Raw genomic sequence first — 72,089 nt, forward strand, 5'->3', positions numbered from 1 at the left:
AAACATGGCCAACAACGATGAGGCCGGGGGTTCGGGCGGCAAGAAATTCTGGGAGCTGTCCCAGGAGATGGAGGAACAACCTCACTTGTATGAGGACGCCGCCTTCCCCACCGATCCTGAGACCACTGATGGTACCGCCGAGGATGACCCCACTGATGCCACCACTGATGGTGCTGCCGAGGATGCCACCACTGATGATGGCGGCGCACGCACAGATGGCAGCCAACCGAAGAGGCAACGGAAGGACCGGCGCCCGACCGTGCTCCGCACCCTCAAGGAGGAAGTTACTGAAGTGGACTCCAATGGGAATCCAACGGCGCCCGAACGAATAGTCAAGGGGTACTCGCTTCAGCTCGGGTGCATTCTCCGGAGCACCGTCTCGATCAACACCGAGAACCTCAGGCATCCTGACCGAGGGAATTTTCCCAACCTCCTCTTCACGAAGCTGCACGAACGATACAAGTTCCCCGCTGAATTTGAAAACACAAGCCTCAAAGGGAATAAAGTGAACAATGCTGCCCTCATGAAGATGAGCACGGCCCTGTCTACTTGGAAAAGCAATGTGAAGAGAATGATCGAGAAAGGTGAGAGTTATGAGAAGATCAAGGAGAAAAATCCTTCGATCACCGAAGATGACTACAACGACTTCAAGATCAATTGCTCGAGCACCGCAAGCTCCGAATCAAGTAAGTGGGGGAAAGAAATGCGGGAGCTGAACTTAGGGGAACACATACTCGGTCCCGGCGGTTACAGAGTGGCGGAGCCTATATGGGACAAGGAGGAGGCGGACCGTGCCGAGCAAGGCCTACCGCCCCTCTTTGATAAATACGGTGACAAGCAGACCAGGAACTTTGTCAGGGCCCGGTACAAGAAGGACCCGAAAACAAAGGAGCTTACCACGGATCCGAAGACCAGGGCGCTTGAGCTTGTTCTGGTAAGGAATACACCCCCGCGTAATTAGCTCCATATGGTTGCATTCTAATTAATGAAGCCAAATTTCTAAATGATTCACATTCCTTCCGCAGGCGATTGAAAGCAGTAGCGCGGGGTCGACTAAGAGCAACCCTTGGGACACCACTCTAAATAGGGCGTTGAATGTAATGAAGAACAAGGATAAGCTCAGTAAGCCGACGTCAGCTGGTCGTGTGGCCGGCAAAGGCTTGTCGACAAAATGGTCGTCATACTATAACACTGGTGGGCGAAAGGAGAAAAAGACCAGCTCGGAAAGCCAGGCGCGCAAGGTTCAAGAACTCAGGGCACAGGTGGCGCGGATTCCGGAGATTGTCCAAGAGCAAGTGCAACAACAACTCAAAGCGACGATCACCGCCATTGTGCCTACCTTGATCCAGGGGATTAGTGCGTGGATTGCGGGCGGCCAACAGGGGCCACCCCCGATTCCTAGCTTCATGGCCAGCAACTCGCATAACGCAATGGCGGGGCCATTGGTGTCTCCGGCGGAGGCGGCATTGGTGTCTCCAGCGGAGGCGGCATGGGAGCTTAATGCACCCGGGTGTACGCCGGCGGGCACCTCTGCAGCAAGCGGCCCCTCCGTCAACTGCACGCCCACCATTGGCGGTGCCTCGACATTAGCCGAGCTCGACGCCATCATCACGGTAACTAATTAAGCCTCTCTCGGCCGAGGACTTCATCTCCTTGCCTTTGACTGGGCATCCCTGACGCCCTACATGTTTTCGCAGGGCGCCGCCGACGTTCCATGCACTCTCCTGCACTTCGTGAACAACGAGTTGGTCGATGTCGCCAAGGGCAAAATCGTTCAACCGGGCAACCCCTTGTTCCACGGTACCCAGATGCCACCCAACTTGTTTAGGGTTCAACTGGTTCGGGTGCTGCCAGGCTGCGACGAGTTGTTACCTCTGATTCGACCCGTCGGGGCCGACGATGATGACGTGATGACCCTCAGCGCTTGCCTGAGCTGGCCCCTGCTTTGGCCGAAGAGCCAGATTCGTTTGGGGGCGGGGGACACCACCCCAAAGACAACACCGCCAGTCGTGCCGCCGCCAAGTCGGCCCCATGGAAAGACCGCCGCAACGGTGCCGGACATCCCTATGCCACTGGATCCAAACATGCATATGGCACAGGATCAAAACGACGACGACGATGATACATTTGCCAACGTCGATCAGTAATTTGCCGATCATGGGTACGGTGGCGACTTCATGGGGCCTCCTTCTCAAGAACCCAACCCAACAAAAGACGTGCGCGATCTAGCTGGTACCGCGGAGAAGCCAAGTTGCAACAGGCGTCATCTGCAGTTCAGCTCTCAAGAAACGCCTCCAGCTGCCGACTTCACCGAGCCTCAGATAGGCGAGGTGCGAAATATGATCAGCCCCAACACACTCAAGAAGGCGGTCTGTGAGCAGAACTCGGTCCCATTACAAGAGAAGAAGAAGGCACACAAAAGAAAGACTAACAAGGGTGCGGGCCAGCCGGCACCGAGTACGATCCGTGCTCAGGACGGGCCACCTTCACCTGAGGATATCTCGAGGAGGGTGCATGTGGCGGGTAGGCCGATTCTACCGATAAATATGCTCGATGCTGCAACCGGTGCTATGCGGAGTCTGCATGACAGTGTTCTTTCTTTGGAGAAGCGGCGTCTCGGAGAGAAGGATGTGGCATACCCGGTTTTTGCGGCCAAGGTGCCAGAGGGCAAGGGCTTTGTGGATAACTCCATCGGGGGTACGATCGTCCTGCGGTTTGATGACATCCACGCTATGTTGAACCTTCATCCGCTGCACTACACCTTCGTTCGGCTATTTTCGCTGAGTATGGAGATGCGGATCATTCGCGACAAGACCCCGGACATCGTGATAGTCGACCCCTTCTACATGCGTGCCAAGATCTTGGGCAGCGCTGGGGACCGGCAAGTCGTGAGTTCTTACCTCGAAGGCGTCATTCTGGCAAACCAAGATAAGGATAACTTCCTCGTGCCTTACTTTCCCGAGTAAGTCCTCCCCTCAACCGCCCCGTAACATATGAATTCTTAGATTCCGATCGTTTTTCTTTTAACATTCCGTGTTTTCTGCAGTGACACACATTGCACGCTCATCCTCCTAAGCCCCAAATATTCCATGGCCACGTATTTCGACGCGGACCGTCAGTCGAACGTAGACTACACAAATGTCAAGAAGGTTCTTGATGATGTTCTCCCTGGCTACGTCAAATCTGGAGGCACCTTCACCAGGCCTATTCGTAAGTACGGCAAGCACGTGTTCTCCCACAATACGACGTTCTGCTACGTCAAGCAGCCGCCTGGCGGTCAGAAGGGTGCCTACTACGCCATCCATCACATGCGGGCGATCGTACGGGACCATCATCACCTTCTGCTACCGAGTAGACTCAAAGATTGGGCCGCGAGCGTGTCGGCAATCCAGGACGCGGACATCAGACAAGAATTCTTTCGCATCCAGTCGAAGTTTGCGGAAATCATCCATCAAGATGTCCTTCGTACCTCGGGGCAGTTCTACCTCAGAAATCAACCGTCCAACAGTGACATCGACACAATCCTACAAATGCATGCTGACAACGCCCGTTCTTTCATGACTCCCATGATAGACGGCGGCTTCATCCACGCTCCGGTCCCTTGAGTCGAGTCGAAAGCAGTGATGCTGTGTCTAGTTCTGAAACATCGATTGGCTCATGTTGTAATTAAACTTTAATGAACTTGTAGTATGTCTCTTTGGTTTCGAGAGTCGTTCAACTTAAGATGTAATCGATGCTATTAATGTCTTGCTTTTCTCTTTCGGTCGTTCTGTTGCATACTTATATATTGCTTATGTATTGTCTGTGAATTGGTACTAACGTTTCGTTTGGCTACTGCATAGCGATGCCGTGGTATGTCGTGTACAAGGGTAAGGTTCCCGGAGTCTACGACGACTGGGAGGAGTGTCGGAGACAGGTTCACCGATTCAGCGGCAACAGTTACAGAGGGTACGCCACTAGGGCCGAGGCCGAATCTAGATACACCCGCTATCTAGAGGGAGAGGGGAGGGAGCGTTGGAGGAACCGGATGAAGACGAGTTTCATCGTGATGATGCTCATCGTGATGACCGCAGCTCTCTTCTATGTGAGGGTAGTTTAGATGATCGATATCGACTTGTAATGTGAAGACAAACTCGCGGTCACGAGACTTGTAATATAATGTTCTATCTTTGTTCGGTCTTTTCAATTCGGAGACTAATATGATGAATTGTATTCGGAGACTAAAATGATGAATTGTATTCAGAGACTAATCTTCTATTGTATTCGATGAATCTGTTGTTGATGTGTGTTGTTTATATTTTGTCCAATTATACATTTTGTAACCTGTGCAAAAAACAGAAAATTAAAAAATAAAAAAAACCTAATATTCATACTAATGGCGCATCACATCATAGTGCGCCATTAGTATGCCAAAGGATACTAATGGCGCATCATTAAACAGTACGCCATTAGTATGCCGAACTTACTAATGGCGCATCTCGTTGTCGTGCGCCATTAGTATGCCAAAGCACCTGGGTGTACATGGCCCCCTGGGAGGCATACTAATGGCGCACTGTTATATATACTAATGGCGCATCTGAGGTGCGCCATTAGTATACCAGATACTAATGGCGCACCCTTGGTGCGCCATTAGTAAAATATACTAATGGCGTGCTACTAATGGCGCGCCACTAATGCGCCATTAATGGCCAAATTAGGTGCGCCATTAGTAGGCCTTTTCCTAGTAGTTCCCGTTCCGACACCCTGTCGGAGGGGGAATCCCTCTCCGGTGGCCATCTTCATCGTCCCAGCGCTCTCCATGACGAGGAGGGAGTAGTTCACCCTCGGGGCTGAGGGTATGTACCAGTAGTTATGTGTTTGATCTCTCTCTCTCTCTCTCGTGTTCTTGAGGTGATACGATCTTGATGTATCGCGAGCTTTGCTATTATAGTTGGATCTTATGATGTTTCTCCCCCTCTACTCTTTTGTAATGGATTGACTTTTCCCTTTGAAGTTATCTTATCGGATTGAGTCTTTAAGGATTTGAGAACACTTGATGTATGTCTTGCGTGGGATACCCGTGGTGACAATGGGGTATTCTATTGATCCACTTGATGTATGTTTTGGTGATCAACTTGCGGGTTCCGCCCATGAACCTATGCATAGGTGTTGGCACACATTTTCGTCTTGACTCTCTGGTAGAAACTTTGGGGAACTCTTTGAAGTACTTTGTGTTGTTTTGAATAGATAAATCTGAGATTGTGTGATGCATATCGTATAATCATACCCACGGATACTTGAGGTGACATTGGAGTATCTAGGTGACATTAGGGTTTTGGTTGATTTGTGTCTTAGGGTGTTATTCTAGTACGAACTCTATGATAGATTGAACGAAAAGAATAGCTTCGTGTTATTTTACTACAGACTCTTGAATAGATAGATCAGAAAGGATAACTTTGAGGTAGTTTCGTACCCTACCATAATCTCTTCGTTTGTTCTCCGCTATTAGTGACTTTGGAGTGACTCTTTGTTGCATGTTGAGGGATAGTTATATGATCCAATTATGTTATTATTGTTGAGAGAACTTGCACTAGTGAAAGTATGAACCTTAGGCTTTGTTTCAACGCATTGCAATACCGTTTGTGCTCACTTTTATCATTAGTTACCTTGCTTTTTTTATATTTTCAGATTACAAAAACCCATATCTATCATCCATATTGCACTTGTATCACCATCTCTTCGCCGAACTAGTGCACCTATACAAATTACCATTGTATTGGGTGTGTTGGGGACACAGGAGACTCTTTGTTATTTGGTTGCAGGGTTGTTTGAGAGAGACCATCTTCATCCTACGCCTCCCACGGATTGATAAACCTTAGGTCATCCACTTGAGGGAAATTTTCTACTATCCTACAAACCTCTGCATTTGGAGGCCCAACAACGTCTACAAGAAGAAGGTTGTGTAGTAGACATCAAGCTACTCTAGCTAATTTCTCCCAGTTTCAATATGTATCCAGATCAAGACTTAGAGTCATCCAGATCGGTGTCAAAGTAAGCATCGACGTAACTCTTTATGGCGGACTCTTTATCACCTCCATAAACCGAGAAACATTTCCTTAGTTCTCTTTAGGTACCTAAGGATAATTTTGACAGTTGTCCAGTGATCTACTCTTGGATCACTATTGTACCCCCTTGCCAAACTCATGGCAAGGCACACAACAGGTCTGGTACATAGCATGACATACTTTATAGAACCTATGATTGAGGCATAGGGAATGACTTTCATTCTCTCTCTATATTCTGCCGTGGTCAGGTTTTGAGTCTTACTCAACTTCACACCTTGTAACATAGGCAAGAACCCTTTCTTGACTGATCCATTTTCAACTTCTTCAAAACTTTATCAAGGTATACGCTTTGTGAAAGTCCAATTAAGCGTCTTGATCTATCTCTACAGATCTTGATGCCCAATATGTAAGCAGCTTCACCGAGGTCTTCCATTGAAAAACTCTTATTCAAGTATCCTTTTATGCTATCCAGAAATTCTATATCATTTCCAATCAACAATATGTCATCCACATATAATATTAGAAATGCTAAAGCTCCCACTCACTTTCTTGTAAATACAGGCTTCTCCAAAAGTCTGTATAAAACTATATGCTTTAATCACCTCATCAAAGCGTATATTCCAACTCCAAGATGCTTGCACCAGTCCATAAATGGATAGCTGGAGCTTGCACACTTTGTTAGTGCCTTTAGGATCGACAAAACCTTCTGGTTGCATCATATATAACTCTTCTTTAAGAAATCCATTAAGGAATGCAGTTTTGACGTCCATTTGCCAGATTTCATAATCATAAAATGTGGCAACTGCTAACATGACTCGGACAGACTTTTAAGCATCGATACGAGTGAGAAAATCTCACCGTAGTCAACACCTTGAATTTGTCGAAAACATTTTGCGACAATTCGAGCTTTGTAGATAGTCACACTACTATCAGCATCCATCTTCCTCTTGAAGATCCATTTATTATCAATGACTCACCGATAAATGGGCAAGTCAATCAAAGTCCATACTTTGTTCTCATACATGGATCCCATCTCAGATTTCATGGCCTCGATCCATTTTGCAGAATTTGGGCTTATCATCGCTTCCTTATAGTTTGTAGGTTCGTCATGGTCTAGTAACATGACTTCCAGAACAGGATTACCGTACCACTCTAGTGCGGACCGTACTCTATTAACCTACGAGGTTCGGTAGTAACTTGATCTGCAGTTTCATGATCATCATCATTAGCTTCCTCACTAATTGGTGTAGGAATCACTGGAACTGATTTCTGTGATGAATTACTTTCCAATTCCAGAGAAGGTACAATTATCTTATCAAGTTCTACTTTCCTCCCACTCACTTCTTTCGAGAGAAACTCCTTCTCTAGAAAGGATCCATTCTTAGAAACAAAGATCTTGCCTTCGGATCTGTGATAGAAGGTGTGCCCAACAGTTTCTTTTGGGTATCCTATGAAGACGCACTTCTCCGATTTGGGTTCAAGCTTATCAGGCTGAAGCTTTTTCACATAAGCATCGCAACCCCAAACTTTAAGAAATGACAGCTTAGGTTTCTTGCCAAACCATAATTCATACGGTGTCGTCTCAACGGATTCAGATGGTGCCCTATTTAAAGTGAATGCAACTGTCTCTAATGCATAACCCCAAAATGATAGAGGTAAATTGTTAAGAAACATCATAGATCACACCATATCTAATAAAGTACGGTTACGACGTTCGGACACACCATTACGATGTGGTGTTCGAGGTGGCGTGAGTTGTGAAACTATTCCACATTGTTTTAAATGAAGGCCAAATTAGTAACTCAAATATTCGCCTCCGTGATCAGATCGTAGAAACTTTATTTTTGTTGTTACGATGATTCTCCACTTCACTCTGAAATTCTTTGAACTTTTCAAATGTTTCAGACTTGTGTTTCATTAAGTATATATACCCATATCTACTCAAATCATCTGTGAAGGTCAAAAAATAACGATACCCACCGTGAGCCTCAACACTCATTGGACCGCATACAGTGGTATGTATTATTTCCAACAAGTCGGTGGCTCGCTCCAATATTCGGGAGAACAGAGTTTTAGTCATCTTGCCCATGAGGCATGGTTCGCAAGCATCAAATGATTCATAATCAAGTGATTCCAAAAGTCCATCCACATGGAGTTTCTTCATGCGCTTGACACCAATATGACCTAAACGACAGTGCCACAAATATGTTGCACTATCATTATCAACATTGCATATTTTGGCATCAATATTTTGAATATGTTTATCACCACGATCGAGATTCAACAAAAATAGACCACTCCTCAAGGGTGCATGACTATAAAAGATATTACTCATATAAATAGAACAACCATTATTCTCTGATTTAAATGAATAACCGTCTCCCATCAAACAAGATCTAGATATAATGTTCATGCAAAACATTGGCACCAAATAACAATTATTCAGGTCAAAAACTAATCCCGAAGGTAGATGTAGAGGTAGCCTGCTGACGACGATCACATCGACCTTGGAACCATTCCCGACATGCATCGTCACCTCGTCCTTAGCCAATCTTCGTTTAATCCGTAGCCCCTGTTTCGAGTTGCAAATATGAGCAACATAACCAGTATCAAATACCCAGGCGCTACTACGAGCATTAGTAAGGTACACATTAATAACATGTATATCAAATATACCTTTGTTCACTTTGCCATCCTTCTTATCCTCCATATACTTGGGGCAGTTCCGCTTTCAGTGATCAGTCCCTTTGAAGTAGAAGCAGTCAGTTTCAGGCTTGGGTCCATACTTGGGCTTCTTCTCGGTAGTGACAACTTGCTTGCCATTCTTCTTGAAGTTCCCCTTCTTTCCCTCACCTTTTTCTTGAAACTAGTGGTCTTGTTAACCATCAACACTTGATGCTCTTTCTTGATTTCTACCTCCACAGCTTTGAGCATAGCGAAGAGCTCGGGAATTTTCTTATCCATCCCTTGCATATTATAGTTCATCACGAAGCCTTTGTAGCTTGGTGGCAGTGATTGAAGAACTCTGTCAATAACACTATCATCTGGAAGATTAACTCCCGGCTGGGTCAAGTGGTTATGATACCTAGACATTTTGAGTATGTGTTCACTCATAGAACTATTCTCCTCCATCTTGCAGCTATAGAACTTGTTGGAGACTTCATCTCTGAACTCGGGCATTTGCTTGAAATATTTACTTCAATTCCTGGAACATCTCATATGATCCATGACGTTCAAAATGTCTTTGAAGTCCTAATTCTAAGCCTAAAGCATGGCACACTGAACTATAGAGTATTCATCAGACCGCGTCTGCTAGACATTCAAAGCGTCTACATTAGCGGGAGGGGGCTTGTCACCTAGCGATGGATCAAGGACATAATTCTTCTGTGCAACAATGAGGATAATCCTTAGATCACGGACCTAGTCCGCATCATTGCTACTATCATCTTTCAACTTAGTTTTCTCTAGGAATATATCGAAAACATAGGGGAGCTACAACATGAGCTATTGATCTACAACATACATATGCAAATACTATCAGGACTAAGTTCATGATAAATTCAGTTCAATTAATCAAATTACTTAAGAACTCCCACTTAGATAGACATCCCTCGAGTTATCTAAATGATTACATGATCCAAATCAACTAAACCATGTCCGATCAGCACATGAGATGGAGTAGTCTTCAAAGGTGAACATCTCTATGTTGATCATATCTACTATATGATTCATGTTCGACCTTTCGGTCTCTAGTGTTCCGAGGCCATGTCTGTACATGCTAGGCTTGTCAAGTGTTCCGCACGTGCAAAACGGTCTTGCACGCGTTGTATGTGAACGTAGAGCTTATCACACCCGATCATCACGTGGTGTCTCGGCATGACGAACTGTCACAACGGTGCATACTCAGGGAGAACACTTATACCTTGAAATTTTAGTGAGGGGCCATCTTATAATGCTACCGCCGTACTAAGAACAATAAGATGCATAAAAAGATAAACATCACATGCCATCAAAATATGTGACATGATATGGCCATCATCATCTTGTGCCTTTGATCTCCATCTCCAAAGCACCGTCATAATTTCCATCATCGCCGGCTTGACACCTTGATCTCCATCGTAGCATTGTTATCGTCTCACCAACTATTGCTTCTATAACTATTGCTAACACATAGTGATAAAGTAAAGCAATTACATAGCAATTGCATTTCATACAATAAAGTGACAACCATAAGGCTCCTGCCAGTTGCCGATAAGTTTTACAAAACATGATCATCTCATACAATAACGTATATCACATCATGTCTTGACCATATCACATCACAACATGCCCTGCAAAAACAAGTTGGTAAGCAGTATGACAATCACCGCCCACAACTCTTTGTGTTCTACTCGTGCATATCATCTACGCATAGACCTGGCTCTGATGCCACTGTTGGGGAACGTGGCATGCAATTTCAAACAAATTCCTATGCTCACGCAAGATCTATCTAGGAGATGAATACCAACGAGAGGGGGAGAGTGTGTCCACATACCCTTGTAGACCGAAAGTGGAAGTGATTGACAATGCGGTTAATGTAGTCGAACTTCTTCTCGTTCCGACCGATCAAGCACCGAACGTACGGCACCTCCGAGTTCTGCACATGTTCAACTCGATGACATCCATCGAACTCTTAATCCAGCAAAGTGTCGAGGGAGAGTTTCGTCAGCACGAGGCGTGGCGACGGTGATGGTGAAATGATCCACGCAGGGCTTCGCCTAAGCACTACGACAATATGACCGAAGGCGTAACCTGTGGACGGGGCGCCGCACACGGCTAGGAATCAATGTTGTGTGTGTTGGGTAATGTAGTAATTTCAAAACATTTCCTACGCACACACAAGATCATGGTGATGCATAGCAATGAGAGAGGAGAGTATCGTCCATGTACCCTCGTAGACCGTAAGCGGAATCATTATGAGAACGCGGTTGATGTAGTCGTATGTCTTCACGATCCGACCGATCCAAGTACCAAACGTACGGCACCTCCGAGTTCAGCACATGTTCAGCTTGATGACGTCCCACGAACTCCGATCTAGCAGAGCTTCACGGGAGAGTTTCGTCAGCACGACAGTGTGATGACGGTGATGATGTTGCTACCGACGCAGGGCTTCGCCTAAGCACCGCTACGATATGATCAAGGTGGATTATGGTGGAGGGGGGCACCGCACACGGCTAAAAGATCAATTGATCAACTTGTGTGTCCATGGGGTGCCCCCTCCCCCATATATAAAGGAGTGGAGGAGGGGGAGGGTCGGCCCTCTACTATGGCGCGCCCTGGGGAGTCCTACTCCCACCGGGAGTAGGATTCCCCCCCCCCTTCCATGTAGTAGGAGTAGGAGAGAAGGAAGGAGGGGGTGCCGCCCCTCCCCATAGTCCAATTTAGACTAAGTCTTGGGGGGCGCGTAGCCTTCCCTCTCTCATTCCCCTAAATCCCAATAAGGCCCATATACTCCCCGGCGAATTCCCGTAACTCTCCGGTACTCCGAAAAATACCCGAATCACTCGGAACCTTTCCGATGTCCGAATATAGTCGTCCAATATATCGATCTTTAAGTCTCGACCATTTCGAGACTCCTCGTCATGTCCCCGATCTCATCCGGGACTCCGAAGTATCTTCGATGCATCAAAACACAGAAACTCATATTACCGATCGTCACCGAACGTTAAGCGTGCGGACCCTACGGGTTCGAGAACTATGTAGACATGATCGAGACTCGTCTCCGGTTAATAACCAATAGCAGAACCTGGATGCTCATATTGGCTCCTACATATTCTATGAAGATCTTTATCGGTCAAACCGCATAACAACATACGTTGTTCCCTTTGTCATCGGTATGTTACTTGCCAGAGATTCGATCATCGGTATCTCAATACCTAGTTCAATCTCATTACCGGCAAGTCTCTTTAAACATTCCGTAATACATCATCCCGCAACTAACTCATTAGTTGCATTGCTTGCAAGGCTTAAAGTGATGTGCATTACCGAGAGGGCCCAGAGATACCTCTCCCACAATCGGAGTGACAAATCCTAATCTTGATCTATGCCAACTCAACAAGTACCATCAGAGACACCTGTAGAGCACCTCTATAATCACCCAGTTATGTTGTGACGTTTGGTAGTACATAAAGTGTTCCTCCGGTATTCGGGAGTTGCATAATCTCATAGTCATAGGAACATGAATAAGTCATGAAGAAAGCAATAGCAATATACTAAACGATCAAATGCTAAGCTAACGGAATGTGTCAAGTCAATCACATCATTCTCTAATGATGTGATCCCGTTAATCAAATGACAGCTCATGTCTATGGCTAGGAAACTTAACCATCTTTGATTCAACGAGCTAGTCAAGTAGAGGAATACTAGTGACACTCTGTTTGTCTATATATTCACACATGTACTAAGTTTCCGGTTAATACAATTCTAGCATGAATAATAAACATTTATCATGATATAAGGAAATATAAATAACAACTTTATTATTGCCTCTAGGGCATATTTCCTTCAGTCTCCCACTTGCACTAGAGTTAATAATCTAGTTCACATCGTCATGTGATTTAGCACCTATAGTTCACATCTTTATGTGATTAATTCACATCTCTATGTGACTAATACCCAAAGGTTTTACTAGAGTCAATAATCTAGTTCACATCGCTATGTGATTAACACCCAAAGAGTGATCATGTTTTGCTTGTGAGAGAAATTTAGTCAACAGGTCTGCCACATTCAGAGCCGTATGTATTTTGCAAATTTTCTATGTCTACAATGCTTTGCACGAAGCTACTCTAGCTAACTGCTCCCACTTTCAAGATGTATCTAGATCGAGACTTAGAGTCATCCAGATCGGTGTCAAAGCTTGCATCGACGTAACTCTTTACGACGAACTCTTTGTCACCTCCATGACCGAGAAACATTTCCTTATTCCACTAAGGATATTTTTACCGCTGTCCGGTGATCCATTCCTAGATCACTATTGTACCCTCTTGCCGAACTTATGGTGAGGTACACAATAGGTCTGGTACACAACATGGCATACATTATAGAACCTATGAATGAGGCATAGGGAATGACTTTTCATTCTCTTTCTATTTTCTACCGTGGTCGGGTTTTGAGTCTTTACTCAACTTCACACCTTGCAACACAGGCAACAACTCCTTCTTTGACTGTTCCATTTTGAACTACTTCAAAATCTTGTCAAGGTATGTACTCATTAAAAATATATCAAGCGTCTTGATCTATCTCTATAGATCTTGATGCTCAATATGTAAGTAGCTTCACCGAGGTCTTTCTTTGAAAAACTCCTTTCAAACACTCCTTTATGCTTTCCAGAAAATTTTACATTATTTCTGATCAACAATATGTCATTCACATATACTTATCAGAAATGATGTAGAGCTCCCACTCACTTTCTTGTAAATATAGGCTTCACCACAAGTCTGTATAAAACCATATGCTTTGATCACTTTATCAAAGTATATATTCCAACTCCGAGATGCTTGCACTAGTCCATAGATGGATCGCTGGAGCTTGCTCACTTTGTTAGCACCTTTAGGATCGACAAAGTCTTCTGGTTGCATCATATACAACTATTCTTTGAGAAATCCATTAAGGAATGTAGTTTTGACATCCATTTGCCAGATTTCATAAAATGCGGCAACTGCTAACATGACTCAGATAGACTTTTAAGCATCGATACGAGTGAGAAAACCTCATCGTAGTCAACACCTTGAATTTGTCAATAACATTTTGCGACAATTCGAGCTTTGTAGATAGTCACACTACTATTAGCGTCCATCTTCCTCTTGAAGATCCATTTATTATCAATGACTCACCGATCAATGGGCAAGTCAATCAAAGTCCATACTTTGTTCTCATACATGGATCCCATCTCAGATTTCATGGCCCCGAGCCATTTTGTAGAATTTGGGCTTATCATCGCTTCCTTATAGTTTGTAGGTTCGTCATGGTCTAGTAACATGACTTCCAGAACAGGATTACCGTACCACTCTAGTGCGGACCGTACTCTAGTTGACCTACAAGGTTCAGTAGTAACTTGATCTGTAGTTTCATGATCATCATCATTAGCTTCCTCACTAATTGGTGTAGGAATCACTGGAACTGATTTCTGTGATGAATTACTTTCCAATTCCAGAGAAGTTACAATTATCTTATCAAGTTCTACTTTCCTCCCACTCACTTCTTTCGAGAGAAACTCCTTCTCTAGAAAGGATCGATTCTTAGAAACAAAGATCTTGCCTTCGGATCTGTGATAGAAGGTGTGCCCTACAGTTTCTTTTGGGTATCCTATGAAGATGCACTACTCTGATTCGGGTTCGAGCTTATCAGTTTGAAACTATTTCACATAAGCATCGCAACCCCAAACTTTAAGAAATGACAGCTTTGGTTTCTTGCCAAACAATAGTTCTTACGGTGTCATCTCAATGGATTTAGATGGTGCCCTATTTAACGTGAATGCAGCTGTCTCTAATGCATAACCCCAAAACGATAGCGGTAAATCAGTAAGAGACATCATAGATCGCACCATATCTAGTAAAGTGCGATTACGACGTTCGGACACACCATTATGTTGTAGTGTTCCAGGTGGCATGAGTTGTGAAACTATTCTGCATTGTATCAAATGAAGACCAAACTCATAACTCAAATATTCTCCTCCACTATTAGATTGTAGAAACTTTTATTTTCTTGTTACGATGATTTTCCACTTCACTCTGAAATTATTTGAACTTTTCAAATGTTTCAGATTTATGTTTCATCAAGAAGATATACCCATATCTTACTCAAATCATCTGTGAAGTTCAGAAAATAACGATACCTGCCGCGAGCCTCGACACTCATCGGACTGCATACATCAGTATGTATTATTTCCAACAAGTCTGTTGCTCGCTCCATTGTTCCAGAGAACGGAGAATGTGTTTGGTTGCAACCCTGGGGCATATTTGCCTGGCCTAGGACATCCTTGAGATGTGCCTGGAGATTGTTTGGTTCGCTACCTAGATTCACAGGCACATCCCTGGCCTGGAGCTCATGGCAGCTTGATTAGCCTGGCTAGCTCCCAGGCAGATTGCTTAGCCTGGTCCAGGCTCACCGAAGAGGACGCCTGGGTTCCAGGCAGATAGCTTTTTCGGATCACTAGCACATGCATGCTGCACTTTCTGTCAAATCAGCCTTTCAATCTATTTTTTATTGTTTAAGTGTTTGTCCCTGGACAGGTCCACATCCAAACACTCGGTGCACACACCTGCCTAGCCAGGCAGAATTCTTCTTATTCTCAGGCCAACGCCAGGCATGAAAATTTTACCAGGCATGAGTCCAAGACAAGAACCAAACTAGCCCGGAGTCTTTGTCATCTTGCCAATGAGGCATGGTTCGCAAGCATCAACTGATTCATAATCAAGTGATTCCAAAAGCCCATCAACATGGATTTTCTTTATGCACTTTACACCAATATGACCTAAACGGCAGTGCTACAAATAAGTTGCACTATCATTATTAACTTTGCATCTTTTGGTTTCAGTATTATGAATATGTGTATCACTACGATCGAGATTCAATAAACCATTCACCTTGGGTGTATGACCATTGAAGGTTTTATTCATGTATACAGAACAACAATTATTCTCTGACTTTAAATGAATAACCGTATTGCAATAAACATGATCAAATCATATTCATGCTTAACGCAAACACCAAATAATATTTATTTAGGTTCAACACTAATCCCGAAAGTATAGGGAGTGTGCGATGATGATCATATCAATCTTGGAACCACTTCCAACACACATCGTTACTTCACCCTTAAGTAGTCTCTGTTCATTCTGCAACTCTCGTTTCGAGTAACTAATCTTAGCAACTAAACTAGTATCAACTATTGAGTGGTTACTATAAAAACTAGTAAAGTACACATCAATAACATGTATACCAAATATACCTTTGTTCACTTTGCCATCCTTCTTATCCGCCAAATACTTCGGGCAGCTCTGCTTCCAGTGACCAGTCCCTTTGCAGTAGAAGCACTTAGTCTCAGGCTTAGGTCTAGACTTGGGCTTCTTCACTTGAGAAGAAACTTGCTTGTCGTTCTTCTTGAAGTTCCCCTTCTTCCCTTTGCCCTTTTCTTGAAACTAGTGGTCTTGTCAACCATCAACACTTGATGCTTTTCTTGATTTCTACCTTCGTCGATTTCAGCATCACGAAGAGCTTGGGAATCGTTTCCGTTATCCCTTGCATATTATAGTTCATCACGAAATTCCAGTAACTTGGTGATAGTGACTAGAGAACTCTGTCAATCACTATCTTATCTGGAAGATTGACTCCCACTTGATTCAAGTGATTGTAGTACACAGACATTCTGAGCACATGCTCACTAGCTGAGCTATTCTCCTCCATCTTGTAGGCAAAGTTCTTGTCAAAGGTCTCATACCTTTCGACATGGGCATGAGTCTGAAATACTAATTTCAACTCTTGGAACATCTCATATGCTCGGTGGCGTTCAAAACGTCTTTGAAGCCCTGATTCTAAGCCGTAAAGCATGGTGCACTAAACTATCAAGTAGTCATCATACCGAGCTTTGCCAAATGTTCATAATGTCTGCATCTGCTCCTGCAATAGGTCCGTCACCTAGCGGTGCATCAAGGGCATAATTCTTCTGTGCAGCAATGAGGATAATCCTCAGATCACGGATCAAATCCGCATCATTGCTACTAACATCTTTCAACTTAGTTTTTTCTAGGAACGTATCAAAATAAACGGGGAGCTACATCGCGAGCTATTAATCTACAACATAGTTATGCAAATACTATCAGGACTAAGTTCATGATAAATTAAAGTTCAATTAATCATATTACTTAAGAATTCCCACTTAGATAGACATCCCTCTAGTCATCTACATGATCACGTGATACAAATCAACTAAACCATGTCCGATCATCACATGAGATGGAGTAGTTTTCAATGGTGAACATCACTATGTTGATCATATCTACTATATGATTCACGCTCGACCTTTCGGTCTCCAGTGTTCCGAGGCCATATCTGCATATGCTAGGCTCGTCAAGTTCAACCCGAGTATTCCGCGTGTGCAAAACTGGCTTGCACCAGTTGTATGTGAAGATAGAGCTTATCACACCCGATCATCACGTGGTGTCTCGGCACGACGAACAGTCGCAACGGTGCATACTCAGGGAGAACACTTATACCTTGAAATTTAGTGAGAGATCATCTTATAATGCTATCGCCGAACTAAGCAAAATAAGATGCATAAAGGGTAAACATCACATGCAATCAAAATATGTGACATGATATGGCCATGATCATATTGCGCCTTTGATCTCCATCTCCAAAGTATCGTCATGATCTCTATCGTCACCGGCATGACACCATGATCTCCATTATCTAGATCTCTATCAATGTGTCGTCACATGGTCGTCTCGCCAACTATTGCTTTTGCAACTATTGCTATCGCATAGCGATAAAGTAAAGCAATTACATGGCACTTGCATCTTATGCAATAAAGAGACAACCATAAGGCTTCTGCCAGTTGCCGATAACTTTAACAAAACATGATCATCTCATACAACAATTTATATCTCATCATGTCTTGACCATATCACATCACAACATGCCCTGCAAAAACAAGTTAGACGTCCTCTACTTTGTTGTTGCAAGTTTTACGTGGCTGCTCTTGGGGATACACATAACAGGTAGGCCCATGAAGGGTCGAAATATCATAAAGCATGAGGTCCACATAGCATGTGGGTCCAGATAAATTTCATACAGACATACTATCCACTCGGATGACCATCAAGTCACTCGGAGGACAACAACCACTCGACCAACTCATTCCACTCGGAGCACCTGATCTCACTCGAATATGCGAACACCAGCAGTTGACAAGGCACTCGAAGCATCATCTTAGTAGTAGGCTGAGTTATGGCTTTAACGCCTCCACTTTGTAAAATAGGAGGTGAGGGGGTGGCGCAATCTATATAAGCCACCCCCACCACTAGACTAGGGAGATTTTTTCTTCCACCTCTCCCTCTTTCTCACCATTTAGCTTGAGGCATGGAGATCCGTTCTCTGCTCTCTCTCTCAAATATATCATGTAATCTCTGGGTACAGACTCGGATAAAACAAAGCCTCTCCGGAGCACAAGACGTAGGGTTGTTATCTCCACCGTGAGAGGCCCGAACTCGCTAAAACCACCATGTCACCCATTTGCATCTCGATAGATCATGTTCCGTTACCCTATACCTTATTATTGTCGGAATCGTTCCCACGACAGTTGGCGCCCACCGTGGGGCATGGCGTCTATCGAGCCATGATGCAAATGGTTTTTCCATTTATTTTCGGCAACAGCTCAACGATTGGCTTGCTGGAATTCTGGGCATCACGCCATTAGTACAAACACAAGGATCGGGGAAGTATCTATTTGATCTAGTCTTTCTTTGAATTAATTATCTAACAATGGGTTGATCTTTTTCTCCTGTAGGATCAGACATCACCAAAGTGTGATCAATCATTAAACGAAAAAGTAGCAGAGATAATTCATCCTTATTCAGCGCCGCAAGGCTCCTCCGCCCGTTCGCTTGCCCGGAGTACTACTACATGGTCAGGACATGGGCTGTTTCTTCCATCAATTAGCTGCAAGCAGGAATATTTGAAAATGGAAGGAATCTTTAATGCCGGATTAATTGACTGCCTCATTAATCAGCCATTCAAACAAGGTGCATTGATTCATTTTTTTCCCGCTGCCGCCTGCACCAGCCTCCAGCGCACACGCAGCTTGCGTTAACCTCAAGCTACCCCACCCGGTCCGCTACTCCGAGTGGGTACTTTGGTACGCTCGGACAAGTGCACGTCTACACTCCGCATATGCAACACTCTGGCACGCATCGTTTTCTTGGACACGTTCAGGCGACTAACGTGCATGCACTTGATCATTCGTGTGTTCCTACTCGGTCGGACGCCTCCTTGACGACATGCTCAACTCAACCGTCTCATGCGGTGCCACTCGGTTGGACGCGCCCTCGACGTTCGGCCACCCACGCGTCGTCACTTCGCGGGACACGTTTACTTCGTTCGGAAGCTTCGTGCATCGTCACTCCGCGGGACGCGTCTACATCATTCGAACGTCCTGAACATCATCACTCCGCGACACGCGTCTACATCGTCCGGACGCTCCGCGCGTCGTCACTCCACGGGACGCGTCAACATCATTCGGACGCCCTGCGCATCATCACCGCACGGCACGCGTCTACATCGTCTGGACGCTCCGCGCGTCGCCACTCCGCGGGATGCATCTACGTCACTCGGACGCCGCGCACATTGTCACTCCGCGGCACGCGTCTACATCACCCGCACGCTTCGCGCGTCGACACTCCTCGGGACGCGTCTACATCATTCGGACGCCCCGCGCATCATCACTCCACGGCATGCGTCTACATCGTTGGGACGCTCCGCGCGTCGCCATTCCGCGGAATGCGTCTACATCATTCGGACGCCCCACGCATCGTCACTCTGTGGCACGCGTCTACATCGCCCGGACGCTCCGCGCGTCGCCACTCCGCGGGACGCGTCTACGTCACTCGGACGCCCCGCGCATCGTCACTCGACGGCACGCCTCTACATCGCCCGGACGCTCCGTGTGTCGCCACTCCCTGAGACGCATCTACCTCACTCGGACGCCCTGCGTATCGTCACTCCGCGGCACGCGTCTACATCGTCTGGACGCTCCGCGCGTCGCCACTCCGCGGGATGCGTCAACATCACTCGGACGCCCCACGTATCATCACTCCGCGGCACGCGTCTACATTGCCCAGACGTTGCGCGCGTCGCCACTCCGCGGGACGCGTCAACATCACTCGGATGCCCCACGCAACGTCACTCCGCGGCACGCGTCTACATCGCCCGGACGCTTCGTGCGTCGCTGCTCCACGGGACGCGTCTACATCACTCGGATGCCCCACGTATCGTCCCTCCGCAGCACGCGTCTACATCGCCCGAACGCTCAGCGCGTCGCCACTCCGCGGGACGCGTCTACATCACTCGGACGCCCCGCGCATCATCACTCCGCGGCATGCGTCTACATCACCCGGACGCTCCGCGGGATGCGTCTACATCACTCGGACGCCCAGTGCATCGTCATTCCGCGGCACGCGTCTACATCGCCCCGACGCTCCGCGCGTCGCCACTCGGCAGGACGCGTCCACGTCACTCGGACGCCCTGTGCGTCGCCATAGGTTGGTCACCTCATAACCACTCGGCCGCCCCGCGCGTCGTCATAGGTTGGTCACCTCATAACCACTCGGCTGCCCGTGCGTCGCCACTCGGTTGGTCACCTCATAACCACTCAGACGCCCCGGGCATCGTCATTCCGCGACACGCGTCTACATCGCCCCGACGCTCCGCGCGTCGCCACTCGGCGGGACGCGTCTACATCACTCGGACGCCCCATGCATCGCCATAGGTTGGTCACCTCATAACCACTCGGCCGCCCCGCGCGTCGCCATAGGTTGGTCACCTCATAACCACTCGGCCGCCCCGCGCGTCGCCATAGGTTGGTCACCTCATAACCACTTGGGCGCCCCGCGCGTCACCACTCGGTTGGTCACCTCATAACCATTCGGCCGCCCCGCGCGTCGCCACTCGGTTGGTCACCTCATAACCACTCGGCCGCCCTATGCGTCGCCACTCGGTTGGTCACCTCATAACCACTCGGCCGTCCCGCGCGTCGCCACTCGGTTGGTCACCTCATAACCACTCGGCCGCCCCGCGCGTCGCCATAGGTTGGTCACCTCATAACCACTCGGCCGCCCCGTGCGTCGCCATAGGTTGGTCACCTTATAACCACTCGGACGCCCAGCACGTCGCCACTCGGTTGGTCACCTCATAACCACTCGGCCGCCCCGCGCGTCGCCATAGGTTGGTCACCTCATATCCACTCGGCCGCCCCGCGCGTCGCCACTCGGTTGGTCACCTCATAACCACTCGGACGCCCCGCGCATCGTCATTCCGCGGCACGCGTCTACATCGCCCGGACGCTCCGCGCGTCGCCACTCGGCAGGACGCATCTACATCACTCGAACGCCCCGTGCGTCGCCATAGGTTGGTCACCTCATAACCACTCGGCCGCCCCGCGCGTCGCCATAGGCTAGTCATCTCATAACCACTCGGCCGCCCCGCGCGTCGCCATAGGTTGGTCACCTCATAACCACTTGGGCGCCCCGCGCGTCACAACTCGGTTGGTCACCTCATAACCACTCGGCCGCCCCGTGCGTCGCCATAGGTTGGTCACCTCATAACCACTCGGCCGCCCCGCGCGTCGCCATAGGCTAGTCATCTCATAACCACTCGGCCGCCCCGCGCGTCGCCATAGGTTGGTCACCTCATAACCACTTGGGCGCCCCGCGCGTCACAACTCGGTTGGTCACCTCATAACCACTCGGCCGCCCCGCGCGTCGCCATAGGTTGGTCACCTCATAACCGCTCGGCCGCCCCGCGTCGTCACTCGGTTGGTCACCTCATGACCTCTCGGCCGCCCCGCGCGTCGCCACTCGGTTGGTCACCTCATAACCACTCGGCCGCCCCGCGTGTCGCCATCGGTTGGTCACCTCATAACCACTTGGCCGCCCCGCGCGTCGCCACTCAGTTGGTCACCTCATCACCACTCGGCCGCCCCGTGCATCGCCACTCAGTTGGACACATCTACATCAATCGGTCGCTGCTCGCATTGCCATCGGTTGAACACATCTTCACCACTCGGCCACTCGCGCGCCTTCAGACAGCTAAGTCATTCTAGCACTACATTCTATTATTTCCCCGTGCCTGAGTATCCTGTAATTAAAAAATCATGTTCACTCGGAGGCCACGCCACCGAGTGTGCCCCTACGCTCGGTTTCTTATTTTCACATACTTGCTTAGTGCTCACTCCTGAGTCCAACTTCCATTTTAACGCATACGTCATTCACGAACACCATGTGTTCTTCATTTCGAGTTTGCATCAGTCCTCGGGGCTGCAACTCAGTCGTAACACTACACTTCCGTTTTATTTGAGCCAGCACTCCAACATGTCCAGTTGGATCCTTCACTTCATCAAGTTCGACTAGATCCTTCACTCTTTTAGAATCTTGTTGGTTTTGAACCAGCAAGCCCCTTGCAATCCCAGTGGGTGTCTATGGGTGTTATTTACACAAATCATTTCAGCACACATCAAATTTCCTCAAGAAATTATTTCGTTGGCTTGTGCCATTTTTCTTATACAAGTTACGCGATCACTCGACGGCCCTATGCGCCAACTTCATCGCTGCTCGAACTCAGTCACCATACCGGTCCTAGCGCACCACCACACCGACCTTGTCACTTGTTGGCTTCAAACACATTCGGCCAACCCCTTAGAGGAATCCTCTTCATCATATCAATGACATAGACCTCGTCAGGCATGAGACTAATAAGTCCCTTTTATAATTAAACTGCACACTTCACTCCTTGCGAGTTTCCCTCTTTCGAGCATCACTCGGAAGCTTCTCCTCATCTTTACCCGAGTCCGACTCGATGAATTACAAATTATCCATTCAAAACTATATTTCTCATATTCCTACATGTCCGTTGTCGAGGCCTCTAGTATGCTCGGGGGCTACGCCGCACTTGGGGGCTGCTTCTCATTTGAAATGACACTCTCCTGAGTAGTCGAGTACTTCATCACCAGTCAGATCCTTCACTTCAACAAGTGCATTCGATCCTCCACTTTGACAAGTTTTATAATCACCCAGACACTCTGCACGCCACCTTCATTCCTACTCAGACTCGGCTGTCATGCCGGTCTTGTTGCATCGCAACCACACTACACCGACCTCGTCGCTACATTAGCTTCGAAAGCATCTGGCTAACTCCTTCGAAGACCATTTCAGCCACTTGGCTGGACACCCAATCTTTCACTCGGCTGCCCCGCGCGTCGTCACTTGGCCACGCCATGCGTCGTCACTCGGTCATCCCGCACATCACCACTCGGTTGTGCACGTCTTCACCACTCGGCCGCTCCGCGCGTCACCTCTCGGTTATGCATGCCTTCACCACACGGCCGCCCCGTGCGTCACCACTCGGTTGTGCACGTCTTCACCACTCGGCCGCTCTGCGCATCGCCTCTCGGTTGTGCATGCCTTCACCACACGGCCGCCCCGCGTGTCACCACTCGGTTGTGCACGTCTTCACCACTCGGCTGCCCCGCACATCGTCACTCTGGTGTACACATCCTTACCCCTCGGCCGCCCCGTGCATTGCCACTCAGTTATGCACATCTTCATCATTCGACCACCTTGCACATCATGACTTGGCCGCTCCGCGCGTCGCCACTCGGTTGAGCACGTCTTCACCACTCGGCCGCTCTGCGTGTCGCCACTCAGTTGTGCAGTTCTTCACCACTCGGCCACCCCACGCGTCGCCACTCGGTTGTACACATCATCGCTCCTCGGCCGCCTCACGCGTCACCATCAGTTGGACATGTCTTTACCTCTACACCCCCAGCACGGGAACGACTAAGTTACTCATATGATCAAACCTCATATCACACTCTGTAGCAAGCTTACCTCTTTCGAGCATCACTCGGGGGCTATGCACAGCCGTTGGCCATGCCACCCACAGGGGTTACGCCCATTCAATCAACCCATTGATCACATCAGGAATATCTTTCTGACCATACATGCTTGTTTCGTCGAAAATCTATTAGGGTAGTACTGTCCACTCGGACGATCGCCCAAAACATTTCTTGAAGTCATCTTCAGGACTGCAAAAGGGTGAAAATGACGCTCCTCTACGGATACACTTGGCCCTTATACTAGGCTCTAAGCCGTCGGTTTCACAAACTTGGACTCAGAGATGGCATGTGTTGGTGTTCCCCCGGGATAATGAGTGGCATCTCTCCGGAGAGTCAGCCCACACACTAGCCTCACCACTCAGGTTTCATGGCACGTCCATGTCAGACCACTAGTCTATCTCCTCCGGGAGACATACGAGTGCCACCAAGTTTTTCCTCGCAGTCAACATACCCTGATCAGTCGGGAAGCACGTCCACTCGGACAAATACCCCTTTCATGCAAAAGCGTGAAAATGAAGCTCCTCTACGGACACAATCTACTCTTACAAATACCCCTTTTAGGCAAAATATAACGGTCAATATAAGAAGTACTACTGGAACGATTACTCTCTGGAGTGTCCAGCTTTTTTCTACAGTCGGCAGTTTCAAAGACGAATTCATTCACCGTGCCGAGAGCACGAAGATTCAACTGCTTGACCGAGTTCCAGGCTGAATTTATTCCATGGCGAGTGCACGAAGATCAGTCCGACTAACTCAGCTCCAAGCTGAGCTTACTTATCATGTCAAGCGCTTGAAGATGCATCCGACTAAATCAATTTCAGACTAAAAGATATTTACCGTGTCAACTGCGTGGAGGTTTACCAGGAGACTTAAACCCTCTGTCCGACACATCTTGTCTGGCAGAGGCTCGGGGACTACACCCAGTGGGTGCACTCAGCATGCCCCCACTGGAAGAGAACTCAGAAAGAAACATTTTGCTCGATGCAAGACCAGCTCCAGATCCTCAAGTACTATTGTCCTTCGAGTCGGAGAGGAACAAGTTCTATCAGTACCAGCTAAGAAGATTTTTAGTTCTCTCAGACCCCCATCGACTGCCCGCAGTCGACGGCGGTCTCAGGGACTACACCCAGTGGGTGCACTCAGCGTGCCCCCATTGGAGTAATCTCCACTCGGTACGGCCTGACCGGTCCGAGTGGCGAACAACAAACAAACAAGTTCTAAGGCTCCCGCCGGCTACAAAAAAGTGCTATAAGGTGAATTTAACGCTCCTCCGTGGACCTGTTTTGAGCCTTCTTCTAGGACTCAATGCGTGAAACTCGTAAGTTTGGATCTAGAACTGACTCGTATTAATGTTCTTCCGGGATAAGAATGGCATCTCTCCGAGAGAACAGTCCATGCGTCAATCTTGTTACCTGGATTTAATGACACATCCATACTCTGATCACAAGTTAACCTCTTTCGAGAGATGATCGAATGTCGCCAAGTTGTTCCTCGTGGGCACTTACCCCAGATCAGTCAGGAAGCATAGTACCAGAATCCATTGAGATTTTTTTCAAACCTTGGTTGTATGAAAGCACAATGACGGGCACCGAGTATTTCCGTAATCACTTGGGCCAAAATGTGTCTTTCACAAACTCGCTCTGCAAAATTGCAATCGATTCGGGGGCTAATGTTGGGGATACACATAACAGGTAGGCCCAAGAAGGGTCGAAATATCATAAAGCATGGGGTCCACATAGCATGTGGGTCCAGATAAATTTCATACAGACATACTATCCACTCGGATGACCATCAAGTCACTCGGACGACAACAACCACTCGACCAACTCATTCCACTTGGAGCACCTGATCTCACTCGGATATGCGAAGACCAGCAGTCGACAAGGCACTCGAAGCATCATCTTAGTAGTAGGCTGAGTTATGGCTTTAACGCCCCCACTTTGTAACATAGGAGGTGAGGGGCTCTATATAAGCCACCCCCACCACTAGACTAGGAGCTTTTTTCTGCCACCTCTCCCTCTTTCTTACTATCTAGCTTGAGGCATGGAGATCCGTTCTCCCCTCTCTCTCAAATACATCATGTAATATCCGGGTACAGACTCAAATAAAACAAAGCCTCTCCGGAGCACAAGACGTAGGGCTGTTATCTCCACCGTGAGAGGCCCGAACTTGCTAAAACCACTGAGGTCACCCATTTGCATCTCGATAGATCATGCTCTGTTACCCTATACCTTATTATTGTCGGAATCGTTCCCACGACAGGTGCTACGGGCTGAGGAAGAACCGTTCTTCCCTACGCATCAAAACCACAACGATATTTCGTCAAGTTAGTGTTGTTTTAACCTTCAACAAGGACCGGGCGTAGTCACACTCGGTTCAACTTAAATTGGAGAAACTGACACCCGCCAGCCACCTGTGTGCAAAGCACGTCGGTAGAACCAATCTCGCATAAGCGTACGCGAATTGTCGGTCCGGGCCGCTTCATCCAACAATACCGCCGAATCAAAGTATGACATGCTGGTAAGCAGTATGACTTGTATCGCCCATAACTCACTTGTGTTCTACTCCTGTATATAACCTCTACGCATAAACCTGGCTCGGATGCCACTGTTGGGTAATGCAGTAATTTCAAAAAAAATCCTATGCACACGCAAGATCATGGTGATGCATAGCAACGAGAGAGGAGAGTATCGTCCATGTACCCTCATAGATCGTAAGCGGAAGCGTTATGAGAACGCGGTTGATGTAGTCGTACGTCTTCATGATCCGACCGATCCAAGTACCGAACATACGACACCTCCGAGTTCAGCACACGTTCAGCTCGATGACGTCCTACGAACTCCGATCCAGCAGAGCTTCACGGGAGAATTCTGTCAGCACGAAGGTGTGATGATGGTGATGATGTTGCTACCGATGCAGGGCTTCGCGTAAGCACAGCTACGATATGATCGAGGTGGATTATGGTGGAGGGGGCACCGCACACGGCTAAAAGATCAACTGATCAACTTGTGTGTCAATGGGGTTCCCCTCCCCCATATATAAAGGAGTGGAGGAGGGGAAGGGCCGGTCCTCTACTATGGCGCGCCCTGGGGAGTCCTACTCCCACCGGGAATAGGATTCCCGCCCCTTCCATGTAGTAGGAGTAGGAGAGAAGGAAAAGGAAAAGAGAAGAGAAGGAAGGAGGGGGTGCCACCCCTCCCACTAGTCCAATTCGGACTAAGCCTTGGGGGGCGCAGCCTTCCCTCTTTCTTTCTCCTAAAGCCCAATAAGGCCCATATACTCCCCGGCGAATTCCCGTAACTCTCCGGTACTCCGAAAAATACCTGAATCACTCGGAACCTTTCCGATGTCCGAATATAGTCGTCCAATATATCGATCTTTACGTCTCGACCATTTTGAGACTCCTCGTCATTTCCCAGATCTCATCCAGGACTCTGAACTACCTTCGGTACATCAAAACACATGAACTCATATTACCGATCGTCACCGAACGTTAAGCGTGCGGACCCTACGGGTTCGAGAACTATGTAGACATGACCGAGACTCGTCTCCGGTCAATAACCAATAGCGGAACCTAGGTGCTCATATTGGCTCCTACATATTCTACGAAGATCTTTATCGGTTAAACCGCATAACAACATACATTGTTCCCTTTGTCGTCGGTATGTTACTTGCCCGAGATTCGATCGTCGGTATCTCAATACCTAGTTCAATCTCAATACCGACAAGTCTCTTTACTCGTTCCGTAATACATCATCCCGAAACTAACTCATTAGTTGCATTGCTTGCAAGGCTTAAAGTGATGTGCATTACCGAGAGGGCCTAGAGATACCTCTCTGACAATCGGAGTGACAAATCCTAATCTTGATATATGCCAACTCAACAAGTACCATCAGCGATACCTATGGAGCACCTTTATAATCACCAAGTTACGTTGTGACTTTTGGCAGCACACAAAGTGTTCCTTCGGTATCCGGGAGTTGCATAATCTCATAGTCATAGGAACATGTATAAGTCATGAAGAAAGCAATAACAATATACTAAATGATCAAATGATAAGCTAACGGAATGGGTCAAGTCAATCACATCATTCTCTAATGATGTGATCCTGTTAATCAAATGACAACTCATGTCTATGGCTAAGAAACTTAACCATCTTTGATTCAACGAGCTAGTCAAGTAGAGGCAAACTAGTGACACTCTGTTTGTCTATATATTCACACATGTACTAAGTTTCCGGTTAATACAATTCTAGCATGAATAATAAACATTTATCATGATATAAGGAAATATAAATAACAACTTTATTATTGCCTCTAGGGCATAATTCCTTCAGTGTGTTCTATCGGTGCCCCCCACACATATATATAGGTGGGAGAGGGAGAGAGGCTGCAAGGTGCGCCTCCAAGTCGGCCTCCCCCCTTCCATATCCTTCGGAGGGGAAAGGAAAGATAGGGGAGAGGGCAAGGAAAGGGGGAGGCCGAATCCTCCCCTTTCCTTCTCCCTTCCCTTCCTTTCCTTCTCCTCCTATTCGGCCTATAGGTGGCGCACCAGCCCCTTTTGGGTCTGGTCTATCCCTCTCTTGGCCCATTATGCCCATATAGCTTGCCAGGGGTTGCCCGGATCCCCTTCTGGTGACCCGATACGTACCCGGTACCTTCGGAACACTTCCGGTGTTCAAATACTATTTTCCTATATATGAATTTTACCTCTCGACCATTTCTAGACTCCTCGTCATGTACGTGATCTCATCCGGGACTCCGAACAACATTCGGTCACCAAATCATATAACTCATATAATACAAAATTGTCATCAAACGTTAAGCGTGCGGACCCTTTGGGTTCGAGAACTATGTAGACATGACCGAGACACCTCTCCAGTCAATAACCAATAGCGGAACCTGGATGCTCATATTGGTTCCCACATATTCTACAAAGATCTTTATCGGTCGTACCGTAATGACAACATACGTTATTCCCTTTGTCATAGGTATGTTACTTGCCCGAGATTCGATCATCGGTATCTTCATAGCTAGTTCAATCTCGTTACCGGCAAGTCTCTTTACTCGTTCCATAATGCATCATCCCGCAACTAACTCATTAGTCACATTGCTTGCAAAGCTTATTATCATGTGCATTACCGAGAGGGCCCAGAGATACCTCTCCGATACTCGGAGTGACAAATCATAATCTCGATCTATGCCAACCCAACTAACACCTTCGGAGATACCTATAGAGCATATTTATAATAACCCAATTGCTTTTGTGATGTTTGATAGCACACAAGGTATTCCTCCGGTATCCGGGAGTTGCATAATCTCATAGTCAAAGGAATATGTATTTGACATGAAAAAAGCAATAGCCATAAAACTGAACAATCAATATGCTAAGCTAACGGATGGGTCTTGTCCATCACATCATTCTCCTAAAGATGTGATCCCATTATAAAATGACAATTCATTTCCATGGTTAGGAAACCTTAACCATCTTTGATCAACGAGCTAGTCAAGTAGAGGCTCACTAGGGACACAGCGTTTGTCTATGTATTCACACATGTATTAAGTGAAAGGGCATGTACCCCTAAGTGTGGTTTTGGTAATTAAATGACAATCTCTATGGACTAATGTTTTCAGTGAGATATATTTGAAGGTTTTGTCCATAGATGGTGCCACAAGGATATTGGATGGAATCAAGGATGAAGTCCATATATATGAAGATATATTTGCCCTATGCTTTGGTATTAAATAACAATTCCTATGGAGAATCAAGTGCATTGAATCATATATGAAGATATGTTCCATAGTGATGCTTGAAGTTCATTGGGTTGTTTTGTGAAGTCTGACATCAAAGCATCCGAAGAAGTCCTCATGGTATCCTTCTCTGGATACCCCGTGCACACGGGCTTGTACCATGTGCACGAGGTCGAGTGTCAACTCTCCGGATACCCCGTGCTCACGGGGCCTAGGTGTTGGCTCTCAAGATCCCATATCTAGTAAGGTTTCAAGTTGGTCTTCGGGTACTTCTATTGAAGCCATCAAGATTGGTTTCAATGCCTAATCTAATTATGTTTATGATGGAGTTCATTGGAGGATCTCAAAGATTGATATATTTAGGCTTCTGAGGATCAAGGCTTGAGAGAGTAATCAAAGAGAAGAATTCAAGTTATGGTTTCAAGACAAGATCATGGTGAGCTCATGTGTTGTGTTTAGGTTGATGAAGTCTTGAAGCAAACAACTAGAGTGAAGAATTCATTGTGCCTCTCAAGATATTATGATGGAGGGCTTTTAAGGATCAAGGGCTTGAAAGAATAATCAAAGAGAAGAATTCAAGTTATGGTCTCAAGACAAGATCATGGTGAGCTCATGTGTTGGATTTCGGTTGATCAAGTCTTGAAGCAAGCAACTAGAGTGACGAATTCATTATGCCTCTCAAGATATTATGATGGAGGGCTTTTAAGGATCAAGGGCTTGAGAGAATAATCAAAGAGAAGAATTCAAGTTATGGTCTCAAGACAAGATCATGGTGAGCTCATGTGTTGGGTTTCGGTTGATCAAGTCTTGAAGCAAGCAACTAGAGTGACGAATTCATTATGCCTCTCAAGAGATTGTGATGGAGTTTTTAGAAGGGCAAGTGGTGACCAAGATGATATTCATAGTGGAACTTGATATGGCCATGAAAGAGTCTTTGGTGATATCGTCTTGAAGCAATTAAGGGAAATGAAGAGTTCATTGTGGCTTTCAAGAAACCAAGATGGAGCTTGGAGTAAAGATGTTGGTTGACCAAGATGAAGCTCGAAGATTATATCTAGATGGTCAACTCTCAAAGCGCAAACATTGTACCACGTGGGATCAATTGATCTAGTGGTATGGTAAGTAATCGTGAATTGTGCTTTGTTACCTAACCCATGCTATGTGTTTGTTATGTCTATATGGGTTAGGTGTTTCTCATGGGCTTGCATCAAAAGGAAAGATCTCAAGTAGCCTATGTGTGGATGACATCAAGTGGTGATGGTCATCGAGTTCGAGGAGTCCAAGTGCAAGATGAGAAGCCGGAGGTTATATGCTTTGAATCTTGCGGTCCACATCATGATAATGCTCATGTGAAGATGGGCTTAAGTTAAGGCTTCCCTCATTGCAATATGAGGAAGCAATTCAAGCATCTTCACCAAGTGGTTGTGGACAAGAAAGGGATTCCAACTTGGGACAAGCATTGGAGTCATCACCAAGCTCAAGTTGAATATGCATGGCAAAGGTATACCTTAGCTAGGTTTTCCTAGTTTTGCCGGTCTCATGGTGCTTGGAGAGAGACCGGATTATAGGTTTGATAGTCGTACTATCAAGAGGGACTCTCAGGCGAGTAGCTTGATCACGTCGCATGTAGAGAGCTCAAACCTTTGCATTACTTGCATCATACTTTCTTGTTGATCTTGGGTGGTTCTCTATGTGAGGACCTTGGGCTTTTCCCTAGCTTCAAAACGAGCCCAAGATCATCAAATTCGGAGTTCGTATGCCAAAGTTATGCATGTTTTAGTGGGCTGCTGCAGGCTGTCCTGGCTACCCCGTGGGCACGGGGTTTTTGACCCCCGTGGGCATGGGGCCCCGTGTGCACAGGCTCGTACCATGCGCATGGGACCCCGTGGGCACGGGGTCTAAACCCCCGTGGGCACGGGGTGTCCAGGAACTGCCCGTTGAGCCCCAACGGCTAGTTTTGGGTTTTGGCTATTTAAGGGCTCCTTCCTCCCACCGGTTGGGGGGTTGTTGATTCACATTCAAAACATAATTTTGGGTCTCTTACCACCTCTCCCAAACCCCTATCTCCCCTCTATGTGAAGGGGGATTTGTGGATGGATCTTGGAGTCATTTGTTGATTTCCTCCATTGCATCCCCTCTCTTCAATCCCCTACTTTCTTGAGTTGCATCTTGTTAGATTGAGAGAGTGAGCTGAGCATTTGTTGCTTGACCTTGCATTGCATTTTTTGCTTTGGTTTGAGCTCCCCACATCGATTTGTTCGAGTGAGAGCCCGTGGGTTTATTACTCTTGGAGGCTTCGCCTCCTACACGGTTTGGTGATACATTCAGAAGATTGTGAAGAGGCCTATGTGGCCAAGGTTCCCCCGGAAGCTTCCTTTTGTGGTGTGCTCCGGGGAAGGGTGTTGAAGTGGCCTAGGTGGTCAAGTTCCTCCGGAAGCTTCCGTGGTTGTGGTGTGCTCCGGAGAAGTTTGTAAAGGTATGGTGGTCGCCTTCAAGACCAACCCCGAGTGAACCGAGGCTCATCCGTTGGGGGTGACTCGGAAGGGAGAATTCGGTGAGTCACTTGGTGACGCCCCGAAGCTTTGGCTTTGGCACCGCTCTAACGGAGATTAGCACTCTCACGAGTGTGAACTTCGGGATAAATCCGCGTCTCCGACTCACTTGTGGTTATCTCATACCCACACCCTTTACTTTCCGCAATTCATACTTGCTCATATTGATATATCTTGTGCTAGTTAAATTGCTTAGTAGTTCCTACATTTCCTTATCTTGTGATATAGTTTGTGCTTGCTAGTTTCTTTTAGTGCCTATCTTGTTTAGCATAGGTTGTTGGTGCACTTAGTTGAGCCTAGCATATTTAGGATTTGTGCATAAAAAGTATCCATTAGTTTAATTCCGCATTAGGATAAAGCCAAATCCGTAAAAGTTTTAAAACGCCTATTCACCCCCCTCTAGTCGTCATCTAGATCATTTCATTAAGGTTTCCGATCAATACAATTCTATCATGAATAATAAAAAAAATCATGATATAAGGAAATATAAAATAACAACTTTATTATTGCCTCTAGGGCAAATTTCCTTCAGCACTTTTTAGGGTTAGCAAAGCATTAAACTAGATCTTGTGAGAGCTTTGCTCCTCTTTATCTCCTCTTAGAGGATCAAGACCTCCTCTCGGAGAAGATTGCCTTGTGGATTATCAAGACCTTCATATTCATTGGATTAGGGAAGAATTATATCTCAAGACCCTATCTCTCCTAGAGATTTGGAGAACCCTACCTACTTACCTTTACCTTTGTTGTTTATGGATCTTACCTTGGTTGTGATTTGAGTAAACTTGTGGTATGAATCTTGTTCTTGTGTGTTTCCTCTTTCTGTTCTAGAGATTTCCCCCAAATCCACCTCCAAGATGTGAAGATTGGACCACTCTTAGGTTTGCCACAATCATTGGTTGTGCGAAGGTATTGATCATCGACTGCTAGTGAGACTCCACATATTGATATCTTGGTTCTTAATTGTGGGAAAGCCTGCTGCATACTACAAATCCTTGTACTTCAAGGTCCAACAGTTTCCTATACAATTATCAAGGAACACTGTTCCTCAGCCAGAGGGCTCCACGCAACAAGGAGACGAGCAGGCTGCCACCGTCGGCAGCCTGTCGGCTTCCTTCGGCAGAGGTAATGGGCAAGAGGAGATGGAATGTGGGCGGCGACGGCTAGGGTTCTCCTGGGATACTGAAGATCGCCGTCGTTGTGGCCTCTGACTTTTCTTGAAAAGATTGTTCACACAATTTTGTTTGTTCATCGTGACTTTACTTCCTATTATGTACTGATTTTTTACAATATGCTGATACTATAATTTTGCTTTCGAGAATAATGCTAGCATGAATAAGATATAATTGGCTGACAAATAATTGTGAGGAAACTATCTCTTGACAGAAAGCCCATTAGGAAACATTTGCCACCTATTCCTAGTTATTTTCACGTGAGCTACCACAGTCAGTTAATCTAATAATACTATATGGCTACTTCAGACAACAAAATGTACGTACTTCTAAAATGCTCCCTCTGTTTCATAATATAAGATTGTTTTAGCTTGCAAAATGACCTCATATTATGAGACGAAGGGAGTAATAGACATTATGCATATTTAAAAGGATTCTTAATTTTCATAGCTTACTGTAACTTTCACAGTACTAGTTGGCCTTAATGATCACTTAAAATAATGGACATTTTCTCCCCGCATGAACGGGCACGTATTCATGCACACCGTGGAGAGGCGACGTCCCAACTAATATTTGGTTGCTTTGGAAGAACAGTCGGCCGTACCATTTCTCCATTTAGGTTGACAGTGCTGGGCTTCAAGCGCCCCTGTCAAAGTGACTCAACTACTGTCGGGCGTGCCTGCTGATCCTGCACGATAAAAACCCTAAAATACAGTTAGTCAGCTGCCGCGCCATGTCAGCGAGCAATTAATTAGAATTTCGCTCCTAAACAGCAACGGTTAGTTAAGTGTACGATCAAGCACGAAGTAACATTGATGCCCAGTCGACGTCAATACCCTGATGTAAAAAATCAAGTTTCAGGGACCGTCCGTCCACGTGTGTGAACACTGTTTGCACACTGTAGGCTAGAAAGTTGATTTTCCTAGCGCCATTGGTTGATGAGGAAACTGCCGGAGTCCTAAATCAAGGGACGCTTTCTCTAGCACCTACACGCAGGCGTGTTCTCGAAGCTAAAAGCGTCCGGGTTGGATACCTGCAAAGGTAACTGTCCCTTTTACAGTGCCATGTGTGACATTCTCGATCGCTAGAGCTCAATCGAGTGTCTGTATCGACGACCACATCTCTGTCACTTGGCGAGAAACATGGGCTTAGTATTTCCTCCGATCTTTTTTAGTTCGCATATAAAATTTGACTGAAGTTAAGCCTTGTAAAGTTTGACCAACTTTGTAGAAAAAAGTGCCAACATTCACAATCTGAAATCAATATCACTAGATGTGTCATGATTTAAAGTTTCGTATTATATAACTTTAGTATGACAGATGTTGACATTTTTTCATATTAATAAGGTCAAACTTTGTGAGAATTCTAATATGCAGAGTAAAAAGGACTGGAGGGAGTACTAGCTTAGGCTTGCTGGAAAACTCAGTACTCCCTCCATTCCAAAATATAGTGCGTCCGTGTTTTCCGAGGTCGAACTTTGACCATAAATTTAACGTACGAGACCGACTGCGGCGAGAGAAAAAGTTACATAATTAAAAACTCCTTTCGAATACGAATTCACTGATATAATTTTTGCTCCCGACGCAATCGGTCTTGGTAGTTAAATTTACGGTCAAAGTTAAAGCACGGAGATAGAGGAAGCATTACATTGTGAAACGGGGGAGTAGAAAATACGCCAGTGACAAAGATCCATTCGTTGTTTTTGATGAAGTGGAGGACTGCTTCAGAGATGGGAAGATATTTATCAGCCACAGCCAACAAAGCTCTTTTTTTCTTTTGAGAAAGGTAATATATTAATATTGTAAAGATACCAATTACACGCCAAGGAAGCTGTACCACGAACGCAAAGATTCAGCTCATAGCTGCTGACTTGTTTGAATTTGAGTGGTACACCAATACATTGGTGAATCCCTTCATCGGTGCTCCAGATGGATGAAAACCGAGCCAGGCCAAGCTGCAGTTTCGTTGGACGAAAGCAAGCAACGAGAGAGAATCCGAAAGGGCAAAAACAGCTGGGCGTGTGAAGGGCCATAGATTCTGGCCAAACATATGCGTCATTCGTTCTTAGCGTGCGTGTCCAGACTCCACATGGGAGTATCTCCGGCAGGTCGACACGGGTGGGAGGGCAAGCAGCCGCATGCAGACGTCAGGTTACTTACTCGGAGTGCAAAGCCGGACTCGACCGCTCACCGGAACAGCCCAGTGACGGGGGCCGCACCAGCAGAAAGAAAAGCAGCAGTCGCTTCCCTGGGGCAAACCGGCAAAGCAGACAGCACCGAAAGGAAGGAGCATCACACGAGCAACTCGTGGGATACACGAATCCAATCCACCGGAAACCATTTCATTATTATTCTCTCCACTCCGGTGCGTGCGCGCTTATCCAATCCACCGTAGATTTTTTTTTTTTTTTGCAGCTAGCCTCGTGATCGTGTCACGGATAACGGGATCAAGGCGCCGCTCGCCGGCCGCGGCCCAGCCTAGCCGCCTGGCCTTGGCCGAGCTATTCTATCCATGTGGCGGCGACGTGGACTCACCCGGCACCGTCGTGTCGCTGTCCGGCCACAGGTAGGCGCCACGGTGTGCCGTGCCTAGTGGCTAGCCCTCAGGTCGTGGTCGGCCCCGATGCGCCGTGCAGCACGAGCACGTTCCTCCGAGGAAAAGGATCGGCTGCTAAGATCTCCTCGATCTCGCCAGAGAGAACGGCCAAGAGGATACGGCGTGCGTACAGCCTACGTACACTGCTACTAGTGGTTTGTTGGTTGGGAGTTCGTATTCGGGTGACGTGGAGCGCTGCAAAGCTAGAGCCGGCCTCTTGTTATCCAATCTCATCCCCGGCGGCCTAGCTAGTTAATGGATAGAGCGACAAGACGAGAAGATAACGGTTTCGCACGCCTCCCTTCTTCTTGCGTTTCCGCATGGCCGCTGACGTATTTGTAGCCTCACAGTGCAGATGCTTTGAGTCAGTGATGCTCCTACCAAGAGAAAATACTAATCCAAGTGCAAGTGTGCAACCCTGTCTCTGTCAAAAGTGTCAAGCGGCTCAACTCCTGTCGGGCGTGCTGGCTGATGCGTGCGCGCCAAAACCCCCAGCTTTTTATCGGCCGCACCAGGCCCGTCGCCACGTCAGATCCGACGAAACAATCTGGTAGGTAGCAGTATCAGTAGTCTATTAACGCATCAAGAAACAAGAACCTGCGGGAAACAGAACTCTCACAGCGATTAGCGACTCTCGGCCGCCGGATCGAACTGCTTGATGCGTTTTCGACCGTTGGATCTCACAGTGGGAGGGGCTGGGCCGTCGGATCGAAGCCACGTAACTGTAGCAATGAATAGTTACCATTCCCCCGCGGTCCTGCTTACTCTGCGGTTTCGACCAGTTCTCGCTGACTTGTGGGCCCTTTCATAGGTGGGCCGTGCCTGTCAGCGACTGTGCCTGGGTGTGTGGTCTGTGCGGCCAGTCGGCACCCTCCAGCGGTCAAATATCTCGTGCCACCACTGATAATTATCGTGCTCCGCCGAGGGCATTTGCGTCTTTTCACCTTTTACCCCTGTGGGTGGTGGCCTCTGGTTTGTCCGTGCATCGATGAGGTGAGGGAGGGCATTGCTTGCCTCTTCGTGCTCCCATTTGCCCCCTTCCCAGCCCTCGCCCCGCCTGTCGTGGTATTTCTCACGGGGGGCTTGCGAGTCGACAGATGCCACAAGGGCTTAGTGTGTGGGTAAGACTGCTGCTGATAGGCCCGGGAGCGGGTATGCGAGTAGCACGCGGTGGTTTACCCAGCTTCGGAGCTCTCTGTAGAGATAATACTCCTACTGCTGCATGTCTGAGTGTATCTATCTGGGGTGTACATTGGGCAGTACAAAGTGCTCCTGGAGCTGTATCTGGGATCAGTGACCAGTGCATCTGATCTGGTATATGCCTATTCGAGGCATGCTAGTGGCCGGCCATGTATGGCCATGGCTTGTGGCCGTGAGTGTGTGTGTGTGTGTCCCTGGATGGATTGATGGATGCGTGCCTTATATAGGCATGGTGGTAGCTTACTACCTAAGCTAGGTAGTGGCGTCGGGGGCAAGTGGGCATGGGGCACCATGCCCAGGTACATGATGTGCATGCCTCTTTGTCCCTGGTGCACTTTATAAAACAGTGCCCAGGGACAGATACACTATAGATGATATCGTCACTGTACAGTTGTCTTGTCTAAGGTATGGCCGTCTCGTCGGTGTCTTGTCGATGTCGCTTCGGGCTACAGTCGGCAGCCGGCTGGTTGGTGCAGTCGGCAGCCGGCTGGTTGGCGTAGTCGGCGGCCGGCAGTCGGCAGCCGGCCGGGCAGAGCAGTCGGACGGGGAGCCGGCAGGAGCGGCCGGACAGTCGGACTGAGGGGCTTTGCTAGCCCCGATGTCTTGAAATATCGTCTTGCCGTCCTCGGGGTACCCGTGGTCGATTACTCCGACAGTAGCCCCCAAGCCTCCGGGCAACTTGGCAAAGTTGGGCGGAGGTTTTTTGGCGAGTGTTCATGGAAATTGTCAAGAAAAAAGACAAAGTTAGTCCATGCAGATATATCAAATGTTTGCTTTTAGCATTGCAAGTTTTATGCGGAAGGTGCCGACTCGGGTTCGTCCGAGCCCCCTTAATCTTTTTCGTGTTCCCTCCGCTTTTTGGCTTGTGCTCTTGCTTGCCGGACAGCCGCTCTGCGGTCTGTGGCTAAGAGTGGGCCGCGAAGTGGAGTGTACAGTACTCAGAGTCTAGGAGCAGATTCAACCGAGTAGATACTTGTAAAAGAAAACGGCCGGGTCGCCCGAACCGTTTTTCTTCCTGGACATTTTTCGCGTGGGTGGCCTCCAGCGTTCACCCTTGCTAGCTGGACAGCCGCTCTGCGGTCTGTGCCTAAGAGTGAGCCTCACGCTACTAAACCGTCTGCGGGAACAAACGTCTTAGGCCAAGTGACCAGCCCCCGGGCCAACTCTGGCTGGCACTAGGGCGAACAGTGATGCAACTGTAATTAAAAAATGCGGAGATAGCACCCGAGCATCGCTTGGGGTTATCCGTGCTTGCGTGATGCAAAAAATATGCAGGCGAGGAGCTCACATTGATTTTCGTGTAGTCGCGGTCGTTGAAGAAGGCCGGCGCGACTCGGCGCTCACGGAGCGCGTCGGCGCACCCGCTGGGTGAAGCCTTCTGGCCTCCGGGTGCTCGAAGGGGGGTCCCGGCCGGTCAGGCTCGACCGGCCAGGCGGCGAGGCGTCTTGCAGCACCTATCTTCTTCTTTTTCTCTTCTGCCGGCTGTTCGGAGCCGGACAAAATTCTTCTCTTATTTGCAATCTTCCATGGGGGCGCGCCAACGCACCCACTGGGTGTAGCCTGTCGTGGTTCTAACTCTGACAGTGATGTAGGGGGGTATGTATGGAGAGGCTAGATCTCAGCTATTGGGAAGTTGTAAACACACCAAGAGGTACGAGTTCAGGCCCTTCGCGGAGGAAGTAACAGCCCTACGTCTCGGTGCCCGGAGGCGGTCGACTGGATTACTGGCGTGTGAATAACAGGGGTGCGAACCCTTCATACTGAGGAGGGGGGTGGCTTATATAGAGTTCGCCGGCCCTCTCCTGCCCTCAGTAATGCAGGGTTTAAGGTACATTTAAGGTCGGGCGTTACTGGTAACGCCCCTAATAAAGTGCTATAATGACCATAAAGACTACTTAACAGCTGACCGTTTGCCTGCGGAGTGACTACAGGTCTCCTGGCGGTCGAGGAGTTGGCTTCATGGTCGAGTGATAGCTTTCTGGTCGAGTGTCTTGAATCCATCGAGTGGGATACCTTTAAGTCAATTGAAAGGTGACTTCTCCTAGGGATGTCCTAGGGTAGGGCTCCTTGGACAGGTCCGTGCCCCTACCCTAGGTACATGGCTTCATCATTAGCCCCCGAATGGATCGAGGTTAGAGTGGGGAAAGAGTTGGAGATCTTTCCGACTGATTCTTCGGTCTACGTGAGCGCCTCGTTTTGGGTCAATCGTCACGGATGACGTTGCCAACCTTTTTCAGTCGCCTTGATCCATTCCAGGCCTTTCGTCGAGTGAATTTCCTTATTTGTGACATACCGAGCGTCGGCGCGGGCGGGGTCTTCCGTTTTGACAAGTTGTTCTGCAGCCCGCGGATGTCGTGGGATTTTGGATTTTGGGAAGCGCGCGGGACGGGAGCGGCCGCAGTAATCGGAAACGATAAAGCGGAAGCTCCTCGATCCCCGCATCGCCTTTTTCGCCACGTACTGCGTGCGCTTCCGCTGCGGGATTTGACTGGATAGTTTGGGCCTACCAGTCAGCCACTCGGGAGCGGCCCCTTATAAATCGCCGGCTCGGGGTTTCCAAGCAGTGCGCTCTCTTCTCCTCCTTTCTTCTTCCTCTCTCCCTTCGCAAGTACTTCCACTGCCTCCGTTCTCGCCCCAGCGCAGCAGGCCCGTGCGAGACTTCGCCGGCGACGATGACGAAGGGCAAGACCTCCGCTCTGGAGCACGCGAAGAAGGCGGCGGCGGCGGGGAAAGGGAAGAGGTCTGCTCGGGGCGGATCTTCCTCTAGGACCGCTTTGCCCAAAGGCTGGATCCAGGGCGACTGGATGCCGTCGGTGCTCCGGCAAGAGGATCTCGATGACATGGTCGACGGGGGAGTCATTCCCCACGAAGCCGCGCGTCTTCTGGGGGGAGAGATCGAACCTCAACCCCGCGACGGTGAGTGCGTGCTCCTAGCCACCCACATCGACCGAGGGTTTTCTCTGCCGCCCCATCCTTTTTTCCGGAGCTTCTTGAACTTTTTCGGAGCGCAGCTCCACCGCTTTACTCCCAACTCCATTGTATACCTTGCCGCTTTCATTTCCATGTGTGAGGCTTTCTTGGGTTGCCGCCCCCATTGGGGACTTTTCAAGCACATCTTTACCTGCCGTTCTCAATCGGTCAAGAAGGCCAAGTCGAGTGACGAGAGGACGCAGGTGATCCAGTTGTGCGGGGGTTTGGCGATCCAGACGAGGGGGAAGAGCTGTTTTCCATCTATTACTTTTCCGGAGTCGGTCCGTGGTTGGCAGGTGACCTGGTTCTACTGTCAGGACCAGGCGACCCCAGGACAGTCGACTGGTCTTCCTCCTTTCTCCCTCGACCGAGCTGAAAAACCCGCTTCTCTGAAAGTGACGCTGGAGGAAAGGGCCCAAGTCAAAGTGTTGGCCGGTCGAGTGGTCGAGCTTGTCCGCGAGGGTGTGACTGGGATGGACCTGCTAGAGGTCCTCCTCCAGAGGCGCATCCAACCGCTCCAGGCCCGTGACCACCCGATGTGGTTGTACTCGGGTCTCGATGACACCACTCAGATCCACCCGGAGGAGGTCACCGACGAGATGCTGGAGGGGTGGCTGTCGAGCATCACGGGGAACAAAGACAACCCCCGAGGAGCCAGGAGGGTAACTCCACTCGACAACTCGTATGAAGTGGACCAGGTATGTCTTTATGCTCCCGACTGAAATCTTTTTTTCTGCATTGGTCTTCTTTGAGTTGGTCGATTGACTTTCGTCTTGTCTATTGCTTTCCAGGCGACCACCGAGATGTACTCGACGCCCAACGGGGCTCAGGAGCCAACCTAGGAAGGGGAGGCGAGCGGAGGTGAGAGTGGGGACGACCAAGGCGAGTGGGAGTCCGACGGTGAAGGAGAGGGAGACGACAACGTCGACTCCAGCGAAGAGGAGGAGGAGGAAGTCGAACCCCCTCGCCCAGAGGGGCGGTCCAAGCAGACACACGACCCAGCGCGGGAACGTGGCAAGGCGACTGCTTCTGTTGGGCAGTCGTCGAAACGCCCTCGGACCTCTTATCCTACGCCGACTGGGAAGGTTTCCAAGCACCCACGCACGACGCTGTCCAAGCCACCCAAGGCTCTACCCAAGATGAAGATAGCTGTCCCTACCATTTCCGGGTAATAACAAAACTTGCTTTCCTTCATCGACCATGGACAGATCCTTGGTCGATTCATTGAGCCAACTGACTGACTTTCGAGATTTGCAGCGCTGCTACTTCTGAGGTCTCCGCCAAGGGCGACGACCAAGAGATGGAGGATGCTGTTACCTCCAACCCTGGTACGATTACTGACGTTCTGCTTCGAGTCGACTGATCATTTATTGCAACTCTGGTCGATTGAATGTTTCTCTTGCAGCCCCTCCTCATGTTATCGACCTCCCGGATGACGACGACAACGGTCCGTTGAGAGTGAGGAGGCACAAGAGGGCGTCGGCTGACAAGACCCCCCAATCCGCTCCGGCGTCCGAGGCCATGGCTCGGGATGGTGGTGACACCACTCGGGCTTCTGTGACCTTCGCCGTTCCTCTGGCGAGTGCGCGGCCCTCGTCGTCGACTGCGGATCCGTCTTCGCTTTTTGCCGCATACCCCGTCCCTAAGGACCAAGCGGCTGCTGCAAAGGAGGCTATACGCCAGGCGGGGATCATGATGGAGCAAGTGAAGATGGCTCGGGAGGCCAGCCAAGCAGCCTATGACGCGAGTTCGGCTCTTCAGAGCAACGTCCAGGTCAGTCGACTCAACACTTGGTCTGTTATGATATGCTGTTTGAAGAGTCTCTTTTCTGAAGATCTTTTGTATCTGTATCTGTACACCCACTGGGTGTGTCTGCCAATCCTTGGATGAGTGGGGGCACGCTAAGTGCACCCACTGGGTGTAGTCCCCGAGACTACGGTGGACTGCTGGCAGTCGACTGTAGTCTTTACATTGTGTTGCTGTAGCTGTATTTCTTCACTCGGTTTGGTCGGGCCAGGTCGAGTGGAACTGTATCCGGTCGACTGCGGGCAGTCGACTTTTTCTCTCTTTCTCTTTTTTTGGTCAAACCAGTGGGGGCACGCTGAGTGCACCCACTGGGTGTAGTCCCCGAGACTACTGTCGAATGTTTTTGATTCGGCTGTGGTCTTAGAAACGTCATCATTGTCTCTTAGTTACTCGGAAGCAACTTATCTTGGACGTCTGTCGACTGATTTTTGTTTTAACAGAAATCTTGCGAACTTGTAGCTCGCTATACTGAGTTGGAGAATCAGCAGATCCAGCTCAACCTTAACTTGAAGCTTGCTCAGGAGAATTTGAAGAAGGCGCAAGAAGAAGCAAAAGGTATGGCTGGTGAGGTTCTTCATTCTTAACGGGTGGCTTTTCTTTCTTGTCCATTCTTGATGTTGGTTCCACTCGACGCGCAGCAGATAAACTGGAGGAAGCTTTGAAGAAGAAGGATCAAGACCTTGCAGAGGCGCAGAAGGAGTGTTGGGGAACGTTGCAGAAAACAAAAATTTTCCTACTCGTTTCACCAAGATCCATCTAGGAGTTCATCTAGCAACGAGTGATTAGATGCATCTACATACCTTTGTAGATCGCGAGCGGAAGCGTTCGAAGAACGGGGTTGATGTAGTCGAACACGACGTGATTCAAATCACCGGAGATCCTAGCACCGAACGGACGGTACCTCCGCGTTCAACACACGTACGGAGCGGATGACGTCTCCTCCTTTCTTGATCCAGCAAGGGGGGAGGAGAGGTTGATGAAGATCCAGCAGCACGACAGCGTGGTGGTGGATGCAGGGCGTCACAGTAGCAGGGCTTCGCCGTGTACTACGAGGGAGAGATGTAACAAGGGAGAGGAAGCACCAAAGGCTGAGGTATGAAGTCCTCCCTCTCCTCAACTATATATAGGAGGGCCAAGGGGGTTGGTGCGCCAGCCTAGGAGATCCAATCTCCTAGGTGCGGCAGCCAAGGGGAGGTTTCCCTCCCCCCCCCCCCCCAAGGCACCTAGAGGTGCCTTCCACCATTGGGACTCTTCCCTTAAGTGGAACCCTAGGCGCATGGGCTTTTGGGGCTGGTGCCCTTGGCCCATCTAGGCCAAGGCGCACCCCCTACAGCCCATGTGGCCCCCCGGGACAGGTGGCCCCACCCGGTGGGCCCCCGGGACCCCTCCGGTGGTCCCGATACAATACCGATAACCCCGAAACTTGTCCCAATGGCCGAAACAGCATTTTCTATATATAATTCTTTACCTCCGGACCATTCCGGAACTCCTCGTGACGTCCGGGATCTCATCCGGGACTCCGAAAAACATTCGGGTTACTGCATACACATATCTTCACAACCCTAGCGTCACCGAACCTTAAGTGTGTAGACCCTACGGGTTCGGGAGACATGCAGACATGACCGGGACGACTCTCCGGTCAATAACCAACAGCGGGATCTGGATACCCATGTTGGCTCCCACATGCTCCACGATGATCTCATCGGATAAACCACGATGTCGAGGATTAAACAACCCCGTATACAATTCCCTTTGTCAATCGGTATGTTACTTGCCCGAGACTCGATCGTCGGTATCCCAATACCTTGTTCAGTCTCATTACCGGCAAGTCACTTTACTCGTACCGTAATGCATGATCCCGTGATCAACCACTTGGTCACCTTGAGCTCATAATGATGATGCATTACCGAGTGGGCCCAGTGATACCTCTCCGTTATATGGAGTGACAAATCCCAGTCTCAATCCGTGTCAACCCAACAGACACTTTCGGAAATACCTGTAGTGCATCTTTATAGTCACCCAGTTACGTTGTGACGTTTGATACACCCAAAGCACTCTTACGGTATCCGGGAGTTACAGGATCTCATGGTCAAAGGAAAAGATACTTGACATTGGAAAAGCTCTAGCAAATGAACTACACGATCTTGTGCTATGCTTAGGATTAGGTCTTGTCCATCACATCATTCTCCTAATGATGTGATCCCGTTATCAATGACATCCAATGTCCATAGCCAGGAAACCATGACTATCTGTTGATCAACGAGCTAGTCAACTAGAGGCTTACTAGGGACATATTATGGTCTATGTATTCACACGTGTATTACGATTTCCAGATAATACAGTTATAGCATGAATAAAGACAATTATCATGAACAAAGAAATATAATAATAATACTTTTATTATTGCCTCTAGGGCATATTTCCAACAGTCTCCCACTTGCACTAGAGTCAATAATCTAGTTACATTGTGATGAATCGAACACCCATGGAATTCTGGTGTTGATCATGTTTTGCCCCAGGGAGAGGTTTAGTCAACGGATCTACTATATTCAGGTTCGTATGTACTTTACAAATCTCTATGTCTCCATCTTGAACATTTTCACGAATGGAGTTGAAGCGACGCTTGATGTGCCTTGTCTTCTTGTGAAACCTGGGCTCCTTGGCAAGTGCAATAGCCCCAGTGTTGTCACAAAAGAGTTTGATTGGCCCCGACACATTGGGTATGACTCCTAGGTCGGTGATGAACTCCTTCACCCATATTGCTTCATGTGCTGCCTCCGAGGCTGCCATGTACTCCGCTTCACATGTAGATCCCGCCACGACGCTCTGCTTGCAGCTGCACCAGCTCACTGCTCCACCATTCAATATATAAACGCATCCGGTTTGTGACTTAGAGTCATCCAGATCTATGTCGAAGCTAGCGTCGACGTAACCCTTTACGACGAGCTCTTCGTCACCTCCATAAACGAGAAACATTTCCTTAGTCCTTTTCAGGTACTTCAGGATATTCTTGACCGCTGTCCAGTGTTCCTTGCCGGGATTACTTTGGTACCTTCCTACCAAACTTACGGCAAGGTTTACATCAGGTCTGGTACACAGCATGGCATACATAATAGAACCTATGGCTGATGCATAGGGGATGACGCTCATCTCTTCTATATCTTCTGCCGTGGTCGGACATTGAGCTGAGCTCAATTTCATACCTTGTAACACAGGCAAGAACCCCTTCTTAGATTGATCCATTTTGAACTTCTTCAATATCTTATCAAGGTATGTGCTTTGTGAAAGACCTATGAGGCGTCTCGATCTATCTCTATAGATTTTGATGCCTAATATATAAGCAGCTTCTCCAAGGTCCTTCATTGAAAAACTCTTATTCAAGTAGGCTTTGATGCTGTCCAAGAGTTCTATATCATTTCCCATCAATAGTATGTCATCTACATATAATATGAGAAATGCTACAGAGCTCCCACTCACTTTCTTGTAAACGCAGGCTTCTCCATAAGTCTGCGTAAACCCAAACGCTTTGATCATCTCATCAAAGCGAATGTTCCAACTCCGAGATGCTTGCACCAGCCCATAAATCGAGCGTTGGAGCTTGCACACCTTGTCAGCATTCTTAGGATCGACAAAACCTTCCGGCTGCATCATATACAATTCTTCCTTAAGGAAACCATTAAGGAATGCCGTTTTGACGTCCATTTTCCATATTTCATAATCGTAGAATGCGGCAATTGCTAACATGATTCGGACGGACTTTAGCTTCGCTACCGGTGAGAAAGTTTCATCGTAGTCAAGCCCTTGAACTTGTCGATAACCCTTAGCGACAAGCCGAGCTTTATAGATGGTCACATTACCATCCGCGTCTGTCTTCTTCTTAAAGATCCATTTATTTTCTATGGCTCGCCGTTCAACGGGCAAGTCAGTCAAAGTCCATACTTCGTTTTCATACATGGATCCTATCTCGGATTTCATGGCTTCTAGCCATTTGTCGGAATCCGGTCCCGCCATTGCTTCTTCATAGTTCGAAGGTTCACCGTTGACTAACAACATGATTTCCAAGACAGGGTTGCCGTACCACTCTGGTGCGGAACGTGTTCTTGTGGACCTTCGAATTTCAGTAGGAGCTTGATCAGAAGTATCTTGATCATCATGAATAACTTCCTCTCTAGTCGGTGCAGGCACCTCAGGAACATTTTCTTGAGTTGCGCCATTTACCGGTTCAAGAGGCAATACTTCATCAAGTTCTACTTTCCTCCCACTTACTTCTTTTGAGAGAAACTCTTTCTCTAGAAAGGATCCATTCCTGGCAATAAAGATCATGCCTTCGGATCTGAGGTAGAAGGTATACCCAGCAGTTTCTTTAGGGTATCCTATGAAGATGCATTTTTCCGACTTGGGTTCGAGCTTTTCAGGTTGAAGTTTCCTGACATAAGCATCGCATCCCCAAACTTTTAGAAACGACAGCTTAGGTTTCTTTCCAAACCATAATTCATACGGTGTCGTCTCAACGGATTTCGACGGAGCCCTATTTAAAGTGAATGCGGCAGTCTCTAAAGCATAGCCCCAAAAAGATAGCGGTAAATCGGTAAGAGACATCATAGATCGTACCATATCTAATAGTGCGATTACGACGTTCGGACACACCATTACGCTGAGGTGTTCCAGGCGGCGTGAGTTGTGAAACTATTCCATATTTTCTTAAGTGTGTGCCAAATTCGTGACTCAAGTATTCTCCTCCACGATCTGATCGTAGAAACTTGATTTTCCTGTCACGTTGATTCTCAACCTCACTCTGAAATTGCTTGAACTTTTCAAAGGTTTCAGACTTGTGTTTCATTAAGTAGACATACCCATATCTACTCAAGTCATCAGTGAGGGTGAGAACATAACGATAGCCACTGCGAGCCTCAACACTCATTGGACCGCACACATCAGTATGTATGATTTCCAATAAGTTGGTTGCTCGCTCCATTGTTCCTGAGAACGGAGTCTTGGTCATTTTTCCCATGAGGCATGGTTTGCACGTGTCAAATGATTCATAATCAAGAGACTCTAAAAGTCCATCTGCATGGAGCTTCTTCATGCGTTTGACACCTATGTGACCAAGGCGGCAGTGCCACAAGTATGTGGGACTATCATTATCAACCTTACATCTTTTGGTACTCACACTATGAATAAGTGTAGTAATTCGCTCGAGATTCATTAAGAATAAACCATTGACTATCGGAGCATGACCATAAAACATATCTCTCATATAAATAGAACAACCATTATTCTCGGATTTAAATGAGTAGCCATCTCGTATTAAACGAGATCCTGATACAATGTTCATGCTCAAACATGGCACTAAATAACAATTATTGAGGTTTATAACTAATCCCGTAGTTAAATGTAGAGGTAGCGTGCCGACGGCGATCACATCGACCTTGGAACCATTCCCGACGCGCATCGTCACCTTGTCCTTTGCCAGTCTCCGTTTATTCCGCAGCTCCTGTTGTGAGTTACAAATATGAGCAACGGCACCGGTATCAAATACCCAGGAGTTACTACGAGCACTGGTATGGTACACATCAATTACATGTATATCAAATATACCTTTGGTGTTGCCGGCCTTCTTGTCCGCTAAGTATTTGGGGCAGTTCCGCTTCCAGTGACCCTTCCCTTTGCAATAAAAGCACTCCGTCTCAGGCTTGGGTCCATTCTTTGACTTCTTCCCGACAGCTTGCTTGCCGGGCGCAGCAACTTCCTTGCCGTCCTTCTTGAAGTTCTTTTTACCCTTGCCCTTCTTGAACTTAGTGGTTTTATTCATCATCAACACTTGATGTTCCTTCTTGACTTCTACCTCTGCTGATTTCAGCATAGCAAATACTTCAGGAATGGTCTTTACCATCCCCTGCATATTGAAGTTCATCACAAAGCTCTTGTAGCTTGGTGGAAGCGACTGGAGGATTCTGTCAATGACCGCGTCATCCAGGAGATTAACTCCCAGCTGAGTCAAGCGGTTATGTAACCCAGACATAGTGAGTATGTGCTCACTGACAGAACTATTTTCCTCCATCTTCTAGCTGAAGAACTTATCGGAGACTTCATATCTCTCGATCCGGGCATGAGCTTGAAAAACCATTTTTATCTCTTCGAACATCTCATATGCTCCATGTCTCTCAAAACACTTTTGGAGCCCCGGCTCTAAGCTGTAAAGCATGCCGCACTGAACGAGGGAGTAGTCATCAGTACGTGTCTGCCAAGCGTTCATAGCGTCTTGGTTCTGTGGGACGGGTGGATCACCTAGCGGTGCTTGTAGGACATAATCTTTCTTGGCAGCTATGAGGATGATCCTCAGGTTCCGGACCCAGTCCGTATAGTTGCTGCCATCGTCTTTCAGCTTGGTTTTCTCTAGGAACGCGTTGAAATTGAATACGACGTTGGCCATTTGATCTACAAGACATATTGTAAAGATTTTAGACTAAGTTCATGATAATTAAGTTCATCTAATCAAATTATTAATGAACTCCCACTCAGATTAGACATCCCTCTAGTCATCTAAGTGTTACACGATCCGAGTCGACTAGGCCGTGTCCGATTAACACGTGAGACGGACTAGTCATCGCCGGTGAACATCTTCATGTTGATCGTATCTTCCATACGACTCGTGTTCGACCTTCCGGTCTCTGTGTTCCGAGGCCATGTCTGTACATGCTAGGCTCGTCAAGTTAACCCTAAGTGTTTTTGCATGTGTAAAACTGTCTTACACCCGTTGTATGTGAACGTAAGGATCTATCACACCCGATTAACACGTGGTGCTTCGAAACGACGAACTGTAGCAACGGTGCACAGTTAGGGGAGAACACTTCTTGAAATTGTTGTAAGGGATCATCTTATTTACTACCGTCGTTCTAAGTAAACAAGATGCAAAACATGATAAACATCACATGCAATCAAATAATAATAGTGACATGATATGGCCAATATCACATAGCTCCTTTGATCTCCATCTTGGGGCTCCATGATCATCCTGTCACCGTCATACTCATCGACATGTAAGTTGTGATTCCTTTTACAATAGCATGAACATCTCATACATAACATATAGATCATTCATCATTCATCACAACTTTGGCCATATCATATCACAAAGCACTTGCTGCAAAAACAAGTTAGACGTCCTCTAATTGTTGTTGCAGGTTTTACGTGGCTGAAGTAGGGTTCTAACAAGAACGTTTTCTTACCTACGTGAAAGCCACAACGTGATTTGTCAACTTCTATTTAGCCTTCATAAGGACCCTGTTCATCGAATCTGCTCCAACTAAAGTAGGAGAGACAGACACCCGCCAGCCACCTTATGCAACTTGTGCATGTTAGTCGGTGGAACCGGTCTCACGTAAGCATACGTGTAAGGTTGGTCCGGGCCGCTTCATCCCACAATACCGTTGAAGCAAGATAAGACTAGTAGCGGCAAGAAAGTTGACAACATCTACGCCCACAACAAATTGTGTTCTACTCGCGCAAGAGAACTACGCATAGACCTAGCTCATGATGCCACTGTTGGGGAACGTTGCAGAAAACAAAAATTTTCCTACTCGTTTCACCAAGATCCATCTAGGAGTTCATCTAGCAACGAGTGATTAGATGCATCTACATACCTTTGTAGATCGCGAGCGGAAGCGTTCGAAGAACGGGGTTGATGTAGTCGAACACGACGTGATTCAAATCACCGGAGATCCTAGCACCGAACGGACGGTACCTCCGCGTTCAACACACGTACGGAGCGGATGACGTCTCCTCCTTTCTTGATCCAGCAAGGGGGGAGGAGAGGTTGATGAAGATCCAGCAGCACGACAGCGTGGTGGTGGATGCAGGGCGTCACAGTAGCAGGGCTTCGCCGTGTACTACGAGGGAGAGATGTAACAAGGGAGAGGGAAGCACCAAAGGCTGAGGTATGAAGTCCTCCCTCTCCTCAACTATATATAGGAGGGCCAAGGGGGTTGGTGTGCCAGCCTAGGAGATCCAATCTCCTAGGTGCGGCAGCCAAGGGGAGGTTTCCCTCCCCCCAAGGCACCTAGAGGTGCCTTCCACCATTGGGACTCTTCCCTTAAGTGGAACCCTAGGTGCATGGGCTTTTGGGGCTGGTGCCCTTGGCCCATCTAGGCCAAGGCGCACCCCCTACAGCCCATGTGGCCCCCCGGGACAGGTGGCCCCACCCGGTGGGCCCCCGGGACCCCTCCGGTGGTCCCGATACAATACCGATAACCCCGAAACTTGTCCCGATGGCCGAAACAGCACTTCCTATATATAATTCTTTACCTCCGGACCGTTCCCGAACTCCTCGTGACGTCCGGGATCTCATACGTGACTCCGAACAACATTCGGGTTACTGCATACACATATCTTCACAACCCTAGCGTCACCGAACCTTAAGTGTGTAGACCCTACGGGTTCGGGAGACATGCAGACATGACCGGGACGACTCTCCGGTCAATAACCAACAGCGGGATCTGGATACCCATGTTGGCTCCCACATGCTCCACGATGATCTCATCGGATGAACCACGATGTCGAGGATTAAACAACCCCGTATACAATTCCCTTTGTCAATCGGTATGTTACTTGCCCGAGACTCGATCGTCGGTATCCCAATACCTTGTTCAGTCTCATTACCGGCAAGTCACTTTACTCGTACCGTAATGCATGATACCGTGATCAACCACTTGGTCACCTTGAGCTCATAATGATGATGCATTACCGAGTGGGCCCAGTGATACCTCTCCGTTATATGGAGTGACAAATCCCAGTCTCGATCCGTGTCAACCCAACAGACACTTTCGGAAATACCTGTAGTGCACCTTTATAGTCACCCAGTTACGTTGTGACGTTTGATACACCCAAAGCACTCTTACGGTATCCGGGAGTTACACGATCTCATGGTCAAAGGAAAAGATACTTGACATTGGAAAAGCTCTAGCAAACGAACTACACGATCTTGTGCTATGCTTAGGATTAGGTCTTGTCCATCACATCATTCTCCTAATGATGTGATCCCGTTATCAATGACATCCAATGTCCATAGCCAGGAAACCATGACTATCTGTTGATCAACGAGCTAGTCAACTAGAGGCTTACTAGGGACATATTATGGTCTATGTATTCACACGTGTATTACGATTTCCGGATAATACAGTTATAGCATGAATAAAGACAATTATCATGAACAAAGAAATATAATAATAATACTTTTATTATTGCCTCTAGGGCATATTTCCAACAAGGAGGCCTCGAGCAAAATGAAGCTCGCAGAAGAGAAACTGGCTTCGGTCGGAACTCTTGAATAGGAGAACTCCAGACTGAAAACTGCTCTCGAGACAGCTAATCGAGATGCTAGTCGACTGAAGAAGGAGAAGATGGCTCTGCACGACAAGGCGGGCGAGCTGGCGGGGAAGGTAAAAGATCTGGAGGCTTATCTCGGAGGACTCGCCAAGAAGCTGTTCGTCATGCTCGAAGGTAATTATTCCAACCCGGCTGTCTTGTAGTTGCCGAGCCCGCGTACGGCCACTGTCTTATTCTTGAATTGTGTTTGAAGAATTCTGCCAGAGCTTCGAAGAGGAAACCAGTCGAGTGGAGCCAGGCTTGGATCCCGCCAATTCTCTCGTGAAGGACGAGGCTGCTATGAACGTGCTCCGACTGGAGTCTCGTGTTACCAGCATCGTTGATTATCTTGCTCGGCTGAAGGTTGCGATGTCGCGGATCGACACATCACTCTGGCCCAGAACGACACTTCAGAACGACCTCGAGTCCCTGATGGTCCGACTGAATGAAGTCCCGGGTCGAGTGGCGGAATGGAAGAAATCTTCTGCTAGATGTGGTGCTGATGTCGCTCTGTGTCTGGTCCGCGTCCATTGCAAGGAGGCGCGAGAAGAAAAGCTAGCCGCCATCCAAGTTGCCAATACCAGGAAGCACAACTTTCAGGACTTCAGGGAGACTTTTATTGCTGCTGCCACTCGTATTGCAGACGGGATCGACTTGGGCGAGTTCGTCGCCCCCTCCAGTCCTCCTCCCGAGGAATGAAAAACTTCTATGCTTCACTTTAAATTTGCCTCGGAATGCCGAGTGGATTTGTAACCGTTAAACTCCGCCGAGCCGAGGGCTTGAGTACTTTGATCTGAGGTCTGGGACCTTTTAGGCTTTATCTGATCTTGACTTCTCGTTGAATATCTTCATGGTTTGATTCGTCGAGTGGGTCTTGATCTTCACTCGGAATAACCTTGTATTTGCGGCGCAGCTCCGAAGGGGAAGGTAGCAGTCGACTCGCGGATTGGGTTGTGTCTTGTACTTAGGCGAGCACTGGGCTACAGCTAAGCCTCCGAGTGAGAGGTTTGCTCTCCACTCGGTAGGATTTTTAAACACTTAGGCGAGCGCTGGGCTGCAGCTAAGCCCCCGAGTGGGAGGTTTGCTCTCCACTCGGTAGGATTTTTAAACACTTAGGCGAGCGCTGGGCTGCATCTAAGCCCCCGAGTAGGAGGTTTGCTCTCCACTCGGTAGGATTTTTAAACACTTAGGCGAGCGCTAGGCTGCAGCTAAGCCCCCGAGTGGGAGGTTTGCTCTCCACTCGGTAGGATTTTTAAACACTTAGGCGAGCGCTGGGCTGCAGCTAAGCCTCCGAGTGGGAGGTTTGCTCTCCACTCGGTAGGATTTTTAAACACTTAGGCGAGCACTGGGCTGCAGCTAAGCCTCCGAGTGGGAGTCTGGCTCGCCACTCGGTAGGATTTCTAATCACTTAGGCGAGGGCTTGGACTGCAGCTAAGCCCCCGAGTGGGAGGATTGCTCTCCACTCAGTAGGATTTTTTCAAACTTAGGCGAGCGCCTGACTGCAGCTAAGTCTCTAAGTGAGAGAACTTAGGCGAGTGCTCGCCTGCAGCTAAGCCCCCGAGTGGGAGGATTGCTCTCCACTCGGTAGGGTTTTTTCAAACTTAGGCGAGTGCCTGACTGCAGCTAAGTCTCTAAGTGAGAGAACTTAGGCGAGTGCTGGACTGCAGCTAAGCCCCCGAGTGGGAGGATCACTCTCCACTCGGTAGGATTTTTTCAAACTTAGGCGAGTGCCGGACTGCAGCTAAGTCTCTAAGTGAGAGAACTTAGGCGAGTGCTGGACTACAGCTAAGCCCCCGAGTGGGAGGATCGCTCTCCACTCGGTAGGATTTTTTCAAACTTAGGTGAGTGTCTGACTGCAACTAAGTCTCTTAGCGGGAGAACTTAGGCGAGTGCTGGACTGCAGCTAAGCCCCCGAGTGGGAGGTTTGCTCTCCATTCGGTAGGATTTTAAACACTTACGCAAGCACTGGGCTGCAGCTAAGCCCCCGAGTGGGAGTCTGGCTCTCCACTCGGTAGGATTTTTCAAACTTAGGCGAAACGGATTCGCAGCTAAGTCACCCACTGAGGGATTTCACACGCAAACAAAAGTGACAACAATTATTGGAACACTCTTGTCTTTGATAAAAATGAACTGCGGGAAATTTTTTCTTATTACATCTCGTCCAAGGGAGAACTCAAGTGTAAAATGGGCGGAGTAGTTCTGCATTCCAAGCTCGTGGCTCGTCGATCTGGTGATCAACATTGTAGAGGTGATATGCTCCATTGTGGAGGACTCTGGTGACGATGAAGGGGCCTTCCCAAGTAGGAGCAAGTTTGTGTGGTTTCTATTGATCCACTCGGAGGACCAAATCTCCTTCCTGGAAGGCTCGGCTCTTCACATTCCGGGCGTGGAATCGACGCAAGTCTTGCTGATAAATGGTCGATCTGATCATGGCCATCTCCCTCTTTTCTTCTAGGAGGCCGACTGCGTCTTGCCGGGCCTGTTCTGCTTCATCTTCGGTGTAAAGCTCGACTCGGGGCGCGTTGTGAAGAAGATCACTTGGCAGAACTGCTTCGGCTCCATAAACCAGAAAGAATGGAGTTCTTCCAGTCGACCGGTTAGGGGTGGTCCTCAATCCCCACAGAACTGATGGAAGCTCGTCGACCCAAGCACCTGCCGCGTGCTTGAGATCACGCATCAGTCGAGGCTTTAGTCCTTTGAGAATCAGACCATTTGCTCTTTCAGCTTGTCCATTTGACTGGGGATGGGCAACCGATGCGTAGTCGACCCGAGTGCCTTGAGAGGCGCAAAAAGCTCTAAACTTGTCCGAATCGAAGTTTGACCCATTGTCAGTGATGATGCTATGCGGGACTCCATATCTGAATGTTAGCCCTCTGACGAAACTGGTAGCAGTGCAAGCATCAAGATTCTTGATAGGCTTAGCTTCAATCCATTTGGTAAACTTGTCAACTACCACAAGCACATGAGTGAAACCACTTCTGCCTATTCTCAGTGGACCAACCATGTCTAGTCCCCAGACAGCAAAGGGCCATACGAGTGGAATGGTCTTTAGAGCTGAGGCAGGCTTGTGTGACATGTTGGAGTAGAACTGGCACCCTCCACACTTGTCGACTATCTCTTTTGCCATCTCATTTGCTCTAGGCCAGTAAAATCCCGCTCGGTATGCTTTAGCCAGAATGGTCCGAGAGGACGCATGGTGACCATAGGTCCCCGAGTGGATATCATCAAGGATTATCCGACCCTCTTCTGGTGTTATGCACTTCTGACCAATTCTAGTCGCGCTTTCTCTATACAACTGCCCCTTTATGACTGTGAAGGCCTTGGATCGGCGGACGATCTGTCGAGCCTCTTCCTCGTCCTCTGGGAGTTCTTTCCTTAGGATATACGCGATGTACGGTATCGTCCAGTCAGGAGTGATTGCCAAGACTTCCATGATTAGGTCGACCACAGCAGGAACTTCGACTTCAATCGGATCTGTGGCACTTTTCGGTTGTGGGGCTTCTTCTGTGAAAGGATCCTCCTGGACTGACGGCGAGCGGATGTGCTCCAAAAACACATTGCTGGGAATGGCTTCTCTCTTGGAGCCTATCTTTGCCAGATCATCAGCTGCTTGATTTTTCAGTCGGGGGATGTGATGAAGCTCTAACCCCTCGAATTTCTTTTCTAGCTTTCTCACTGCATTGCAATAACCAGTCATAGCCAGACTTCTGACGTCCCACTCCTTCATCACCTGATTAACTACCAAATCTGAGTCGCCATAGACCATGAGGCGACGGACGCCGAGTGAAATGGCCATGCGCAACCCGTACAAAAGTGCTTCATATTCTGCTTCATTATTGGAGGAATCGAAGTGAATCTGGAGAACATATCTGAGCTTATCTCCTCGGGGGGAGACTAGAACTACCCCAGCACCGGAACCATTCAGCATCTTAGATCCATCGAAGAACATGGTCCAGTGCTCCGAGTGAACTTGAGTCGGAAGTTGCTGTTCAATCCACTCGGCGATGAAATCTGTGATTGCTTGGGACTTGATAGCCTTCTTTGCTTCAAACTTGATATCTAAGGGAGGGAGTTCAATCGCCCACTTGGCCACTCGACCATTTGCATCTCTGTTATGTAGAATCTCTGACAGTGGGGCGTCGCTGACGACTGTAATGGAGTGGTCAGAGAAGTAATGTGCAACCTTCTTCGTGGTCATGTAAATCCCATATACGAGCTTCTGGTAGTGAGGGTATCTTTGTTTTGAAGGGGTCAAAACTTCAGACAGATAATAGACTGGGCGCTGAACTCTGAAGGCCTTTCCTTCTTCTTACCGCTCGACCGTAAGTACTGTATTGACAACTTGTCCTATGGCTGCAATGTAAAGCAGCAGAGGCTCTTTGCTGATTGGGGCAGCAAGCACCGGCTGGGTGGAGAGCAGAGCTTTGAGCTCTGCAAATGCTGCGTCAGCTTCTGGAGTCCACTCGAACTTGTCAGACTTCTTCATCAGTCGGTAAAGGGGCAACGCCTTTTCACCGAGACGAGAAATGAATCGACTTAGAGCGGCCAAGCAGCCTGTAAGCTTTTGGACATCGTGCACGCGTACAGGACGCTTCATCCGGAGTATGGTGCCAACTTTTTCAGGATTGGCATCGATCCCCCGTTCAAAAACGAGAAAACCGAGTAACTTTCCACCTGGAACTCCGAACGTGCACTTTGACGGATTGAGCTTGATATCATACCTCCTGAGGTTGGCAAAGGTTTCAGCAAGGTCAGCCCGCAGGTCGGAACCTTTCCGTGACTTGACCACAATATCAGCCATGTATGCCTCCACATTCCAACTGATTTGAGTGAGTAGACACTTCTGAATCATTCTCATGAACGTGGCTCCGGCGTTCTTGAGGCCGAACGGCAGGGTGACGTAACAGAAGCATCCGAATGGAGTGATGAAAGCTGTTTTGATCTCGTTGGGTCCATACAGACAGATCTGATGGTACCTGGAATAGGCATCTAGAAAAGACAATCTCTCGCACCCCACAGTCGAGTCGACTATTTGGTCGATGCGAGGGAGAGGAAAATGATCTTTTGGGCAGGCCCGATTGATATGTTTGAAATCAATGCACATGCAAAGTGACTTGTCCTTCTTGGGGACCATGATGACATTGGCGAGCCACTCAGAGTGGTAAATCTCTCGGATGAACTCCGCTGCTAAGAGCCGAGCTACCTCCTCGCCAATGGCTTGCTTCTTCTGGACGGCGGACCGTCGAAGATGTTCCTTCACAGGCTTGAATTTTGGGTCGACTCGTAGACGGTGCTCAGCAAGCCCTCTGGGAACTCCAGGCATGTCAGAGGGCTTCCATGCGAAGATGTCCCAGTTCTCACGGAGGAGCTGGACGAGCGCTTCTTCCTATTTGGAGTCGAGCGTCGTTGAGATGTGAGTCGGGGCAGCATCGGGGTCGGTCGGGTGAATGTGGACTGGCTTTGTTTCACTGGACGACTGAAAAGCTGATTCTGAAGCAGGCTTCTTGGCTCGTAGCAATTCACTCGGATCGGCAGTCTTTTGGTACTCTTGCAGCTCGACCACTGCCATCTAAGCATCAGCGATCTTCGAGCCTTTCTGAAAACACTCTTCTGCTTTCTTTCGGTTGCCCGTAACAGTGATCACACCTTTGGGGCCAGGCATCTTCAGTTTGAGATACACGTAACATGGTCGGGCCATGAAGCGTGCGTAAGCTGGCCTGCCCAAAATGGCATGATAAGCACTTTGGAAGTCCACAACCTCGAATGTCAACTTTTCCTTGCGGTAATTCTTTGAATCACCGAAAACCACATCAAGAGCAATCTGGCTGAGTGATTGGGCTTTCTTCCCAGGAATGACTCCGTGGAAGCTCATGTTACTGGTACTGAGTCTGGACATCGAAATGCCCATTCCTTTCAAAGTTTCAGCGTACAGTATGTTCAGGCCACTGCCACCATCCATCAGGACTTTGGTCAGTCGAGTGCCTTCGACAATTGGGTCGACCACCAAAGCTTGCCTCCCAGGGGTGGCAATGTGCGTAGGGTGATCAGACTGGTCGAATGTGATGGCAGTCTGAGACCACTTCAGGTAACTGGGCGTTGCCGGAGCAACCATGTTTACCTTGCGGTTAATGACTTTCAGTCGACTTTTGCTTTCGACATCGGCAAAAATCATCAGGGTGGAATTGACTTGGGGGTATCCATCGTCACTGTCTTCCTTGTCCTCAACTCTGTCTGACTCTTTTTCCTTGTCCTTGGACTGCTTGCCTTGAAACTGCTGGATTAGGAGCCGGCACTGTCGAGTGGTATGTTTTGGGTAAATAAAATTACCCTCTTCATCTTTCTTGGTGTGGATGTGACATGGCAGATCCAAAACATCATTCCCATCCTGATCCTTGACTTTCTTGGGCTTCCAGGGGCCCTTGGGTTTTCCCTTGAAGTTTCCCTGGGCCACGGCCAGGGCCTCTCCAGGGGCGGCTGGTTCGGCCTTCCTCTTTTGCTTCCGACTGGAGTTTCCTCCGGTTTCTTGGGCGACTGCCTTGTGCTTGCCACTCCGGAGTCGGTCCTCGTCTTCACCATTAGCGTACTTGGTGGCAATCTCCATCATCCGATTCAGAGACATCTCTCCAGTTCGACCGAACTTCAGATTCAACTCTCTGTATTTAACGCCTTCCTTGAAGGCACAAACAGCTTGATGGTCTGGCACATTCTCAACCGAGTGATGCAGTGTGATCCACCTCTGGATGTATTCCCTCAGAGTTTCATTCGGCTTCTGCACGCAAGACCGCAACTCTGTAAGGCCTGCAGGTCGCTTGCATGTTCCTTCAAAGGTTGTGATAAACACTCGGGAGAGGTCCTCCCAAGTGTAAATGCTGCTGGGTGCCAACTGATTTAGCCACGCTCTGGCTGAGCCCTCTAACATGAGAGGAAAATGCTTCATGGCCACCTCATCATTGCCACCGCCAATCTGTACAGCCACTCGGTAATCTTCGAGCCAAGTGTCAGGCTTAGATTCACCGGTGAACTTGCTGATTCCAGTCGCCAGCTGAAAGTTGGGAGGAATCACTGCGGCTCTGATGGCTCGACTGAAACACTCTGGCCCTGAAACACGTATTCTGCTGCCGGAGGGTGCATCTCTGTTCTGGCCTTCCCAATGAGCCCTGTTCGTGTCAACCAAGCCTTGAACGAGGACAGATCTCGCGTCAAAGCCTGGGTCCCTGGGGTCGACGGGAATCCTCTGCCCAACGCTATGAGGGTGCCTGTCATCTCGATGTCGAGGCACATATGACCCACTCCTCGGGGGAGGGGTTGGCACTCGACGTTGATCATCACGATCGGATCGGTGATCATACTGCTCATTCCTTCTGTACTGATCATGCCGGTCGCCACGTTCCTCACGCCTCGGGGGCGACCGCGGGCTGTGAGCCGACTGGACTGTATCTGTTGCAACGGATCGACTGTGGATCCTATTCCGCGACTGGGAAACAGCGGAATTCTGGTTTCCCGCCGCCCGGAGCAACGCTCTGATCTATAACAAGCCCCTGCCAGCCTCCGACTGGGAGGGCTGAATCGATTCTGCTATATGGGCCGCGGCGGCCAAATTCTGAACTGGGGTTCGGTATACCTGCGTCGGCGGGAAGAGCTGGCGTCGACTAGACTCGGGAGCCCGCTGACGCGCTTGCTCGTCGAGTGCTCGCTGGAGATTCTCCAGTCGAGTGCGCTCGGCCAAATTAGCCGAGCACGCATCCTCCAAGGCCCGGGCCTCGGGGGACTCTCCGACGATAGGAGTGCGGAGTGCGTCCGTGTTCCGGTGGCGAAGCTCCTCTCGCTGCAATGACGTGAGAGGTTCGGGGAGATACTCATCGTGGGGATGCGACGTGTCGCCCCCACCCGCGCCTCCATCAGCGCGAGGGAAACCGGGAGGACTGTGCGTCCCATCGACCGCCAGGATCTCGGCCACTGGGTCACTGCTGTCGCACTTGGATGCGGTCTCCGCGGAGCCAGTCGACAGGTCGAACAGGCCGCAGAGGGATTCGTCGGGCTCGATTGCCGCGACATGCGGGGCGGCCGACTGGCGAGCCACGGCATGCCTCACCCACCTCTGAAGTCTCGACCGACTGGAGCGCTTGCGCCGGTGGGAGACAGAGCGGGGAGACGATACGGGGGCCGGCCGATACTGGGTCGACGGCTGCTGGAGGAGGACGCCACGAACGCATGCGCGGAAATGCGTCGCACCGCGGACGGGGAGCGCGTCGATGTCGAGTGGCGCCTCCTGAAGCCAGGCGGAGTTGTCGGCGATGAACGTGAGCGCGCCGAGGCGGATCTCGTGGCCCTTCACCAAAACTCCGCACGAAACCATGATCAAAGGGATCGGAAAAATCGCAACTTCTCCAATCAGGCGCTAAGATTCCGGCCCCACGGTGGGCGCCAACTGTCGTGGTTCTAACTCTGACAGTGATGTAGGGAGGTATGTATGGAGAGGCTAGATCTCAGCTATTGGGAAGTTGTAAACACACCAAGATGTACGAGTTCAGGCCCTTCACGGAGGAAGTAACAGCCCTACGTCTCGGTGCCCGGAGGCGGTCGACTGGATTACTGGCGTGTGAATAACAAGGGTGCGAACCCTTCATACTGAGGAGGGGGGTGGCTTATATAGAGTTCGCCGGCCCTCTCCTGCCCTCAGTAATGCAGGGTTTAAGGTACATTTAAGGTCGGGGGTTACTGGTAACGCCCCTAATAAAGTGCTATAATGACCATAAAGACTACTTAACAGCTGACCGTTTGCCTGCGGAGTGACTACAGGTCTCCTGGCGGTCGAGTGGTTGGCTTCATGGTCGAGTGATAGCTTTCTGGTCGAGTGTCTTGAATCCGTCGAGTGGGATACCTTCAAGTCGATTGAAAGGTGACTTCTCCTAGGGATGTCCTAGGGTAGGGCTCCTTGGACAGGTCCGTGCCCCTACCCTAGGTACACGGCTTCATCATAGCCCCCGAGATTCAGGCCGACTGCTGAGCAGTCGGGCCGGATCTCCCGGCAACTACTTTGTCTTCTCTTTCTTCGCGGGAGCGCGTCAGCGCACCCGCTGGGTGTAGCCCCCGATATTCGGGCCGACTGCTGAGCAGTTGGGCCGGATCTCCCGGCAACTACTTTGTCTTCTTTCTCGCGGGGGCGCGTCAGCGCACCCGCTGGGTGTAGCCCCCGAGATTCGGGCTGACTGCTGAGCAGTCGGGCCGGATCTCCCGGCAACTACTTTGTCTTCTTTTTTTTTTCTTCAGCCAGCTAGGCAGGCGGACTCCGACACAGCAGTCGGGATTTCTGCAGCCGGTCAGGCAGCTAGCGGTCGAACGTACGTCAGACGCACATTTTCCTCATATTTTCTTTTATTCCAGCCGACTTCTTTTCTCTCTCTGTCTCTCTTTTTGGGCAGTCGGCCACTTGTTTTTCAGCCGACTTGATGGGAGCAGCCGGCTGTGGGCACCCGGCCACTTCTTTTCCAGCTGGCCTCTTTTCTTTCTCTCTTTTTTTTCTCTTTTATCTTCTTTTCGCTGCCTGAGCAGTCGGTAGGAGCGGGACGCTGCGGAGGCCGGCTGGCACGCCAAGCCGGCGGCCGGGTCGTGGTGCGGCAGCGGAGTCAGCGGGTTGGGTCGGAGGCGGAGCCGACCGAGTCACGCAGACGCGTGGAGCCTGCCAGCGCTGGGTGGCAAGCCGGCAGGCGAGCGGGAGCCGGCGAGGAGCGGCACGGGGCGGACCCGGCGAGACGACCGGGGAGGCCGGATGCCGGGTGGCGCGACGAGCCGTAGTCGGATGGCGGGAGCCTGCCAGGGCGCACAGAAGACGGCGCAACCAAGCGGAGGTGCTGGGGCAGGCGGCGTCGCGGAGGAGCACGCGGCCGGGCTCACGCAGCCGGTGGGGGATTGCAGGCGCACGTGCCACACGCGGAAGGCCAGCGCGGCAGGCGGCCAAGGCAGAGGGATGCCGGCTCTTTCTTGTTTGCACTCGGCCCTGACTTTTCTCTTTCTTTCGTTCTTTTTCTCTTCGCAGAAGACGGCAGCAGCAAGCAGCGGGGGCCGGCTGGTGCGCGCCAGGTGCCGGCGGACTCGAGGCGAGGCAGCGCAGGGGAGCCGGCCTGGGCCGGTGCTGGATGCGGAGGCCGGGTCACCAGAGCCGGCGCAAGCGGGCGCGGCGGGCAGAAGTCGGCGCGGAGCCAGCAGGCGGCCAGGCAGCACAGCCGGCAGGCCGTGTTCGGATTCGGCTGGGGACGGCAGTGTGAAGCGCGGATACGCCGGCAAGGCGCGGGCATAGCGGCGGGGCCTGCAGCTGCGGGGCGGAGTGGCAGGGCCAAGCCAACGCGAGCGCGTACGGGAGGCGGCCGAGCGTGGTGGAGGCCGGGGTGCCGGCAGCCGGCCTGCGCGAAGCCGGCAGACGGTCAGAACGGTGCGGGCAGAGCGGCGACTTGCACGGGAATGGCCGGGGCCGAGACCTAGTGCAGCTGGAGGCCGGCGAGCTGGACGCGCGGGTGTCGGAGCAGAAGGATGGGGCGACACAGGTGGAGGCCCGGACAGCGCGGAGCCGGCAGCAGCAGGGACGCGATCGGGGCCGGCTGCAGCGGTGAGCAGGTGGCCACGGGCGGAGTCAACCCGACACAGCCGGGTGGGCACAGTCCTGGGCGACGGGCGCGGGAGCCGGCTGCAGACATGGACCACCCAGTCACGATCCGAGGCGGAGAGGAGCGGAGGCCGGCCCGGGGCAGCGGCAGCCGGCGCAGCCGGATCTGGAGTCGACAGCAGCGCGGGTCAAGCGGCACGGGTGCGCAGGCGCGCGGCCGGAGGAGAGCTCGAGCGCGCGGGACTCTGGGTGGCGAGTGCGCGGAGACGGGGAGGAGCTCGAGCTCCTGGGCACCACGGGAGGTGCGGACGGGCGGTGCGGCTCCACGGGCGCACAGGAGGAGGGCCCGGGGTTGGAGCAGCGTGCGGCCACGGCTGGAAGCAGCGGAGTAGCCGCGGGAGGCTTGGGGCGGAGCAGGGCGTGGCCCGGTGGGCAGCTGCGGCGACGGGGAGCAGCTCGGGGTCGAGCTCGCGCGGAGGAGCTGACCAACGCGCATCGGCGTGGAAGTCTTGCATCTAGCCAATGTACAGATAATGCACATGGCCATTGCATGGGTAGTATGTGTGTAGTGGTATGGCCAATGGTTTGACCTTTGTTGACTAGCATCTAGCTAGCTTGCAAAGATGGTGTGTGGAGGAGCGAACGCGCGTGTCGGCCGGAGCAAGGCGCTGCGCGGAGGAAAGCAGACGCGAGCGGCGAGGGGACGATTATGGCCGACCGAAGCTAGGCCCCGTGTGCGGCGCGCGCGCGGACGGACGGCCGGCGCTGCGTTGGTGATGACGAAGATGGCGAAGCCGACGGCGAGGGCGCGCCGTCCCGCACGGCCGCTCCGGGGGCGGGTCGAAGTCGAGCCCCCGAGCGCTACCGGAGAGACGGTGCGACGCCGCGGCGGAGGCAATGAAGAAAAAAGGGTCCCGCCCGGACAGCGAAACCAGCAGCAGCATGGTAGCGTAGTAGTAGTACCGCCCCAAGGTGGGCGCCAACTGTCGTTGTATTTCTCACGGGGGGCTTGCGAGTCAACAGATGCCACAAGGGCTTAGTGTGTGGGTAAGACTGCTGCTGATAGGCCCGGGAGCGGGTATGCGAGTAGCACGTGGTGGTTTACCCAGCTTCGAGCTCTCCGTAGAGATAATACTCCTACTGCTGCATGTCTAAGTGTATCTATCTGGGGTGTACATTGGGCAGTACAAAGTGCTCCTGGAGCTGTATCTGGGATCAGTGACCAGTGTATCTGATCTGGTATATGCCTATTCGAGGCATGCTAGTGGCCGGCCATGTATGGCCATGGCTTGTGGCCGTGAGTGTGTGTGTGTGTCCCTGGATGGATTGATGGATGCGTGCCTTATATAGGCATGGTGGTAGCTTACTATCTAAGCTAGATAGTGGCGTGGGGGGCAAGTGGGCATGGGGCACCATGCCCAGGTACATGATGTGCATGCCTCTTTGTCCCTGGTGCACTTTATAAAACAGTGCCCAGGGACAGATACACTATAGATGATATCGTCACTGTACGGTTGTCTCATCTAAGGTATGGCCGTCTCGTCGGTGTCTTGTCGATATCGCTTCGGGCTACAGTCGGCAGCCGGCTGGTTGATGCAGTCGGCAGCCGGCTGGTTGGCGTAGTCGGCAGCCGGCAGTCGGCAGCCGGCCGAACAGAGCAGTCGGACGGGGAGCCGGCAGGAGCGGCCGGACAGTCGGACTGAGGGGCTTTGCTAGCCCTGATGTCTTGAAATATCGTCTTGCCGTCCTCGGGGTACCCGTGGTCGATTACTCCGACACCGCCCGTCCCACTCACAGTGGCCGATGGCCGCGCCTCCTTTCTAGTTCTCACCCCGACGCCCTACCCGTCCCACTCGCCGTGGCCGATGGCCGTGCCCCCTTTCTAGTCCTCACCCCGCCGCCCCGTCCATCCCGCCCGTCGTGGCTGATGGCCGCGCCCCCTTCCCAGTCCTCACCCCGCCGCCATGCCCGTCCCACTCGCCGTGGCCGATAGTCGCGCCCCTTCCCAGTCCTCACCCCGCTGCCCCACCCGTCCTGCTCGCCATCGCAGATTGTCGCGCCCCTTCCCATTCCTCACCCCGCCGCTCCGCTTGTCTCGCTCGTCGTGGTCAATTGCCACGCCCCCTTCCCAGTCCTCACCTCGCCGCTCCGCCCGTCCCGCTCGCTGTGGCCGATTGCGGCGCCTCCTTCCCAGCCCTCACCCCGCCGCTCCGCCTGTCCCGCTCGTTGTGGCCGATGATCGTGCCACCAGAGACCGCAGCCACCTAGCCCTGCTCCTCCCACACTCGCGCCGCCCCTCTCTTCTTCCTCCAGTCTCACCTCTCTCTCCTTCCAAACCATAGGTCATTTTTCTCGAAATGGAGGACAACGGCAGGTACCGTGGTGTTTTCCAGAGGCCCTGGGGGAAGTGGAGTGCCCAAATCCAAAACCCCATGACTGGAAAGAAACAATGGCTCAGCACGTTCGACTTTGCTGAGGAAGCGGCGCGCGCTTATGATGCCATGGCGCTCGAGTACCAGGGGCGAAGGGCCCAGCCCAACTTTCCTCAGGATGCTTTGAGCGCAAGTCAGATAGTGCATCCTAACATGAGGATAGTCTCCAAGGCCGAGGAGCAGGAGCACTTGAAGGCCGAGGCACTCATCAGGGCCCGTGAACGTCTGAGCACTGATCCCTTGGTGGAACGGTATCTTCAAGAGGATCCGCATCTATACGCCATTAACGAGGCTTCGCTGATGATCACACGCAACCAGAAGGATGCCGAAGATGACCCGATAGACTGGGACGATCTTGTTGAGGAGTCCGATGAGGATGACGTGGACGACTTTGGCTCTGACGTTGACTTAGATTAGGAGTTGATCTCTCCATCATGTCTAGTAGTATAACTCCGTGCTTCAGACGTTTGACTCTTTAATGTAGTACTTATGAAATATGCTATGGCATACTATATATGTCCTTGACTTCATGATAAACCTGCTTATATATATAGTCGTACTACCTAGTTGTAGCAGTCTTGGTAATTAATCTGTGATTATACCTCATCGTGATGACATTTTTCCTGCCGATTTTTTATGCCGCTTCTCAATATTACTTTCATGACATAACACCAATGATAACAGTGTTTAACTTCTTGAAGTAGGGGATCATGGTGCTTAAGGTATGCAATGTCTGCAACAATCTTTGTAGGGATAGTTTATCCCATGTAGTAGAATTCAGGCTCTTCTTGAGGGAGGGATTTGAAAAATCTGTGGTAACAATGTTCATCATTCAATTCTAACTATTTCCTGGATTCTTGTACTGTCCATACCATTAACTATTAACTGCATTATTCCTAATTGTTACATAGTGTATCCCATGTAACGTAAGGGTCCAATTCAATAATTCAAACGGTGACTATTTCAACTCTTCAGATGGTCAAGGAAAATCATACAAAATTGACGTTTATAAACAAAAGGATAAAACCATCATAGGAGGCGATGGATGGAACAAGTAAATTTCAGATAATAAGTTCACTTGGGGAGAGTACTGAGGGAGTCCTGGATTAAGGGGTCCTCGGGTGTCCGGGCTATGTGATATGGGCCGAACTGATGGGCCGTGAAGATACAAGGTGGAAGGCTTTCCTCCGTGACCGGATAGGACTCTCCTTTGCATGGATGGCAAGATTGGCGTCCGGATGTATAGTTTTCTTCCTCGGTAAACCGACTCTGTACAACCCTAGGCCCTTCAGGTGTCTATATAAATTGGAGGGGTTAGTCTTTAGAGGCGATCAAAATTTATATAGGCTAGACATCTAGGGTTTAGCCATTATGATCTCAAGGTAGATCAACTCTTGTAACCCCTATATTCATCGAAAACAATCAAGAAGGAAGTAGGGTTTTACCTCCATCAAGGGGGCCCGAACCTGGGTAAACATCGTGTCCTCTTCGTCTCATATTATCTTCGATCCTCAGACGCATAGTTCGGGACCCCCTACCCGAGATCACCCGGTTTTGACACCGACATTGGTGCTTTCATTGAGAGTTCCTTTGTGTCATCGATGGAAGGATCGATGGCTCGCCTTGTCATCAATGACAGCATCACCTCTGGAAGGGCCCTAGCTCCCGGACAGGTCTGCCAGCTTGGCGGTTTCACCATGGGCGCTCGCTTGGCCGTTAAGCCAAAGGCAGCCCCACAATCACCAAACATCATCTCCGCAGCGACCTCGAACTATCCGAAAAGATGGATCCATCTGATGTCTCGTCCTTGAACGAACTGCTAGATTGCATCGCCGCCCTGGGTGTCGCAACTGACTATGATCGGATTGGGCTTAAACCCGATCAGAGGGAAATCAAGTCCCCGCCGATCACCCATCTGGTAGCGGTCGTGGAGGAACAAGCCGATAATACATCTCCCCCTAAGTTAAGAACAAGCTATGTTCGGATATCCGAGCCCTGCGTGTCGGATACCCATCTTTAGGAACAGACCGTATGTCCTCCGAACATAGAATCAGGCGCCGAGCCTGAAAATCTCTAGGACCCTCCGGATCCCAGACTAGTGACCTCGGAGATTCTTCAAACTCCAGATCCAATAGTGGGCTAGGGTTCGGATTTCAGCCCACCCACCCACCACAAGCAATATTCCCCAAGCAATTCAGGTCCTCCAGACATATGTGACCTAATGTATGTACTGTAGGGTTTCGTAGTAATTACAAAAAAATTCCTACGCACATGCAAGATCATGTGATGCATAGCAACGAGAAGGGGGGAATGTGATCTACATACCTAGTAGATCGACAACGGAAGCATTTGGTTGATGTAGTCGTACGTCTTCACGGCCCGACCGATCAAGCGCCGAAACTACGGCACCTCCGAGTTTTAGCACACATTCAGCTCGATGACGATCCCCGGACTCCGATCCAGCAAAGTGTCGGGGAAGAGTTCCGTCAGCACGACGGCGTGGTGACGATCTTGATGTACTACTGCAGCAGGGCTTCGCCTAAACTCCGCTACAATATTATCGAGGACTATGGTGGCTGGGGCGCCGCACACGGCTAAGGAAAAGATCACGTGGATCAACTTGTATGTCTCTGGGGTGCCCCTGCCTCCGTATATAAAGGACTAAAGGGGGGAGGCCGGCCGGCCACATAGGGCGCGCCAGGAGAGTCCTACTCCCTATGGGAGTAGGATTCCCCCCCCCCAATCCTAGTTGGAATAGGACTCGCGGAGGGGGGAAAAGAGAGAGAGGGGCCGACCCCCCTCTCCTTGTCCAATTCGGACCAAGGGAGGGGAGGGGCGCGCGGCCCACTATGGGCTGCCTCTTCTCTTTTCCACTAAGGCCCATCATGGCCCATATAGCTCCCGGGGGGGTTCCGGTAACCTCCCGGTACTCCGGAAAAATCCCGATTTCACCCGGAACACTTCCGATATCCAAACATAGGCTTCCAATATATCAATATTTATGTCTCAACCATTTAGAGACTCCTCGTCATGTCCGTGATCACATCCGGGACTCCGAATAACCTTCGGTACATCAAAATGCATAAACTCATAATGTAACTATCATCGTAACCTTAAGCGTGCGGACCCTACGGGTTCGAGAACAATGTAGACATGACCGAGACACGTCTCCGGTCAATAACCAATAGCGGGACCTGGATGCCCATATTGGCTCCTACATATTCTACGAAGATCTTTATCGGTCAGACCGCATAACAACATACGTCGTTCCCTTTGTCATCGGTATGTTACTTGCCCGAGATTCGATCGTCGGTATTCCAATACCTAGTTCAATCTCGTTGCCGGCAAGTCTCTTTACTCGTTCTGTAATACATCATCCCGCAACTAACTCATTTAGATGCAATGCTTGCAAGGCTTAAGTGATGTGCATTACCGAGAGGGCCCAGAGATACCTCTTCGACAATCGGAGTGACAAAACCTAATCTCGAAATACGCCAACCCAACATGTACCTTTGGAGATACCTGTAGTACTCCTTTATAATCACCCAGTTACGTTGTGACGTTTGGTACTACCCAAAGTGTTCCTCCGGTAAACGGGAGTTGCATAATCTCATAGTTATAGGAACATGTATAAGTCATGAAGAAAGCAATAGCAACATACTAAACGATCGGGTGCTAAGATAATGGAATGGGTCATGTCAATCAGATCATTCTCTTAATGATGTGATCCTATTAATCAAATAACAACTCATTGTTCATGGTTAGGAAACATAACCATCTTTGACTAACGAGCTAGTCAAGTAGAGGCATACTAGTGACACTTTGTTTGTCTATGTATTCACACATGTATTATGTTTTCGGTTAATACAATTCTAGCATGAATAATAAACATTTATCATGATTATAAGGAGATAAATAATAACTTTATTATTGCCTCTAGGGCATATTTCCTTCAGTCTCCCACTTGCACTAGAGTCAATAATCTAGATTACACAGTAATGATTCTAACACCCATGGAGCCTTGGTGTTGATCATGTTTTGCTCGTGGAAGAGGCTTAGTCAACGGGTCTGCAATATTCAGATCCGTATGTATCTTTCAAATCTCTATGTCTCCCACCTGGACTAGATCCCAGATGGAATTGAAGCGTCTCTTGATGTGCTTGGTTCTCTTGTGAAATCTGGATTCCTTTGCTAAGGCAATTGCACCAGTATTGTCACAAAAGATTTTCATTGGACCCGATGCACTAGGTATGATACCTAGATCGGATATGAACTCCTTCATCCAGACTCCTTCATTTGCTGCTTCCGAAGCAGCTATGTACTCCGCTTCACATGTAGATCCTGCTACAACGCTTTGTTTAGAACTGCACCAACTTACAGCCGGACCGTTTAATGTAAACACGTATCCGGTTTGCGATTTAGAATCGTCCGGATCAGTGTCAAAGCTTGCATCAACGTAACCTTTTACGATGAGCTCTTTGTCACCTCCATATACGAGAAGCATATCCTTAGTCCTTTTCAGGTATTTCAGGATGTTCTTGACCGCTGTCCAGTGATCCACTCCTGGATTACTTTGGTACCTCCCTGCTAGACTTATAGCAAGGCACACATCAGGTCTAGTACACAGCATTGCATACATGATAGATCCTATGGCTGATGCATAGGGAACATCTTTCATATTCTCTCTATCTTCTATAGTGGTCGGGCATTGAGTCTTACTCAACTTCACACCTTGTAACACAGGCAAGAACCCTTTCTTTGCTTGATCCATTTTGAACTTCTTCAAAACTTTGTCAAGGTATGTGGTTTGTGAAAGTCCAATTAAGCGTCTTGATCTATCTCTATAGATCTTAATGCCTAATATGTAAGCAGCTTCACCAAGGTCTTTCATTGAAAAACTTTTATTCAAGTATCCCTTTATGCTATCCAGAAATTCTACATCATTTCCAATTAGTAATATGTCATCCACATATAATATCAGAAATGCTACAGAGCTCCCACTCACTTTCTTGTAAATACAGGCTTCTCCAAAAGTCTATATAAAACCAAATGCTTTGATCACACTATCAAAACGTTTATTCCAAATCCGAGAGGCTTGCACCAGTCCATAAATGGATCGCTGGAGCTTGCACACTTTGTTAGCTCCCTTTGGATCGACAAAACCTTCTGGTTGCATCATATACAACTCTTCTTCCAGAAATCCATTCAGGAATGCAGTTTTGACATCCATCTACCAAATTTCATAATCATAAAATGCGGCAATTGCTAACATGATTCGGGCAGACTTAAGCAACGCTACGGGTGAGAAGGTCTCATCGTAGTCAATCCCTTGAACTTGCCGAAAACCTTTTGCGACAAGTCGAGCTTTGTAGACAGTAATGTTACCATCAGCGTCAGTCTTCTTCTTGTAGATCCATTTATTCTCAATTGCTTGCCGATCATCGGGCAAGTCAACCAAAGTCCATACTTTGTTCTCATACATGGATCCCATCTCAGATTTCATGGCTTCAAGCCACTTTGCGGAATCTGGGCTCACCATCGCTTCTTCATAGTTCGTAGGTTCATCATGATCTAGTAGCATGACTTCCAGAACAGGATTACCATACCACTCTGGCGCGGATCTTACTCTGGTTGATCTACGAGGTTCAGTAGTATCTTGCTCTGAAGTTTCATGATCATTATCATTAGCTTTCTCACTAACTGGTGTAGGTGTTACAGAAACAGTTTTCTGTGATGCACTATTTTCCAATAAGGGAGCAGGTACAGTTACCTCGTCAAGTTCTACTTTCCTCCCACTCACTTCTTTCGAGAGAAACTCCTTCTCCAGAAAGTTTCCGAATTTAGCAACAAAAGTCTTGCCTTCGGATCTGTGATAGAAGGTGTATCCAATAGTTTCCTTTGGATATCCTATGAAGACATATTTCTCCGATTTGGGTTCGAGCTTATCAGGTTGAAGTTTTTTCACATAAGCATCGCAGCCCCAAACTTTTAAAAACGACAACTTTGGTTTCTTGCCAAACCACAGTTCATAAGGCGTCGTCTCAACGGATTTTGATGGTGCCCTATTTAACGTGAATGCGGCCGTCTCTAGAGCGTACCCCCAAAACGATAGCGGTAAATCAGTAAGAGACATCATAGATCGCACCATATCTAGTAAAGTACGATTACGACATTCGGACACACCATTATGCTGTGGTGTTCCGGGTGGCGTGAGTTGCGAAACTATTCCACAATTTTTCAAATGTACTCCAAACTCGTAACTCAAATATTCTCCTCCACGATCAGATCGTAGAAACTTTATTTTCTTGTTACGATGATTTTCAACTTCACTCTGAAATTCTTTGAACTTTTCAAATGTTTCAGACTTATGTTTCATTAAGTAGATATACCCATATCTGCTCAAATCATCTGTGAAGGTGAGAAAATAACGATATCCGCCACGAGCCTCAATATTCATCGGACCACATACATCTGTATGTATGATTTCCAAAAAATCTGTTGCTCTCTCCATAGTACCGGAGAACGGCATTTTTGTCATCTTGCCCATGAGGCACGGTTCGCAAGTACCAAGTGATTCATAATCAAGTGGTTCTAAAAGTCCATCAATATGGAGTTTCTTCATGCGCTTTACACCGATATGACCTAAACGGTAGTGCCACAAATAAGTTGCACTATCATTATCAACTCTGCATCTTTTGGCTTCAACATTATGAATATGTGTGTTACTACTATCGAGATTCAACAAGAATAGACCACTCTTCAAGGGTGCATGACCATAAAAGATATTACTCATATAAATAGAACAACCATTATTCTCTGATTTAAATGAATAACCGTCTCGCATCAAACAAGATCCAGAAATAATGTTCATGCTTAACGCTGGCACCAAATAACAATTATTTAGGTCTAATATTAATCCCGAAGGTAGATGTAGAGGTAGCGTGCCGACTGCGATCACATCGACTTTGGAACCGTTTCCCACGCGCATCGTCACCTCGTCCTTAACCAATCTTCGCTTGATCCGTAGTCCCTGTTTCGAGTTGCTAATATTAGCAATAGAACCAGTATCAAATACCCAGGTGCTACTGCGAGCATTAGTAAGGTACACATCAATAACATGTATATCACATATACCTTTGTTCACCTTGCCATCCTTCTTATCCGCCAAATACTTGGGGCAGTTCCGCTTCCAGTGACCAGTCTGCTTGCAATAGAAGCACTCAGTTTCAGGCTTAGGTCCAGGTTTGGGTTTCTTCTCTTGAGTAGCAACTTGCTTGCCGTTCTTTTTGAAGTTCCCCTTCTTCTTTCCTTTGCCCTTTTTCTTGAAACTAGTGGTCTTGTTGACCATCAACACTTGATGCTCCTTCTTGATTTCTACCTCCGCAGCTTTCAGCATCGCGAAGAGCTCGGGAATAGTCTTATTCATCCCTTGCATATTATAGTTCATCACAAAGATCTTGTAGCTTGGTGGCATTGATTGGAGAATTCTGTCAATGACGCAATCATCTGGAAGATTAACTCCCAATTGAATCAAGTGATTATTATACCCAGACATTTTGAGTATATGCTCACTAACAGAACTGTTCTCCTCCATCTTGCAGCTATAGAACTTATTGGAGACTTCATATCTCTCAATCCGGGCATTTGCTTGAAATATTAACTTCAACTCCTGGAACATCTCATATGCTCCATGACGTTCAAAACGTCGTTGAAGTCCCGATTCTAAGCCGTAAATCATGGCACACTGAACTATCGAGTAGTCATCAGCTTTGCTCTGCCAGACGTTCATAACATCCGGCGTTGCTCCTGCAGCAGGCCTGGCACCCAGCGGTGCTTCCAGGACGTAATTCTTCTGTGCAGCAATGAGGATAATCCTCAAGTTACGGACCCAGTCCGTGTAATTGCTACCATCATCTTTCAACTTTGCTTTCTCAAGGAACGCATTAAAATTCAACGGAACAATA

This window comes from Triticum urartu, chromosome 2A (assembly GCF_056163025.1).
Source record: "Triticum urartu cultivar PI428250 chromosome 2A, HENAU_Tu73, whole genome shotgun sequence".
Classification (NCBI taxonomy): Eukaryota; Viridiplantae; Streptophyta; class Magnoliopsida; order Poales; family Poaceae; genus Triticum; species Triticum urartu.